We start from the raw sequence: 72089 nt of genomic DNA, 5'->3' as shown, positions 1-72089 counted from the left end.
TTTACATTGACTAAACTAGGTATAGGTATTTGGGTATCCACTCGAATTCGGTTAAAATTTATTCGGGTTTGAGATTTTCGAGTTTAAAAATTCTAGCTCTATTCAGGTATTTATAAACTTTGGTTCCAGTTTGATTTAGATCTTTGCGGGGTTGATAACCCGATTAAATTATTTTTAAATTTTCAAAATTTATATATCTTTAAATATCCTTAAATCTAAAAAATATAACATGTAAATTTGAGTAATGTAAGCTAAAATACCTAAATTAAAAATTAAAATAAATTTAACTTGAAATATTTGGATGAAGAATAAATATATATATTTTAAGTATTTTTGGTGTTTTGATTATTGTTTATCTACTTTAAATGTTTACTTTTGACAATTTTTTATATTTCAAATAAACTTAAAATAGCTTATATTTTGGATATTAACTCGAAAAATAGCTAACATATTGAAGTATATAAATATGATTTAAATACATTCGAATATCCAAAATATTTCGTTCGGATAAAGTTTAGTTATGGTTCTCTAGCTACCAAAATGGTAAATCCGTTTGGATATTATCTAGCTTCGGTTCAAATTTGGTAATACTTTTTCGTTCAGATTTGTTAAATGAAGAGTTGTTATTATAATTTCCATGAATAGTTTGTCCAATAAAAATGTATTTTTTTAATTTGATATTGTTTTAATTGAGAAGTTAATGAAGTGTATTTAATTCAAATTTAATTTTAGAAAACACATTAATGTAAGTTGAAAAGACAGAGCATTAAAATAGGAAATATTATTTAATTATTTATTTAATTCAAATTTAATTTTGGAAAACACATTAATCAAAGTGAAAAATACATCATTAAAATAGGAAGTATTATTTAATGTCAGTGGCATGGAAGTGTAAATAACACTGAAAACTAAGGAGCATTTTATATGTGTACTTCTCTTTTAATAATATAGATATGTATAATAAAAATGAATTAAGTTTTGCAATTAATACAAATTACCAAAATCAGATAGGCAATATCGATTGTAAAATGACGAAAGAGGATTAGGTTTTGCTGTTCTCATTTTGTTTGTTATTGACCGACCATAAGTGATTTCATTTTTTACCTCTATAAAATTGTGTTTTCGTTCTTGTTTTGGTTACACTGATATGAGTTTTGTTTCCTTCTTTTTAAAAATTTATTATATGATTTCCGTGAATTAAATAAGTGTCAATTTAAAAAAATGGACATATATAAAAACTAGTTCCATTCCAGATATATATCTATGAATCAAAATTTTGAACAAAATCACCGGCAAACTATATTTAAAAGTTAGTGTTCAAATCTGATATATTAAGCTGTTATAGAATATAAGTGCAGATTCCAAATATAAATGTCTGTCCATTATATATTCATCAGCATGGTGTAAAAATCATCTAATTCTAGAACAGCGAAACAAATTACTTATTTTATTAACCTATGTTTTTGAGGTTTAGTTACTTGGGACTATACCGATAAAATTTTTATAATACTTTACCATTCTAGTATATGTAAAATATTGTATAAACTAAGAAATGTTTGATTTATTAAATAATAAATATAAAACTTATAATAAATAGTTCAAATATCTCATTTCTTTGTCATCAACTAAAATAGACTCAAATTGACTCTGTAAACCACTCTGATAACTCTGCATCCATATGAACGACAAAAATCGGCTGATCCCTGGCAATGCATGCTAGTCTATCCGCCATAGTGTATTGTGTCTGTGGGACATGAATGATCTATGAGTTGATGAAGCTTTGTTTTAGGAGCTTAATATCTTCTAAGTAAATTGCGAAAGCGAGCCATTCTTTTGGTTCCGAAACCATCTTCACCAATTGAGAGTAATCTATTGTAAATGTAACCTGCATCTTGGGTAAATTCCTCATACATTCCATAGCCCATAGTAGTGCTTCCATCTCCGAGTGAAGCGGAGATAAACTAGCCCTTGCATTTCTTGCCCCATCAAACCTTGAAAACCTTCTAATGTACTATACCAACCTAATCCTGAGAAACATTCATTTTTTTCCATGATCCATCAACAAAAACACCATCGGCCTGAGATATGTGGTACAATTGAGGCCGCTGTAGACTGTATTGTGGTCCTGGTTTTTCCTTCTTATGCCTCCTTCCAAAGGACTTATTATGTTTCCGCTAGTCTTAGTGTTTCTCTTGGGTCTATATCTGTATTGCTAAATATCTTATTGTTTTTTTTCCAAATATACCACAATATCCATGGAAATTGATGATTCTTCATTTTTGGTTGGATTCTCTGAAAAAGTTGATCTATATTTGTGAACAGAGAACTCGTGGGAAAATAGCTGTATTTAATAGGATCTGTGAGAGTGCCCAAACTTAACGCGTTGGTGGACATTCAAAGAAGATGTGGTTTATAGATTCTTCTGAAGGTCCACATCTATAGCAACAAATATCCCCATGTATTTTTCTTGCTTACAGATTTTTCTTAACTGAAATGAACCCATATACTAATTACCATAAGAAATGCTTATTTTTGGTGAGCATCGTATTTTTCAGCAGAAAGCTTTCAGTATGTCGACTGTGGAACCAATCAGATTCAGATCCAGATATTCAGTTCAAATATCTTATTCTTATAATTATAATAGCTAAATAGGATATTAGAGCGAAATAAATATTTAGCGATAAATATGATATGGCTCACTGGCTTGTTGTAATAGTTTAACTAATCAGTTGTATGAACACATGTATACATGATTCACGTGGTAATATATAAAATTTGGAAAATATAGTTAATGAAAGCACAAAATTTATCCAATATAAGAATATATTTTCTTTTGGTTAACAAAGAATTTATATCAGGGAAAAGGGAGAATAAATTTGACTCATGAAGACTATGAAGGAGCAACGACAACTAGAGGTGTCGGTTGATTTTCATGTCGCTTTAGGAAGCTTCCGGTCAATTGCATAACCAAACAATATAATTCTTTAAATCTTATCAACGGACGTGTATCTATATATCTATATCTAATACTATAAAGAAGAGGTCTATTCTCTTCTCCTCTTGCCACCTCATCAAATAGGGCAAGGAGGTGCTGACACGTGTTGTCTATTCTAAAACGCTCCGTATCATTTATTTTTGTTTGTGCAGACTTCTGTTTCGTTGGGCCATGTCTTTCTACGTTGAGCCCATTGCGTGTTTTAACCAGTTCAACGTGATGCAAAACGGTTAACAGGACATCCTATTCGCATCTCCAATGGCGATATCGGTTGCGCAGCCGATCTTTCGTCTCCTTCCTTGCGAGATTTTTGTTATGCAAAACGGTAGAGTTCGACAATAAAAAGGTATTCTTTCCTCTTTTCATAAACATCATCTCATTTGTGGTATATCTACACGATCTTTATATGTCCGTTTTTCATCAAGGCATCTTTTATCCTGTTATACAATAATGGCTTCCACGGCGTCTCACATACTCCCAATCTCGACTTCCCAAACGGTTCTCTCTGCCGCTCCTTCTTCCGTCGAATCTCAACCACCCATCGCTACCCCTTATTCCCGTCTTCATCAACCAAGTCTCAGAAACTATCACGATCGGATCTTTGTGCTTTTCCTCAACGATGTTGGATCTGTTTTTGTCTCGGCTGTGATGGTCGGAGTTGTGTTGATCTGTGCTCACAGAGAGTTTAGGGCTCCGAAAGATCTTTTATTGGATGCGAAGAGCAAGATCTTTCCTTTTGTTTATTTTTAAGTTTAAGATTCAGGAAATATCATTTTGGTTAAATTTTATTTGATTCCTGGATTGGTGATTTAAGCTCTAGGGTTAGGGTTCCTTTAAAATTTTGGATTCTTTAGATAGTTTTTCATTATACTCTAATTAAATCCTCCTTAGAGCTCTCATTGTTCTTATTCATTACCAAAGCTGGTGATATCTGTTTGTTAAGTGTTAGTGTGAGTCTGTGGATTGATTGTTAATTAATAAGCAAATTGAACTGGATAACCTTCACGCCAAACAACTAAAATGGTTCTGTTTTTTCTTACAGGTTAAAAATTAGTTTTTAAACAAAATTTTGACGTTTGCAAGAGCTCAACCTGAAGCATTCAAGACGGATATGTTATTGCAGTAAGCTCGCCAAACTTATATTTTTACTGGAATAGTCAGGTGTTGTCATAGGTAATAATAGTTTGCATCTTGCTGAGGGGTTAACATGGTAAACACAAGCATCTTACTTCACTGTTTTTTGTCTTGCGTGTGTGCCTGTTAGCAGGAGAGGAATAAAATTATTTTCCAGTTGAGGGCATGGTCGCATTCAACATCTTCTGGGAGCATGGCATAACCGAAGAATCTTCAGATTTTCTTGGTTTGGTTATTCTTTGCTTACTGCATTTATGCAGTTTATAATACAAGATTTTATATGATGCAGGACAAAGAAACCGGTTTCCATATAAGATCAAAGCTTTTGACCGGTTAAAGGCAAAGCTGCTTGAAAGATTTCACTCACAACTCAGTCTTGTCTGAACTTGAAGCGAACGCTGTGGTAATTGAGTTAAGACAATTTCAGGTTCCATTCATTCAAAGCAAATTGTGGGTCTCAGAGGTCATCGTCATGGTTAGTTATATACTGTTTGTTATCTACTACAATTAAATCTGGAAAAATTTTGTTGTTTGATTGAAGTTCAAACCACCCTCCCGGTTGCAGTGTTCCACTCTCATGCGGTCTACCAAATCAATTGCCCTTGAGTTTTCTGATTTTTTCTAGAGTCCCTATAAGATTACTTTGTTGTTTCGTCTCCAAACCTTTGTTTTTTATGTTCAAGTTTGGTTTACAAAATGTTGTTTGAATGAAATAAGACCAACCATAATAACCGGGAACATTCAAACGTTATCTTTTTGTTCATTCAACTGACAGTCTGGTACACAGTAGAATGCAAGTATCTAATTACTTTATGTTAGTTAAAATATCCCAGAAGGAAGTCAGTGTTGATTTCGTGTTTTCTCTTCTTCACAGACGCTGGATGGACGAGAGGGAGAGTGAAAGTAGCTGCTGGTTCAATGATGTCCTTCAATACTACGGTTCTGCTGTTCTTATCAATGTGCCAATGACGTTGAGTCTTATCTCGACATGGTCTGTGGATGTACTTCTGGACTACTTACAGAAATGATAAAAATGGTCATTCTCCTATAACCTTTTGTTAAAAATTATAGTCTTTCAGTAATTGTCAAGTTTTGCATTGAACAACCCTTCTCTTGAGATGTTGTATTAGATTGTGCTGTCAAGTAGAAGCTTATATTGACTGAGGAAATGCGATATAAAGATCATATAAAATATTGTAAACTACGTTTTGTCTCTGGTTTTAATGTGTTTTTTATACATAAAACTTTGCATACGTAAATCTTTTACACCACAGTATTTAAGAAGTCGGCTGTCAAAGAAAAAAAAGTAGTAACCACCCAACATATACAACCTACGTTTCCATCGGACGTTTTTATTGTACCATTAAATTTTTATATATTGAAATCCAGCCAATAATATGCGTTCTAATACAATCACAGGTTGGAAAATATTTTTACTATGATTCACTTTTCCATCAAAAATTTTAAATACGAAAATTCAAAAATTGTAGACTACTTTATTTTTTATTTTAATGTTTTATAGGTAAGTAGTGAATATTCTAACTGAAAACTTAATCCTTAGTATCTTATAAAGTTTTTGTCACCCTTCATCACCAATTGAAAGCTATATATAAAGAAAGTAAGTTAGAATTCAATAGATTTTTGTGATGTATAAATTGTGTAAAAATGTCAATAGATGCATATAGATAATGATTTTAAAATATTAATTTGAATGATTAATTTAACAAAAGTTTAGGTTTGTACCAAACATATGTTATCTTTGTTTATATAGATTGGGGCCAGTGTGTTTTAGGGCTAAGTGAATTTCGGTTTGAACTTAGGTAAAATATAGATATAAATTATTTAGTAAAATATGCTTATACCTTTTCCTGGTTAGTACTTACAAATATGAAAGTTAAAATATGCTAGATTATTTATCAAAATACAATGCGATTTCAATTAATATTTGGTTAAGAAGATTTGAATAAAAACATTACAATTATTAACAACTATCAAATATTCAAAAACAATTTTGAGCTCAATAGAGAATAAAACATACAATTTTGAATTCAATAGAGAATAAAATTTTAGAATGGTTTAGGTTAATCTGTACCGAGTTAAGCTGAGAAATTTTATAGTCTTAAAATATTTAGTTCGAAAAACATATATTACTATTTTGTTTATATATATAATATTGGTCCCAGTGTGTTTCAGGGCTAAGTGGATTTTTGTTAGGAATTTGGTTCTAATTATAGTTTTAAAAATAAATTAAAATTATTACAAGAACTATTTAGTAAAATATGTTACTATTTTTTCCGATTAACATTAAATGAAAAACTTGAGAAGATAAAACATGCTAGATTAGCCAAAACAATGTAATTTTAGAATTAGCTAAGGAATTTTTTGAATAAAAGCATTGTTAGAGACACACTCATAATCATGGATACAATACATTTAAATATACTACAATCAAACATAAAAGTTTAACACATAATTAAGAAAATATATTAAAATACTACACATAATGCCATAAAATATAGTTGATAAAATAAAATATAGTTGATAACAAATAAAAATCCAAACAAAAAAGAATTATAAACAAAGGTCAAATGTTAACAACATAAATCTAATCTTTAAACAAAAATAACAAATTTACAATATGATCTTAGAAAAAAACAATATTTACTATATTTAATTTAAAGAAAATTTTCAAATGTTTTATAAAATTAAAATATATTTTATATAAAAATATTTTATGTAAACACACCCGCCCGTAGGGCGGGGCAGCCCCTAGTCCCCTAGACTATATTTGAGAAGTGATTTTGCCACATGTCCTTTCTACAATCAGTTTCACAAAAAAAATATGACATGGCTACTAAAATTGATGACATGGCTTCCAAAAAATATGACATGGATTATTTCATTTAATGTTGATTTATATTTTTGGTAAACTTTTTAGAATATGGTAATAACTTATACCTTACATTTAATATTGATATTTATTTTTGATAAACTTCTTTAAATATGGTAATATTGCATACATCATCTATAAAATAAATATATTCGTATATAACATTAAAATTTCGAAATTATATTTTATTTTAGTTTCTATATTTATACAATTTGTATTACGAAATCTTTAAAAAATTGCTACAATTTTTTAAAAAATTTGATTTCTAATCGTAAAATCATTAGATTCTTATATATCTACAGATTTTATAAATATTGTTAGTTCAAATTTTTGATAATTATACAATATGTTTTTAAATAAAAAATCATTTATCTTAGTTTAATATTTAAATAAATAAAATATATATTTAAATATCTGTAAAAAATAATATAATCTGATTTCTAATTGTAAAATCATTAGATTCTTATATATCTACAGATTCTATAAATATTGTTAGTTCAAATTTTTGATAATTATACAATATATTTTTAAATAAAAAATCATTTATCTTAATTTAATATTAAATAAATAAAATCTATATTTAAATATCGGTAAAAATAATATAATTTATAATATTTAATAAACCTTCTACAATCAGTTTCACAGAAAATATATGACATGGCTACTAAAATTGATGACATGGCTTCCAAAAAATATGACATGGATTATTTCATTTAATGTTGATTTATATTTTTGTTAAACTTTTTAGAATATGGTAATAACTCATACCTTACATTTAATATTGATATTTATTTTTGGTAAACTTCTTTAAAATATGGTAATATCACATACATAATCTACAAAATAAATATATTCATATATAACATTAAAATTTTGAAATTATATTATATTTTATTTTCAATAATTATACAATTTAAAATTATATTATATTTTATTATCTATAATTATACAATTTGTGTTACTAAATCTTTAAAAATTGCTACAATTTTTTAAAAAAAATTGATTTCTAATAGTAAAATCATTAGATTCTTATATATCTACAGATTCTATAAATATTGTTAGTTCAAATTTTTGATAATTATACATTATAATTTTAAATAAAAAATCATTTTATCTTAATTTAATATTTAAATAAATAAAATCTATATTTAAATATCGGTAAAAAATAATAAAATCTACAATATTTAATAAACCTTATTTTAAATATAAATAAATTTTGAAAACAATTTTACTGCACATGGTGCAGGAAACCACCTAGTATCTTATTATAAAGAAGAGACTCTCTCCTTCTAGGATGAGCCACATCACTAATTCGGTTAATATGGTGCTGACACGTTTCCTTTCTTTTAAAACGTTCCGTTTCACTAACTGAGTTCGATGATAGGTGTGGGTTTGGTTGTGATTTGGGCTTTATATTATTTTGAATTTATCCATCATGTCGGTTAATATTCTTATGCAACGTCGTTTTGGAAATTAGAGTTCATAACTTCTTTCTTCTCCGCCATTAGAGAGATCGAGACTGGGGTTTCGATTTTGACGTTTGATCTTCGTTTTCATCAACAGAAACGCTCCCATTACAGATTCATCCAGTTAATCCTCTTATTAAATCCATCAACCATGATATAGCCTTCGATGCAAGTTTCTTTTGTGCGGATGTATCTGAGAGTATATAAAGGTAGCCTTGCTCCTCTCAAATCCACATTCTCAGCCTTTCTTAGTAGACTTATTATCCTGAAATGGCTAACTCCAGTTTTTTTCCTCTGATTAGAAGTCTGGCAGGTGATCCGACACTGTTGAGATCAGACGCTGCGTTTCTGGGAGGCCAGGAATGTCAGGGGCGGTGGAGAACTCATTTGGTTGATATGCTCATGGTGAATGTAAATGTAAGTCTGTTCTTAAGACTCTTGATAATCGTGACGTTAAATAGTTCCGGCAAGCTTCTCTATGTTTCTTCTTTCTGATAGTTTTCAACCTCTGTTTCAGGCGAACATTATGCAGGCCACCATTAAATATAACCGATGACCTGCTCTCAGCATTCAACATGCATATTCTGTTTCGGTTATTAGAGATGTTTTCATATTCACTTTTTTTTTTGGGTTTTCACTCCTTTTGTTTATGTATTGCAGTCAACTTTCATAAAAGTCACTGTGTACAAGCATCTTATCAAGGCGGGTTCAATTTATTCCATAAGTGGTTTTGATGTGACACAGAGCAATCTGAACTTAAAGTTGTCCGACTCTCCTCTATCGATTTGATTCCGCTGTCGAATTGCGTCTCCACCGTCGAAGTGCGTCTCATCAGATTCTGGGAGGCTCTCCCTTGCTCTTCATCAGTGTAATTGGTTTCTGTCTGAAGTTTGTCTTTGAACTTTGATTTTTTTATGAAGATAAAATGGACAGATTGCACGAAAGATATGTTTCTTCAAAGACCAAATGTCATAAGTTGGAGTTTCTCCCAAAGAGTCCATAGAAAAATAAGTTTATATGGATTTGGATGATGTTGAGGTGAACCCATATGCTTGCTTTTTAAAAATTTCTTGGACAGCCATTGCTTCCCATCATCCCTAGACTTGATTTCCTTCTTTCCCCTTTTCAGGTCAAGCGTGGGGAGCCAGAAGCTGAACTTTACGTAATCAAGGCTATTAACAAAAAGCTGCAACGCTCTTACAATTAACTTGTGGAGTTTAGGTCTCCTAGCAACTGTTCTTATACAGGTGAATCTGCATTGGTTTAGGTCTCAGTCTTTATTTCAGCTCTCACAATGAGCGTAGAGAGAGTACTAATCATATTCACAACACTGCAATAGCTATCAACAGTAGCATCCTTAGTGTCTTACATGGTAACTCTTGCAAAGGTTTATTGTTACGTTCAAGACCAATGTTACCGCTGAGAGAGCAGAGGCTTTGCTCTATTGTCATTGTTATATCTATATTGAAGATTCTGAAAATAAGGTAAACAAACTGAAGAAAGCAAAGTATTTAATTTTGATTGTAATAAGTACTAAACACTAACCAGAATAATATTATTGATGTTGTGTTTGCAGGATGTTATAAAAGCTATGATGGAGAGCTGTTCAAGAGTACTTCAAGGTTTAGCTTTAAACACTGTTGCGTGAAATGATGCTGTTATCTTTGTAGACAAAAGTATGAGACGTACTGAATGACTTCTTATAGGTTTTACACGTAGTGAAGGACTTCTTATAGGTTTTACAGTTTACTTCTATATTTGTCCTTTTCCTTCTGTTCTCTTATATCTCATGTAAATTTAAGTCAGATAAAAATCAATGTAAAATCTAGAAATAAATTTATTTTCTTTCTTTTTCCTCAAGTTCTGTGTATAGTAAGCAAAGAAAGAATGTTCATCAAGAATGAAGAATGTATAGTAATCTAATTTCTGATTCAGTATTATGTAAAACAAATTCCGTCAGGGTGGTGTGACCAAACTACACCAAACTACAAAATCTAAAAAGGCCACAGACTCATAGACCTTCCCTCGATAATTGAAACAGTATTTGGGAAACCACGATCGAAGCTTTTACGTGATGTTCTCCTGAGTTATAGATTGCTTATACATACTTCTCTTACTCTCTTTCTTAAGTTAATCATGAAAAAAGATTTCCAGAAGCAGAGAGCACAGTTTGAGCTGCAACTAAAACGAAGAAATGCTAGACTCAGGTTTCAGAGAAAGACACAAGGTAAAATATGAAAATGGAAAAAAATATGAAGCTGGTGGTTGAGCTGCAGAGACAAGATGTACAACTTGAGAGGAGAAGACGCATAATGTAAGAGGTGTATCAACAAAAGAAGTGACTGAGTTGCAGAGACATAAATCACAGCTTAGGTTGCGACTCAAACAATCAAAATCTAAGATTAAATATTTGGAGCAGAGGCAAAGGATCAAAGATCATGATGAAGAGAAAAAAGGTTGTTGAGCTCGAGCAAAGAAAGAAAGCCTAACTTGAGTTGGAATCAGGTGATCAAAATCTATGATCCAAGAATCAGAAGATCCAAACAAGGTAATAGATATCGAATAAGCAAAATTGGTGGATGAGTGATACGGATAGAGGCATTGCTTAAGTAGAAAATTCGAGAATTCAAAAACTATGATTGAAGTTCTGGAAAAATTCGAAAAATATAGTAGATAAATACAAATAATTGGTGGTAGAGCTGCAAAGGAAAATGATTAATTGCATCGCAACTATAAACATTCATTTAAAAATCATTCTGTTTTTGAAAAAAATATATACAAAGTTAAACTATGTAAAATGTTTGCACATGAAATTTCACAAAATAAATAGAACAATAATTATAGTATTAACTTATTTAAATTATGTCAAAGTGAACCTACCTCTCATTTGTTGAAAATGTACATTATATTAGGCATAGGCATATGAAATTCAAAAATTTCATATGTTTAGGTAATATACATTACCCTCCAATTTTAGAATATAATTATCTGTATTTAGTATAAGTTTATTTTAATTATATAAAAACTAAATTGATGTTCATAGATAACCAAACATTCTATATATCTCTTAAAAAACCCAAACTGAACCGGAATCAAACAGAGAAAATCATCAAATAATTTTAATATTAGAATTACCAAATATATTTCAAACACTATTTATAAACTGAACTACCTAAAAAACGAATTACCAGAATGTTGTTTTCCCCAAAATGTTTTAAAATTACTCGAAATAATCGAATTGTCTGAATAATTTATATCCAAAATATTTAAATTTACCCGAATTATCTGATATTTCATTTTAAATAACCAAAACTGATTTAATATCTGAAATATCTGAAATGATCCAAAAATCCAGAACCGAATTGGAACAAATATTTTAGTGGATATTAGTCAATTCCTGAAATTGTTTCGTCAACCGAACTGAAACCAAAGCATATTTTTAAAATAACCAAATGATTCATATATCTCTAGAACAAAAAATGAAATGCAAAACCAAACCAGACTGACCCGAAAGACGAATATGTACTCAAATATTCAAACTATTGTTTACATACTTAATTTTTTAATTATAACTATTTTAAAAGTTACCAAAAAAAACATTACTTATAAACTTAATTACCTGGAAAAATGAATAACCGAATACTTTTTATCCATTTAAAAAAATAATTCTGAATTACCTACAAGTTCTATTATCCAAAAAATTTATATCCAAAATAATAAGATTTACCTGAATTACCTGTTACTAAAAACTGATTTTATCCGATTTTTCCAAATTACTCAAAAAAACATAATGAACCGGAACTGAATTGAAACTAAAATTTTATCGGATATTATTTGGTTTTTAACATTTTACAAAAATTGAACCGAAAACAAACCAAATTACAGAACAGTTCATATATTTCTAGAGACAAAAAAATGAAAAGATCTCCGATCGAATCGAAAGTCGAAAATCTATGCCTAAGCAAAACAGTTAATTCTAAAGTTAATAATGACTAAATGCAAAAATCTTAAAATTCAATTTTACTTATTGACTTTATTGACTGCAGTGAAAGCTCGATTCATCACTAACCAATACTAAATACATGCAACAACACATTGATAAAAGAAACACAAAAATATATAAACCAATCACCTATTCCTATACCACAAAATATATAAACCAATCAACACATTGAACACCACCAACAAAACCCACCTAAAAATATTATGACAGAACAACATCACTTTAACAAAACCACACAACAACAAATACAAATATCCCGCATGAAATTATTTGTGGGAGATGTTTTCAAATTCACTATATATCTCATGCAAATCTTAATATAAAACTTACACACTAAAATTAGACCATAATATAGGTATATACATTGCACGTAAATCATATTCCGCGCGTAGCGCAGACCGACCCTAGTTATATATATATATATATACTAGGGACAGCCTGTTCTATCGGCGTAATGATAATTTCAAAATAGTTAGAGTAAATATTTTTGATTTCTAGTTTACAAAAAAAAAATATTTTTGATTTTCTTAATATTTGTTTTTATATTAAAATATTTTACCTATATTAGTATGAATCATTATTTTATTGATTGTTATTCTTTATTCAGTTTCATTCTCATTACAATTAATTTAATTTTTTCTTACGATTAATAAAATTATTTATTTGAAGTTTTATTCTGTTTTTATTTTAATAGTGTAGAATTTTTGATTTATTTGTTTAATTTGAAGTTATCTAATTTTATTCATTCTCTTACATTATTTTATATCGTGTGTCTCTTATTCAAATATATAACTATATATTTTATTTTTACACAGTTGTGGATCTATGTTTATATATATTTTAGAATTCTTGACATAAATATTTAAAATACATTCTACATTTATTTAGTTAGAAAAATAACATATCTCTTTTATATATAAAAAATATTCATTTTTGTTTTTATTTTATTTTTTATTTCTGTATTTATTCTTTTTCCTAACAATTATTTTTGATTTTTTATTATCTATTAATTTTTAAATTGTGATCTTATTTTTGTAAAAACTTCTTTAATCTATTATGTATTACTATTTGGTTATATTTTCTTTTATTTTTTAATTATCTAATTTTGAGTTTCATAATAAAATGGTGGAATCATTTCATAAGCTTTATTCTTATTATTTGCATTTAATAAAATGTGTAGACCACTAAAAAGATTGTCTTTATTATTTTTCTGAAGTGTATGTGTTTTAGATGATATTATATATTGTGTGCTAAAATAATTTTACATTGATGGATTTTTTTTTGTTAGATTGTAATTAAACTATTGATTAAAAATAACTTTTCAGTTATTAAACATTTTATTAATAATTTTAATTATAGAATAAAATGATACGGAATATCTATACTATTAAAGCAGGATCCTATTGGTTTTTTTCCATACATTGCCCTTTAATTTCCACTGATTACAACAGATATTGCCGACTTCATTAAGGGTATTTATGTTAATTACCATGCTTAACGATTTTGCTCCTTTATTGGACGTTGGGAAATTAATAATTGTAAGCCCAAACGTAAGAGCTAATGTACGTAAAAGAGGGCCCGATCTATTAAACCCACTCTTTCTACAAAATTTTATAGATATTGCCGTATACTACTTACTGTATTTTTAAAAATTATTAATGTAACCTAATGTTTCTTTTGTCAAATACAATCGAAAAAAACCAAAACTCAATAACTTCTAGGGGGTGTCAATTCGGGTTGGTCCGATCTGGCCCGGTCCAAACCCACTAAACCCATAAATATTTGAACGCGGTCCGGCCCGGCCCATAAATATTTTGGGCCTAAAATTCAAAACCCGGCCCGGTTTTTATAGGATTATTATAGGGATTTCCGGGTTTTTAGACTTTTTCGGATTTTTTGGGATTTTTGAAAAATAAATTGTTATTGTCGTTTTAGCGTTTTAATACATATGAATTTTATTAAAATCAGTTTTAACATTTTTAACAAAAAATGTAAAGTGACTTTAAACTTTTCTTCTTTATCAAAAAAAAATTATTTTTTCGTATGCTTTAAAAAAATATTATAAACTAACCGAATTTAATAATATTTAAATAATTTATATATAAATTTAAACTAAACATATAAGAGAAAAAAATTTATGATAAATAGGATCAAACGTTTCGGACTTTGTATGTTGAAAAAACAATGTTATCAAAAAAGAAGTTATATTTGCAAAATTTAATATGACATTTGTAATGATCAAATAATAAGGTGCATTAACAACTTTTAAAATTTTTATTAGAGTTTGGATTAAAATATTAAAATAATTTGTTAATACTAATAAAGATTTTGATTGTAACAATGATAATATTTAAAGTAAATACAAAGTGCCTGGTTTTCGGGCCGGTCCTAGCCCGACGGGTTTAAGTCTAAAATATCCAAAGCCCAAATGGGCTTAGCCCGAAAAATCCGACTTTTTTGGGCTTATAAAACTTAGCCCAAACCCGGTAATTTTTAGATTCAGGTAGGTTCGGGCTATGGGCTTCGACCGTAATTGATATGTCTAATAAACCCTCCCCCCCCTCCCATAATGCATAAATCCCAACCTAACTATATGTTTTGCTTAGTTTCACCAAATACAAAACTTGAACAATAATTTAACTATATGTTTTACTTAGTTTCACCAAATACAAAGCTTCAACAATATTTTATGTGATCTATACCTACGACATACGTAAACTAAATCTATACTATTAAAAAAACATGATTATGTTGGTTTTTTTCCCTGCAATGCCCTTTTATTTCCACTCATTTCCATACATATTGCCAATTTCAATAAGAGTAGTTATGTTATTTATTAGCTTAACAGTTTTGCCTTAACTAGGTTCTTATCCGCGCTCCGCCGAGGGTTTTTTTTCTTACAAATTTGTATTTCAAACATACTATGTTGTCGTAATTCAAAAAGTGGACAGGATATGATATAAGATTATGCTGTAATACTTTGAAAATTGAGAGAATAAACACTTTGTTAAACACGTTTAGAATGCATATTTTAAAAACAGAGCATGTGGACTATAACAGAGAATAGGTATTTATATATACTAGGGACAGCCTGTTCTATCGGCGTAATGATAATTTCAAAATAGTTAGAGTAAATATTTTTGATTTCTAGTTTACAAAAAAAAAATATTTTTGATTTTTTTAATATTTGTTTTTATATTAAAATATTTTACCTATATTAGTATGAATCATTATTTTATTGATTGTTATTCTTTATTCAGTTTCATTCTCATTACAATTAATTTAATTTTTTCTTACGATTAATAAAATTATTTATTTGAAGTTTTATTCTGTTTTTATTTTAATAGTGTAGAATTTTTTATTTATTTGTTTAATTTGAAGTTATCTAGTTTTATTCATTCTCTTACACTATTTTATATCGTGTGTCTCTTATTCAAATATATAACTATATATTTTATTTTTACACAGTTGTGGATCTATGTTTATATATATTTTAGAATTCTTGACATAAATATTTAAAATACATTCTACATTTATTTAGTTAGAAAAATAACATATCTCTTTTATATATAAAAAATATTCATTTTTGTTTTTATTTTATTTTTTATTTCTGTATTTATTCTTTTTCCTAACAATTATTTTTGATTTTTTATTATCTATTAATTTTTAAATTGTGATCTTATTTTTGTAAAAAATTCTTTAATCTATTATGTATTACTATTTGGTTATATTTTCTTTTATTTTTTAATTATCTAATTTTGAGTTTCATAATAAAATGGTGGAATCATTTCATAAGCTTTATTCTTATTATTTGCATTTAATAAAATGTGTAGACCACTAAAAAGATTGTCTTTATTATTTTTCTGAAGTGTATGTGTTTTAGATGATATTATATATTGTGTGCTAAAATAATTTTACATTGATGGATTTTTTTTTGTTAGATTGTAATTAAACTATTGATTAAAAATAACTTTTCAGTTATTAAACATTTTATTAATAATTTTAATTATAGAATAAAATGATACGGAATATCTATACTATTAAAGCAGGATCCTATTGGTTTTTTTCCATACATTGCCCTTTAATTTCCACTGATTACAACAGATATTGCCGACTTCATTAAGGGTATTTATGTTAATTACCATGCTTAACGATTTTGCTCCTTTATTGGACGTTGGGAAATTAATAATTGTAAGCCCAAACGTAAGAGCTAATGTACTTAAAAGAGGGCCCGATCTATTAAACCCATTCTTTCTACAAAATTTTATAGATATTGCCGTATACTACTTACTGTATTTTTAAAAATTATTAATGTAACCTAATGTTTCTTTTGTCAAATACAATCGGAAAAAACCAAAACTCAATAATTTCTAGGGGGTGTCAATTCGGGTTGGTCCGATCTGGCCCGGTCCAAACCCACTAAACCCGTAAATATTTGAACGCGGTCCGGCCCGGCCCATAAATATTTTGGGCCTAAAATTCAAAACCCGGCCCGGTTTTTATAGGATTATAGGGATTTCCGGGTTTTTAGACTTTTTCGGATTTTTTGGGATTTTTGAAAAATAAATTGTTATTGTCGTTTTAGCGTTTTAATACATATGAATTTTATTAAAATCAGTTTTAACATTTTTAACAAAAAATGTAAAGTGACTTTAAACTTTTCTTCTTTATCAAAAAAAATTATTTTTTCGTATGCTTTAAAAAAATATTATAAACTAACCGAATTTAATAATATTTAAATAATTTATATATAAATTTAAACTAAACATATAAGAGAAAAAAATTTATGATAAATAGGATCAAACGTTTCGGACTTTGTATGTTGAAAAAACAATGTTATCAAAAAAGAAGCTATATTTGCAAAATTTAATATGACATTTGTAATGATCAAATAATAAGGTGCATTAACAACTTTTAAAAAATTTATTAGAGTTTGGATTAAAATATTAAAATAATTTGTTAATACTAATAAAGATTTTGATTGCAACAATGATAATATTTAAAGTAAATACAAAGTGCCTGGTTTTCGGGCCGGTCCTAGCCCGACGGGTTTAAGTCTAAAATATCCAAAGCCCAAATGGGCTTAGCCCGAAAAATCCGACTTTTTGGGCTTATAAAACTTAGCCCAAATCCGGTAATTTTTAGATTCAGGTAGGTTCGGGCTACGGGCTTCGACCGTAATTGATATGTCTAATAAACCCTCCCCCCTCCCATAATGCATAAATCCCAACCTAACTATATGTTTTGCTTAGTTTCACCAAATACAAAACTTGAACAATAATTTAACTATATGTTTTACTTAGTTTCACCAAATACAAAGCTTCAACAATATTTTATGTGATCTATACCTACGACATACGTAAACTAAATCTATACTATTAAAAAAACATGATTATGTTGGTTTTTTTTCCCTGCAATGCCCTTTTATTTCCACTCATTTCCATACATATTGCCAATTTCAATAAGAGTAGTTATGTTATTTATTAGCTTAACAGTTTTGCCTTAACTAGGTTCTTACCCGCGCTCCGCCGCGGGTTTTTTTCTTACAAATTTGTATTTCAAACATATTATGTTGTCGTAATTCAAAAAGTGGACAGGATATGATATAAGATTATGCTGTAATACTTTGAAAATTGAGAGAATAAACACTTTGTTAAACACGTTTAGAATGCATATTTTAAAAACAGAGCATGTGGACTATAACAGAGAATAGGTATTTGTTTCAAAAATTTGTTGGTTCTTGCCTAAGATGAAAATTGAATTCACAGAAACAAACAACTAATTATATTTGATCAGTTAAAAATCTATGTCTATGGACTTTTTAATTGTCTTTGTGTTGAAATTTTGTTATTATAATTATAATTATTCATCTTCCCCTTTAGTTCATTTTTTGTTCAAGTTATCTCATTCCTCAGTTCAAAACTCTATTAGAATCATTTAGCTAGGTTGTGAAAAAAATGTTTGATAGAAATGTATTAAATATAATATAGTTGTTAATTTGTAATTTTGACTACACGGACCACATATAAACATTTCACTGATAAGTAATTGAAAATAGAGAAGTGCTCGACAGCTTTTGAGATGTCTGCTTTATTCCATTGTTTCATTTTGTTTGGTTAGTTTTAAGATTCAACCGTGCATATTTTTTTCTAACGTAGGGAAATTGTATGTCTTCTTGTAATGGAGATTGTTGAAGATTTTTTTGTAAATGTTATTCTTAATCATTGATCTTGTTTCTCTGCTTGTTTTCTCTTCAAATGTGCAGTCTATTTTTGTAGATGACCCGAGAATAATATCTATTCATCACCATATTTTTTTTAACTGATTTGTCCATCACCATATCTCACTCTACAGTTTTGTTATAAAACAATATACAATCATCGTTATTAAACCACATATGGCTTTGGAGTCTTTGATTCGATGATATTTTAAATTTATGGAAAGAAAATTGAAGTTTGCGTTATCGTTCTATTGCAAAGATTCATAGTCAAAAACTTTTATCTAACAACTATAAAAGAAGAAAGACTTACATGAAAGACCTCAAAATGTTACCTCGAGAAAACATTCAAGTTTTGTTCTACATATTGTCTTCTTAGTTAATGATAAGGCTGTCCATACTTTCTGCAATCAATATCAGCAGCAAAAAAAGTTATGAAAAGTGTTACGAAAGTATGTCTTTGGACAAGATGAGGTAATCTTCACTGAGTTTCTGGTGATTTTGTGGTTCCCTTGTTGCTCTTGTTGATCACTTAATACTGATATTCGCATCATCTCTCATGCTTTCAACTTGGTTGTTTGAAGCTTGTACAAGATCTTATCCATTGATGCTGATTTCTACTTCTCCAACTTCGCATGTGATTCAAGCAAGTCATGGTTTTGATTGGTTTTTGTGCACTTTTATATAAGTCAAAGAGTTCTAATGGCAGCTTCTGATTTCTCCTTGTACAGCTGATATCTTCCCTTCCTCTCTTTGAAATCTGCAAACATTCACACAAAGAAAAACCTTGAAAGATTCATGGCTGTTCTAAGATACCTCAAGAAGCAGAAGCATTAGAGATTTTTTTTTTTGGAAAAAAGAGCCGAAGCATTAGAGTTGTCTTAAACAAACATCACGTTGTTCCGTCTTGATAACCCTAAAAGGCATACCCGTCTCTTTTGACACTTCATCATCTTCGCTCCTTTTTCCATTAGAGATTACACGGTCTTGTCATCTCTCCCTCCTTTGCATCCTCTGCTTTCTTCTTTACACTAATTTTCATTCTTCGGAATTCAACGAAGCTTAGATTAATTTTAAACAGCTCTAATTTTAGTTTCGTTGCATCAGCAAGAGAGACAGGGTTAATGATATCACCTCTTTCATTTTTGGAGACAGGGTTAATGATATCACCTCAGCCAAGTTTTGTTAATATATGATTACTCATAAATTTAAAGGTAATTTAATTTATTTATAATCATCATTATCTAAAAAACATTTATATTATGTTATCAAAAACTATTTTACATCAGATATTTTAAAAATAAATATAATCTCTGTCTAAGAATCAGAACCATTGACACCACCACTATCAAGAACAATGTTTTTTCTTACCCTAAACACACAATTTGGCTTAGCCTCGAACCTGCTTCAATAAGCAATTGACTGGATAGAGCCTACTTTTCACCTACTTTCCATTCGATGTACTAATTGTTTGATGAAATTTTTTTGGTGTTGTTTATTTCTTGTTATCTTCTTATTTGTAAGACCTAAAAATAAAGCAGCAAACAGAGATTTAGATAATATAGTTCCAAATTGAGCACCTAAAAAAAAAATATTGTATACTATTCTTAGACCATCTTATACCAGCAAGCACATATGAGGTCATCGCGCAAATATCCCTAGCCAAATCACCATTCTCATTTCTGATCTTTTAGAATAAATAGACTGTTTTTTTTGCAGATTTGAATAGTCTTGAAATACATTAGTTTTTGGTTAGTCTATTGATATAGTGTATTTAATAATTTTTAGCATGTCACTTCATTCATTTAAATCACTTTAGATTGTATTTAGGTGTCTACATTGCATATTGGGATGTTTAAACGGGCTCAAGGCCTGCGGGCATAACGGGCTGGTATTAAACAGGCGGAACCTGTACCCGTTTAGTTATATAAAAATGTTGTAACGGGTTCATCGCGGGCCACCCCTTAAGAATATTTACTAAACGGGCTTACCCGCGAAATAAAAGGATGCCCGTTAATTTTTTTTCTTTCAGATTATGTGAAACTACGTCGTATTATGTTAGGTTTTCTTCTTTATCTCAAAACTTGAATTGTTACCGTCAAATTTCTCTCCTCTCTGTGTCGATGAATTTGAATCCATGAATCGTTTTCTTCACTAAGAGAAACCTCTCTCTCTCTCTCTCTCTCTCTCTCTCTCTCTCTCTCTCTCTCTCTCTCTCTCTCTCTCTCTCTCTCTCTCTCTCTCTCTCTCGCTCAGGTAAGACTCTCTGGGATGTAAATGTTGTGGCCTTTCTGTTTTGTTTGGAATTATAAACGGGCACACGGCTAAACGGGAGGGACATTGACGGGCTTTAAACGGGCGAGACCTTGACGGGCTTTAAACGGGCGGGTACTATACGGGCATGGCCTAAACGGGCCCGGACCGCCCGTATTAACATCCCTAATTGCATATATTTGCTCATTTAGTGAATTAGGGTTTGGAGTGTACAATTGTAAGTTTTGGGTCAATTCTCAAGGTCATTTCTGCAACTTAGGAAGTCCAGGGTCATAAACGAAGATATCAAAAGTTCAGGGACCAAGGCTGCAAATTCAGAACACTCGCTTGGGTTAAATTGCACATTATAAAGTTAAGGGGCGAAATTAGGGATGTTTCTGCAAATTACAAAGTCTTAGGCAGTTTTGTAAGGAATCAGAAGTTTAGGGATCGATTGTGCAAAAACCGAAGAAGTCACCATTAGAGCTTTCGATTGATTGCTCCACCGCGAGCTCGGAGCGGACGGACCAGTTCTGAGAGCACGGCGGAGAGCTGAACGGCCTAAGCATGAAGATCTGTGGTGGAGCAAAGTAGCTGAATCAAGGACTTGACACCATGGAGGAAAGTTGGTCGCGGAGGAAGGTTGGTCGCGGAGGAAGCTTTGCGGCGGTTAGGGCGGGATCGACGATCTTGAGGACGCCAGTGGAGGAGGCGGTGAGGAGAGGGCTGAGAATGATCTCGGACTCGGCGAGGGAGTACTCGGCGGAGGCGCCGTCGTGGAGGGGGCTGGGAAGGGAGGATCCGGAATCGGAGTCGGCGTCAGGGGAGGAAGCGTCGGCGTCGGGTGAAGATCTCTCAAGCTTATTTTTCTTACAGAAAGAGAGAGATCGAAGTTTGATCAGAAAAAAAATAAGAGAGTTCTCGACAAACAGATAAAAAAACAAAGGTAAAACAAGACAGCAGATCAATGAGTTGTTTAAACGAAATAATTTCATTGGCTTTTCAACTTTTTTCAGTTAATGACATGTCCTCTCCACATGATTCTAAAAATCCTATGTGGCAGAAACTGGAAAAATGCTAGCCTTATTACTGTGTAGATTATTGACGTTCAATTTTTATTCAATGTAGGTCCAAACGGTAGATATAATGGTTTTGCCTCTTAGTTATTGACATACGTGTGTCTTTCAATAATATAAGTATACTATATACTAAATAATTAGTGTAATCCTAATGTTATTTACTTCAAGCAAATCGAAAAAATTGAACCTATCCCCAATATCACTTCATATTTTTATAAACAAAGTTAAAATTTATAATCATAAGTACTTATTTATAAAATACAAATAAAATTATAAAAATATATGAAAATATTACATTTCACAAAAAAATTCGACAATTTTTAAAAAAATTTTAAAACTAAATAAAGGAAAATAAACCCGCGCTTTGAAAGCGCGGATCAAAATCTAGTAAAATGTTTAAAACTCTTTCCGTTTCTTTTTGTTTGATGTTCTATAGAATATTTTTGTTTCAATTTGTATGATGTTTTTAAACTTTCCATGTAAAGCTTTTAAATCAATTGATTAAAATATTAAAAATTAATGTATAGTTTGTGTCTTATTTGTTGAGAATAACAATGACTAATTACTTTTGGTTACTTTTTTTATCAAGTGCTTTGATAAAAGTAAATATTTTTCTTAATTTATGTGTTTATACTAAAATATTTTATAAAAAAAAAAGAGGGAGTACACTTTTAAAAATTATAGTGTCAAACTTTTAGATAACTTATTTTGATGAGGTTCACATGAGCATTTATATATTATAATATCTATTGTGAATATGAATATGCTTTTGTTCTAAGTAACTTGTCATGTACAAAAATAAAAGATTCTCTATAGTTGCTAGTTGCTACTATATTGATCTCTAATTTCAACAAAGCTAATGATCCTGATTAGAAAAAGAAAAAGAACACAAAATATGATCTTCAGTATCTTTTTTTCATTTTTATATGAAAAGGGGTGTTCAACATAAGTTGCATCATCGTCAATATTAGAAAGAAACCATTAATAACACATGTACTTGGTGTATCTGAGTATCTGTCATTGTATTAACATGGAATGAAAAGTTTCAGTCAGATATACCAAAAGTGAAAAATATAGAGTTAAGCACGTTCAAAAGGCCAACAATTTCTTATATGGTTTATATACAATGGAATATCAAAAAAAAAAAAAACTGAGAATACGGATTGTCATCATGATGTACATACACATAACCAAAACATAATTCCTAAGCGCAAGAAACGAAAAAGCCAATTTCGAGAAACCTAGATTCCTATTTATTCTAACCTTGATTATGCATTACGTAGAAGCAGCTAGGTCGTGGCCGGAACTCATGACGGCGCATATATGGAAATACGACGGTTTAAATTAACCACTATCCGTCAAGTAAACTTAAACCGATATAGCAAATTCACTAAAATCAATTTTCCTAGAAACTACTCTGAAATACTCTTCATCGTGCTATCACATTTGTTTGACGAAGCTAAGATTCTGACACTCTTGTTTTCTAATCGGCAGTGGAAACCGCAGTAGAATGATCCAAGGTGCATCACGGAGAGTACAAACACTTTGGCTTCTAATTCAAGTCGACAGTAGAGAGATTACAGTATTTTCTAAGAGAAGACCTCTTTAAATGGAGGTTAATATTGCAAAAACACATGGATCTTTGTACATGATGATGATTATGATTGATAAATCTCTAAAGGTAAAATGATAACGAATGAATTTTGCGCAAAGAAAACTAACATATTTATAGCTTTAGATTCGCTCATAGAAGAAAAAAAGGGATACTGTGTGAGAGATTGCGTGAGGAGTGATAAGATGTGTTAATTAAAACTTTAGTGACGATCTCTGAGTGTTGACAACTTCTGTAACGATGCCAAAGTTTGTTGTTGGCTTTGATGACGTGTAATGCTAAGGAGAAAGGAAAATCTGATTTATAGTCCAAATACGTAAATATCCAACCAAAGTTCATCACGCTGCCAACCAAAGTTCATCACGCTGCAGATTAAATAAAACTCAGAATTTCATTGGCATGGACACGTGTCACGCTCAGAAGAGCCGATTTTGTGACATGGCATCCTAAGTGTCCTCACCAGGAGGAAGGAAACCTTCTTATATAACTTCTTTAAATTAATAATCTATAAATTAATATATACTAAAAATCTTTATAAAATAATATAATTTTATAGTCCCAAATTGAGTTTTTGGTTCAATTAGTATATCGATAAATTAATAATCTCTATAAATTAATAAAAAATTATAATTTTGGTGTAATCCCAACATTATTAATTTATATAGGTTTCACTGTATATATATATGTGTGTGTATATTTGAAATGATTGGTCAGTTTTTTTATATCTGAATTGGGCCTCTGAAAAAAATTGGAACCGAAGAACCGAACCGGAATTGAACCTAAATATCTGAGCCGGAACAGAACCGAGGACCCTTAAATCACGTATGGTTCCTAGATTTCTATATCCGAATAACCGAACCGAACCGAGAGCCGAACGAGTACCAAAATATATAAAAATATTAACTATATATTATAACATAACTAAATATATATTTATGACTAAAAATTTTCTTAAAAGAATTCAAAAATATTTGAAGATAACTACATTATTATAAAATATCCAAATTATCCGAAAGTATCCGGATAAATTTATCCGAAATATCCAAAGTAATAAAAAGTATCCAATTTTTTTATCTAAATTATCATAATTATTTGATTTTTTGTCATAAATAACCAATATTTTATCCGAACCATCAAAACTATCCGAACTACCCGAATTATTCAAACCCGAACCAAATGAGAACCAAAATTATCTCGGGTATTTTCCGGTTTCTAATTTTACTATCCGAACCGAACCGAACCGAAAATAGGTCAAGTACTCAGTAGATTTTTTAACCCCCTATTCGAACTACCCGAAACCCATAATACCCGAACCGAACCGAACTGATACTCAAAATTCCTATGCCTAATCTGAATACTATCAGATTCATATCTAGGCAAATAAAGTAGGTGTGTTAATTATTACTTGTTTGAAACGTAACTAGGCGCTCTTCTTCGTAACATTACTGATTCTAATTAACTAAGGACTTGTATAACACGAACATCATAATGACTAGATTATGAATAATCAACTATGGTAACTGGTCGGTTATTTTTTTTTTTTAAATACCAAAATAATAGTTACTGTACTTTTCTCAAGTCGTTAAAGGTTTTAAGATTTAAGGCAAACGAACACATAATATCGGGAAACTATTTGTGTATACATTCAAAGTTTCCAGGCTTAGCAAACATTTTAGCGAAAGAGCTTCCATAAAACATCCTCACTAATTAAATGAATCTAACAAAATATTCTCGTGAATAGATATCAGATCACGATTTATAAATCAGGTTTTAATTTATGTTATCATCAAAACACCATCCACCACGTGTATCTATATTATTAAAATTGAAATACTTTTTTATATTTTTCGAAAACAAAAATAACATATAAATGAGAAGAAATTTCTATAAAAATACCCTAACTAAATTTTGTTAAGCTTTTTAATACTCAAATTTTTTCTGCGTCCAGTTTAATATCCCAACTAATTATTTTGCTTATTTTAATACTCAAACTTCTAAAACTGTACACACTTTAATACTCAAATTTTTTATTTTAATAAAAATAGTAATAAGTTTCAAAAAAAACATTTTAAAAAATCTCAAAAACTAAGAAAAAATATTAAAAATTCTAATTTTATTTTAAGATTTAGGAAAGAAGGTAGATAAACCATGGACATTTTTTAAAAAAAACAATAAGTGAATTTGAATGATAAAAATAAATTACGTTTTTTATTTCAGAAAACAAACTAAATACAATATTTAAAACTTAGAAAATTTATTACAAAATTTAATATTTTACACTATTTAGTACTTTTATTTCTCAAACACCAAAAATATTTAGAACTTTCTGAGTTTGTTTTGTAAATTTTAGAGATTTTTTGAAATTTTGTTTGAAAATTATTAGTATTTTTATTAAAATAAATAAAGTTTGGATATTAAAGTGGGCATAGTTTCAAAAGTTTGGGTATTAAAATGAGCAAAATAATTAGTTGGAGTATTAAACTGGGTAGTGAAAAAATTTGGATATTAAAAAGGTTACCAAAATTTAGTTGGGATGTTTTTATGGAGTTTTTCCGCAGATTAATTATTTCATTTTATTACACACTAACCATTGCATTTCTAGTAAATTAAATACTTCCTTTTGTATTTTTTATTTATAAATTTTGTTACTGCATTTAAAATCAATTTAAATTAATTAATTAAAACAATTGTTGTTTCTTTGTGATAAAAATAAAAATACAAACTGAAATATATAGTATATATATAATTTTTTTTAAATATAATATTACTTTATTTAGTTTAGTCAAATATAAAATTTTGAGAGTTCAGTTTTTAAGAAAAAAATATCATAAAATTAATAATAATTCATAGAAAACTAATGCAAAAAATATTTTTTAGTATGTTGTTTCATTTGAAAATAAATTAACAAAAGACAACATGTTAATATATGAATAGTACAATTATATCAAATTGCATCAAGTTCTAAAATATTAACATAATATTATTTACAAATAAAAAAATTATTATCAAACATATATATTATAAAATAATATATTTTACTCTATAGGTAAAGTACAAACATAAAAATATATACATGAGATTTTTTTATAAAACTAATGGTTTAAAAGTTTACGTTGAACACAAGTTAAATCAAACACAAGTTAAATCAAACACTCACACGAGAGTGCGGATCAAGTTCTAGTTTTTCTTATACAAATATTGAAAATTAGGCATGGGCAAAAAAAATCGGAACCGAAGAACCAAACTGGAACCGAACCAAATATCTGAACCAGAATCGAACCGAAGACCCTCAAATACCCGAATGATTCCTATATTTCTATATCTGAAATAATGAACCGAACTGAACTGGAATCGAACCGATAACCGAACGTCTACCCAAATATATAAAATATTAATTATATATACATATATCATAACTAAAAATTTTCTTAAAAGAATCCAAAATATCTGAAATAACTATATTATTATAAAATATCTGAACTACCTAAACTATCTGAACGTATCCATATAGTTTTTATCCAAAATATTTAAAGTAATTCAAAATATTCAATTTTTTTTGTTTAAATCATCCTAATTATTTGATATTTTATTCTAAATAACCAATATTTTATCCGAACTATCTGAACCAGAACCAAATGAGAACCAAATTTTTCCGGTATTTTTCGGTTCCTAGTTTTACTACCGAACCGAACCAAACCCCAAACTATCAAAACCACCGAAAATGTGTCAAGTAATAAATGAATCATTTACCCCCCTACCCGAAATGCTCAGACCTACTGAAAATGTAGGCATAGAGACAAACACTTAGGTTCACCCCTAGAGTGAACCTTCCCAACCAATAGGATTTCATTATTTCACATTTAGTATCTTTTAAAAAAAGAAACAAAATATTGTCAAGTTTTATTATATTCTTAAAGTGAAAATAAATAGAAAATAATATCAGTCACAAAAAAAAATTATATTTAAAATACCGTCAACAAAACACTAAACCCTAAAACCTAAATCATAAACCCTAAATCTTTGGTAAACCCTAAATCTTTGGATAAATCAAAAATCTTTGGATTTAAAAAAAAAAATATTTTTAACACAGTCAGCAAAACACTAAACCCTAAACCCTAAATATTAAACCATAAACTCTTGGGTAAATCTTAAACACGTGGATAAATCCTAAACTCTAGGATTTAGAATTTATTCAAGTGTTTGGGATTTACCCAAAGGTTTAAGGTTTATCCAAGAGTTTAGGGTTTAGGATTTAGAGTTTAGGGTTTAGTGTTTGGCTGACGGTATAATTTTTTTTTAAATGTGTTTTGTTTTGAAATTGATATTATTTTTTATTTATTTTATTTTATAGTTTAAAATATAATATAACTTGACAATATTTTATTTTATTTTTTTAAAATACTGAATATGAAATAACGAAATCTTATTGGTTGGGTGAACCCAAGAATTTATCCGCTTTCAATATCAACTAGATCTTCAAGATAACTCCGCTCATACAAAAGAATATTTAGGTCACTTCCCAACAAAATGTGTAGTCAGTATCACTTAATCTGTAACTAATCAAACTTCTACGATCTGTGGTGTAATAGTGATCGACTAATATCAACTTCTGTTGTCATACAAGGAGGAAACTTCTTTTTAACGTTGTGTCAATTATGAAAGCCTTTTTTCAAAAAAAAAAAAACGTTGTGTCAATACTTCAAGTGTATAATCCTTAAGCCAAGATTTCGACAAGAACTGCTACAAAGCTTTATTATGTCTGATTGTCTAAACCCTCTGCCTTACTTTCAAGAAAGCTATAAACCAAAAGCGAATACTAACCAAGTGCTCGTAGCTTGGTGGTAAAGGAGGTACAGTTGTACTGCCCGTCACCCGGGTTCGAGCCTTGGCCACAACAGATTTAACATCCCTTCCGTTGGGGCGCTGGACCCTTTTGGGGATAGTTGGGAATGTGGCTGCCTAGATACCAGAGTTATCAAAAAAAAAAAAAAGCGAATACTTTACAATAATAAAACTATTTAGAAAAATAAAATAATATTCATCTTAAATTCTTAATGGATGGCCGAAACCGAAAGGGAGAAAAATATGGGGCGCCCATTGATAAAAAAAAAAGAAAAAATTCTCAAAAGGCAAAAGGAATACACGAATAAATATATTAGTATTTAATTTGACCAAGGAACAAATTCTGGAAATAAAATATTATAATTTCCAAGGTCACTAAATAATCAAAAGATTACGATACGACCATACATATATTCTAGGCTTCTAGCAGAGTGCTACAGCACCATAATAAATACACATGCACACATGTGTGTATATATATATATATTATGTACAAGAGGAAGAAGAACAGAGAAGAAACAAAAATATAACTAAAATAGTGTTTGGTTTAAATCATAAGAGAAAATTAAGGACGGTCACGACGTTTCTCTTCTTCTTCATCCTCTTCCTCGTGTCTCTCTCTCTCTCTTGATTTTTTACCGCCGGAGATTTTTTTGTTTTTTCTTTATTTTCTGTAAATATATTCCCCGGCGGTTATAGAGGAAAAAAAATGAAGGGGAGAATATCAAAGATAGGAAGCTATGCAATATCTTCATCCATTAAAGACCAGCACCAGCAACCTTGTATCTCCTGCACTACTTTCAACATCCTCGCTCCCATCTACAAACGTCTCTCTCCAAAGGTTTCCTCTTCAAAACCAACGTCGCTTCATTCTCCTCTGTTTTTTTTCTCTGTTTTGTTTATGCTTTGGATGATGATGATGGAAATGAATGCTGCAGGATCAAAGCATCCGTGAAAGCGATAACAGAGCGTATTGGATGGGGAGGAACCACAGAATCATTGATTGGTTATTGTACGAGAGGTCTTCCATTATATGTTTGCAGGTTGTTCCACGATTCTCCTCCCATGTTCTGTATTGACAATGTTCGTTTCTTGATTCTGTGGGTTGTGGTTGAGATTTATAGGAGTTTTGGGTAGGCAACGAAGAGCTTGTTAGTTTATACGAGAAGAGACTTGGAGACGCTGGTTATCTCTGTTACAAGCTTGGCCGTACCAACAATCGTGGTGACGGTAATTAAATAGTTTTTCTTCTCTTTCTCTATATATATATGTTATTGCCTCTACTATATTCATCATGGATGTGAATCAAAACAGAACATGTTTTTTCTCTCTCTCTCTCTTAGGTTTGCTTACGGCTGTTCATAAGGACTACTTTAGAGTTGTGAACTCGAGGGACTTGCTTTTCAACGATTGTGGTGACCGAGTTGCGCAGCTTCTACATGTAGAATTAGTGCCTCCTTACTCTCAGTATGAGTCGCATCAACAAGTTTTGATCGTCAACACTCATTTGCTCTTTCCTCATGATTCAACACTCTCTATAGTAAGATTGCAGCAGGTAGCATATTTTCAATCTTTGTACCAAAGCTCATATGCATTTTATATATATTTTTTCATTGTTGTTTGCATCTTTGTAAACTCAAGATTATGTTTTTCTGACACAGGTTTATAAGATTCTTCAGTATGTAGAATCTTATCAGAAAGAAGTTAATTTAAGTCCCATGCCTATTATGCTTTGCGGGTAACTACTATATTTTTTTTTCATTTTCATGTATGTTACATTTAAAGAATAGTACTGAAAATTGTGTCTATTTTGTGACAGAGATTGGAACGGAAGCAAGCGAGGACATGTCTACAAGTTCCTCAGGTCACAGGGTTTTGTGTCTTCTTACGACACTGCTCATCGTTACACAGATTCAGATGCTCATAAGGTCACTACTTTTGGGTATGCTGTATATTATTTTGATGATTTAAGTTGGTGATCTGATTCTGAAAAATCCTCGTCATCTTTTTTTTGGACTTACAGTGGGTAAGCCACAGGAACCACCGGGGTAACATATGTGCTGTGGACTTCATATGGCTACTAAATCCAAATCGGTATAGAAAGCTTCTAAAAACAAGTTGGAGTGAGGCTGTGTTTGGTATGTTCAGGGTGAGACATTCCTCAAATCTTTTCTGATCACAAGTTTTTTTAAAACGATTGTTTTCAGCTTCTCCCTCTTTAACATCTGAGTGTTTTGATTTTTGCAGTATCTACTGAGAAGAGCATCCCTGACAGCTGAAGATGCTTTTGCCTTTTTGAAAACCGACAATGATGGTGACTACATTACATTCATGGGCTTCTGTGAGACTCTTCGACAGGTAACACATTTTTATCATTCCGATTGTCTTATTTAGCTGAATCTTCACATTAGTATTCTGTTTCTCTATACAGCTTAATCTAACCGGTCACTGCAATGGGCTCACCACAAAGGAGATCAAAGATCTGTGGACTCAAGCTGACATTGATGGAAATGGTCTTGTAGATTACAAGGAGTTTCAGGTAACGTTTCTTAATAAGACTCCCCTCTCTAAAAATATGTTATAATAACTCGTAAGCTATTATCTAGTGTACTTCTAGATTTAGAAAGTTATAGATTTGGTAATGCCACTTGCTCTTGAAACACACACACACACACGCACACATGTTTCTCACTTGTTAATGCAATTTATTGCAGCAAAGAATATGGAACCAGAACTGGTCAGAACAGAGAGAAGCAGAGGACGGAGAAGCAAAAGGTAGCAAAGAACAAACCGTTGGTTTCAGCGTCAAGAACGCAGTCTTGTTTCCACCTGAAGTGGAAAAAGGAAGGTGGCCGGAAAATTACTCTCTCTCGGATCACGCGAGGCTAACAGTTGTATTCTCTCCCATAAGAATGCCTTGCTCTCAATTGGTTTCATGACAAAAGTACTCAAAAACAAACATTTAGCTTCTTCCATTTAAAGAGACTTTTTGAGTTCTAATGTATCCCTTAGAGAGCAGAATCAAAGTATGCACAACACAATGGTGTTCGACATTACACACTGTACAGACATGTAAACAAAAAATTTGGAAGCTTTCATGTAAAAAGAAATGTTGTAGTAGAGAGATTTAAGAAGCAAGCAGCTTTGCAACTCTTTTTCTTTTCTTTTTTATTTAACCCTTTTCAAATCTATACCATTAAAACAAGATTCTATTTTTTTTAAATTTTGGATTATACCTTTAGCTTTTTATCATATTTACAAGACAATACATTTCCTTATTTTAACTAACTAAAAGGCTAGAAATATAAACCAAATAAAAAATTACATATATTCTATATATATGACGTAAATAAACAAAAATGATGGGGGCATGAAGTTAAACCACAAAATCATGTTTTAAAAATAAAATAGAGATCACAATTATAAATGGATGTAGTTAAATGAGAAAATATATATGATAAATTCGCCAAGAAAAAATAAATAAATAAAAGTGGACCCTAAACCACGCTTCTCATGCTTCCACCATAGGCCAATCCGACGAATTCGTTTATAAAATGTCCATGAACCAGATTGGTTTCAATAAACCAAACAATGTAAACACAAAATTGCTAACCAAAATTAGATGCTAAACCGAATTGGTACATCTATCTAAACTATTAAACTATGAGCACAACAAATCTAATTAAGTTTTATTTAAACCAATATATATATTTTTAGTATTCTACTTATAACTAACTTGGTTATTATTAAATGTACCTTCTAATCTAACACATTGTTATAATATTTTCAGAATAAGATATCTAAAACGATATTCTTAACAATAAATTTTAGTTTTAAATTTTGATTGCCATTTTCTTCATTAAATTTAAACTATATAGTAAAAGCATTATCAAAATTTTAAGAATCACAAATCATATAGTTTATTCAAATCATGTACTATTAAAGATATATCAAAAGTTGAATCATTTAAAAAAAAATATAATTTAATTTACATAGATTTTTATCGGGTTAACCAATGTCGGATCGCAGGTTAGTGACATATTTTAAGATTTTTACGAATTGATCTGCTTTTTAAATATCAGATTTTAAATAATCTAAACCATACTACATACATGTTACCGGATTTACCGGTTCGACTACGGATCTGGATCAAATACAAAAAAATTTGGTAAAAACTATTAAAACCCCTGCAAATATATATTATTAAATTAGTCTAAAATATGCCAAATAAATTTTATGTCTCACCAATTCAACAAATTGAACTCTTATAAAATACATATAAAATATAAAGATGATGTTGTGAGATAAGAATGTGCGTATAAAATCTCAAATAAACGATTGAAAATTATATAATTTTAAATAAAAAACATATCCTCTTTCTATTTTAAACAAAAATATTTCTGCCATTTTAAAGGACGAGTCATACTCTAGTTTAATCTTAAACTATACATCTATAGAGATTGTTAGCGTTAGCATACGCAATGCATGCATTCTGATTAATGTACACATTTTGACTGATTGGAAGAATCTTAACTAATTTATATTCAAAATTATAATGTTAAACAGTATATTTATTTACACATACTATATATATTTATGATATATATATATATATACATTAAATTATTCTTTGTTTTCTATATGTAATTATATTAAATGTTTAAAATAAATAAAATAAAATAAATAAATGGTAAATTGTACTTTAAATCATAAAAATCGTATAAAACATAAAGAAAAAACAAGCATCTTACAGAAAATGGTAGAGAACTTAAGATGAAAAAGACTAATAATAAAGATGTGTAGGATCCACTTGTTTTGTTTCTTACTAACAACTTATGTGAAATAAAGTAAAAACATATTTTAAATTGAGTTAAGGTAATAGACACTTCAATCAAAACTAATTTAGTTAGTTTGATGGTGGGTTTGGTTAAATAAAACTATCCTAGTAGCAATAACTGTTCTATTATGTTAATAATATTAGAAAAGAGGTTGATCTATGTGACCAAGTCCAATGTCCTATTATGCTTCGCGAGTAATAAGCCTGTTTTTAATTGATTTTACATTGTACTGCTTAGGGTCAAATACTAAAGTTTTCCAGTCAAACTGTTGAAGTAGGTTGAATGATCAGTGAACAACATAAATTGTATAGATTTTGAAGATTTGCATTTAAAATTTAAAAGTCTCCTGGGTTGTTTGGACACGGGATCTTCAGTAACCGGGCCAACAACATCTTTTTTTAACTAACATGCCCAATAACTGCGCATTATAGAGACATCACAAGAGAGCATAGCTAACATACACCTTAATTACCAATTGTATCAGAGACAGAGTTCTTGTAGCATGTGTTTAGGCAGAGAGTATAGAAAAGTCGCTTCTGTACGGTGCTCCTTTTGGCTCCTCTCCTACTCTTTGAGATATTGAGTTTTCTCTTCAAGGTTAGATTATCCTTTTTTTTTTTCCACACAATCAAATCTCCTTTGCTTGGTTGAATATTTGAAGTACGCGAATTCGATGTTTCTATTTTTACTCTCTTTCTGGGTTTATGAAATTTGGAGCTTGTAAACACTCGAATTATTAGCTGATCTGTAATATTCCGAGTGGAAAATGAAAAAATTGTTTTTTTTTTCCCTTTTAAGACGATAAAGAGAACCAATTTGACATGGGTTTTGAAAATAAATTAAGAGAGGGAAAAAAAGTTCGAGACTTTTTTGAATTTTTCCATGTTGGGCTAAAACTTGTGTGTTCAAATTTACTGTTACAACGTTTTGTATGGTCGTTTGTCTAAAATGAAAGTTCGATTTTAAGACCAGGCAAGTTACATATGTTGTCGGAAGCTAGTTTGGTTCTCTAGAAAGTTACTTTGAGAAGAAGAGAAAAAAAAAGGAACATTTCTTGTATCCAGTTAAAATCACTTGAGTGTGCGTGTGTGGTTTTAATTTTTGAGTTCAGTTTCTTCTCTCGGTTGCTTCCTTTTGCTCCAATCTATAGAGTCGAGCATATTAGTATAGACTCTAATGCATGTCAAATGCTCTTTACTTAAACCCTCTTTTTAATAGAAACTTTTAGTTTCTGCGCTGTTGTATAACTTTAAATGGTTTCTTAAATCTTAGTGACCTGCACTTGGTTAAGCCAGATCTGATATGCCTGTTTATTTGAGTAGCGTTCTCGATTTTACTTTAATGTGTTGTATATGGGGGATGGGAGAATAATAAAAAGCCTCTTTTTGTGTGATATAGCGATTAATCCTTCAACTTTGCTCAGGTGAGAGAGATGAAGCGCATGTTTTCAGAAGTAGAAATGTCTCGAGACGTGGCTATACCTGCCAAACACTTGAAGGGCCATTCGCCACCACACCAACAGATTCTAACCAGACTACTCCAAGAACTGCTACACGAGAAAGCATGCAGGGAACACGGGTTCTATCTCGCCATCACCGCCTTAAAAAGCATCGGTAACAACAACAACAACAACGATGATAGTGACCAAGCAGACACCCTCACATTCCCAGTCTCCTTCACATGCCGTACATTCTTGCCTTCACGAGGAAACGTCATGGTAGGGACCGTAATGAAACTCCTTTTCAACGGTCCTAACGGAGCTGCTACAGCAGTTTTGATAAGCTCTGGTCCACTCAGATACGCATACTTATCATACTTGAAAATGCCTGATTACCATTTTGTCCCGGCCAAGTCTGAGGAGGAGGAGGCGTGCTTTCAGAAAGATGATCTCACCAAGATAGCTGTTGGAGTGGTTGTGCGGTTTCTGGTGCTGGGACGTCGGTTTAAGGTGAGTCCAGAGAAAAGAAGAACCGATGTTTACGTTCTGGCCTCTGTGGAAGGCGATGATGATACACTTGGACCCGTCTCTCTTACAGGGTGCGATAGGCCTTATATGTGATTGTTTCAACTCCCAAATTTACTTTCAGTCTTCTTGTTACTTCTTTAGTAGTATAGGTGAACGAACTCATCACTCTTTTCGTTAATGTACACAAAGTTTCTCTCTCTCTTTTTCCTCTTTCTATCTGATTTTTCTCTACCAAAACCCGAAATTCGATACCAGAAAGATTGTCATTGGAACCCATCTCTTGGAATTGTAGTCTAAGATGTGATTCTCTTAAAATGCTATAATACATCTTGATCTTGATGCTGCCACCACAGTCATGGAAGTGGGATATCAAAACAGTTAGATGTAGTAAACAATGCATTCTCAAGTGATCTCTAATGCTCTCAGGACAAATCACAAGAAACTCTGCAAGTAGGTCCAAGTCACCAATTGTTACCACATGGTGAAGTGGTGTCATGCCTGCCCGTATGAAAATCAAAGAACGAAAAGAAAATATCTCATTAAATAAAGTAACTTGATGAGATACAACGTAGAGAAAGAAGTGGCTATCTGCACCAAGATATGGTTTCAATAATTTATCTTTATTTCTTTTATGTTTAGTGGGATTTGTGTTTCCTTAATTTGTGGATGTGTTAGACCACGTTTACGTATTTGTTAGTTAATCTATTTTGTATTTAAGATCAGTTAACGTTAGATGAAAGGAAAAGAGAAAAATTGCAGTAAACTTGTCATTGAGAACCAAAGTGTTCTTGTTTTGATCAACATTGATTGCCCTATTACAGGGACCTATCCCTATCATTAACTTAATATAGGTTTTATAATAAATTAAGTTTGAAGCCAATACCTCCTCTTCCAGGAGTCCGCACAAGAGTGGAATCAAACAGAATCAGCTCTTTAGCTAAGTCAGAATGGTGGTTTTCAACAGCGAGATGTAACGGACTAAACCCCTCCGTGTTCAATTTCTTGGCAAAAGACGGCTGAAGAACTATCAACTCCATCGCCAAGTTTGTCTTCCCCGTAGATGAAGCCTCGTGGAGAGGTGTGTGGATGAAGGGTAAAACGTCTAAGTTCTTAAGAAGACATGGTTCCTTTGCAATAAGTGAATACAAAGCATCGACGTTACCAGATCGAGTAATCCAAAGCAATTTCGGATCCATTGTCGTAAATCAAATTTATGAAGACTTATGATAGTCGTCTAAGCATTGTCGTAAATCAAATTTATAGGAAACTAGATTATGGTTTACACAATTTCACGAGTATTGATGCGTCTATTGACTAAATTGTTTCGTAGAAAGAAAAAAGAAAACACCCAAAGATAGGTGCCGTTGGAAAATATTAGGGTAGAAAATAATTGACTTTTGTATATTACATTAAAATCAATTCCGTTGGAGTATACTAAATCATTTAGTCTAAATGCAGTTAAACATACGGCTATACGTAATACGTGGGTGAAGTGCAAAGTTCAAAAGCCTCAAAATACCGAACTCCTCTTCTCCTTCGTTTTTCAAGAAAATAACGGAATATTGATACAGTATAGGATACCATGCCTGATGGGTGTTAATGGTTTAGTTTGGTATATAATTAATGATTTTCGTAACTGATCCTATAAGGCTTTTCTCCTCGCCGGGGGAAGGCTAAAGTTGTTCAAAAACGCGGCCGCGTTACCGATTTTGCGGCCGCTTAAGCGCTCAACGGATGATGACCGAGGCGATTTTGATCGATTCGGTTGGCATTGAACAGTAATCCGTGTAGTTCCGCGTAGTTTCTACTTAGAACGTGGAATAAGAAAACGCAGCGTCGAATTGACAAAACCGTGCTTTGTCCAAATCTCATTAGCACTATAAAATAACTCAGATTTGTTAGTTTTGGACTGGAAACACGTTAGTGGGATGTGTTTTACTGTATAAATGTTAAATCTACTTGATTATGTGATGAAATCGTCGGGAATTTAAGTTAAAACAATGGCGGCCGCATACAGAAATAAAAAATAGGTCAAAAAGGAAGACGACAATGAAATTACTATTTTACCCTTATTAAATAAATGAAAAAATTGCAAAACACCACGTGCAATGGGTCGAACTCCGTCCCTCTTGCAGTTTTGAAGCCGCATTTACCACTTTACCTGTCGTTTACCACTTTACCTGTCGAGATTATTTGTAAACATATGAAACTATAAATAGATAACCTCAGGCTTAATGTTTTCTTTTATTAATCTGTCTTTCCCTGCCCAATTTAGGATTGGACAATTACCACTTTGGCTATTTAAATTCGCTGTACAAGTATAAAACCATAAATATATACCAACTATACTTTAAAATGTTAATTAATATGTATAAATGTTTTATTATATGTATAAAAGTACAAAAAATTCCGCCCCGCGTACTCTCCGATTTTTTCCGATTTTTGAATAAATCGCTAGGCCCGGATCTGCCGCACGCATAGCGCCTAACGAGTTTCCGAACAAGCCTAAAACTATAGAGGGTTAGCGCAACTTTGTCAAGTGTGGCATTTCTAAGAGTGGGCGTTTGTGTACTTTCAAATTTTGTTTCTCTCCATTTGGATTTCAGATTTGGAAGTTAGAAATTTAAGTTTATTCGCGTATTTATAATTTTGGTTCGGATTCAGTTTAAATTTTGCAGATTTGGTTCGGATTTTGGTTCGAATATTCATTTAAATTATTTTTTTGAAAAAATAAACCAAATATTTCTTTGGAATTTTCAAATTCATAAAATAAAATATTATATAACATATAAATTTGAATAATAAATGTGTAAATATCTAAAATTAACATAAAATTTATTTAGTATGAATATTTGGATGGAGAATTAGTAGGTATTTTGTGCATTTTAGTGTTTTTAGTATTTTTAGCTATTTTAGATATTTTTTTTTTTGGTGTTTGTATATATTTTAGATACTTTGGATTTTTTTTAACTTTTATATTTTAAATGTTTTGGATATTAGATCTAAAAATAATTAATATATTTAAATATAAAAATTGATTCAGATTGTTTTGGTATTTAACTAGATTATTATTTTACATTAGATTGAGTTTTTTTTTTCGAATCAAGGTTTTTGCCCATTCTTAAACATTTCAATACCATGGAAATACTTTAAGAGATTGAAGGTGAATTAAAAACACATTTTATAAATTCTTTAAAAATAACTAAATCTAAATTCAAATTACACAAAATATTTCTAAAACTGATATATAAAATATAAAAGTTTTGAAAATTATTACATATATGTTTTAGAACCGTACGAACATGGAGTAGATGATGTGTCGCATATGCCCCATTTTTATATATCTAATGAAGGAAGAAAACAAACAAGGAAGAAATACAGAGCAATTAAATTAAAAAATCGTAAAAATAAAGAGTCGGCAGAAAAGCATACAATCCTGAATTGCATAATTGAGTGAGAGGTCAGAGAGGAGAGAGAAAGTAAATCGTAATTTTGGTTCGGCGGTCGGCCGGCGCCGTGTGCGTCCGTGCCGCCGCCGTGTGCGTCCGTGCCGCCGCCGGAACCTTTCTTCTGTCGTTTAAAATCATCAGCCCTTCGTTGCTTTACTGTCTCTCCCGGGATCCGCTTTGTTTGACCTCTGGAAAGTCCTCAGTCGTGGGTTTTTGTTTCATGGAGCGATGACGCGGTTACAGGGGAGAGGGTGGGGTGAGGTAGTTTGTAGATCAGATCTCTTCCGGGAGTCGGAGGCTATCAAAGCTCCGTCGTCGCCGTTCTTTTGTCGCCGAGTCGGGGAAGCTTGCTCAGTTCCGCCGGCATCGGTTCTTGGTTCCGGGGAACGAGGGCTTTCACAGCCTTGTGCCGCCGGTTTTTTAGCCCCTAGGCTTTTAGGGTTTTCTTTTTCTTTAGCCTGTTCTTTTTAATTTGGCTTCCTATTCTTGGATTTGGTTGGTGTGATATTTCGTCGGAGGACGGAGATGCTCTCAGGCAGTAGGAGTGTTTTGCATGTGTAGTTCTCTCTTGGGTGGGTTGTGGCGGAGGAGGGTGGTTGAGATAACGCAACGGCGTTCAACTCTCTCCGGTTTCGGACACCCTTGAGATCGAATATGCTCAAGTCTGAAGAGGTGTGGAGGTTCGGATTCTCGAAATTCCGGAGTGGTCCGGTGAACGGAATCTGGATGCTCCGGTGTTAGCGACAATCGGTGGGGAAAGGTCTGTCTGTATGACGCGTGTCCCTCGTAGAAGAGGATGAGCACACGTGTCCGTCGTCTCTGCTTTCCATGATCTACGCGGCGGCTTCTCCTGTTTGTTTCGGTTCGCTAGGGTTTCCATTTGGTTTGGGTTGTTGGGCTGGATGCCCGTTTGGATTTGTAATTGGGCCCGGTCTTTGTGGGCTTTTGTTGTATGTCACTATTGGGCTCTGTCTCTATCTAATATTATTCAGATGGAAAAAAAAAAAAGCATACAATCCATAGCGTATCTTTCTGTGGACATTACCAATCTTCAAGATACAAGTTTTTGTTCTTTCTCTCTTGCATCGATGATGATTGTCCTCCTACCTTCTCTTCACGCTTCTTACTCTGTACGAGCTTCCCGATCAATGAATGAATCCGAGCCTGCACGTCGGAGCAGAGATTGAGGAGCGTGGATACACGCGCCACTGCAAGCTCGAGGAAGAGGAGGGAGAAGGCGGAGATTTCTTAAGCAGAAAAATCATTTAACCTTTTAAAAATCAGTAGTATGGCACATCAATTACAAAGTATTGAGCTTGACATGTAAGGAAGATAATTTGGATCTGCAGAGATACAAGAAATTTGAAAATAAAACAAGTTTAGAATTGGAAAGAGGATGATTTGTAATACAAAAAAAAATTAATATCTTTGACGCGGGAATTGGAAAAGGATTTCGTTCATGATATGTTGTCAAAATAAAATATTGGCAACTCTATCAAAGAAATACAAAATCCACACACTAATGAAGCAAGGTTCTCTCCATATGTTGACACATCAGACTTTTAGAGTGCTGAGAAATCGACATGTCATTAGCTGAAAAAACATTAAAACCAGTTAGAACATTTGGTTTCTCCACGTCATTTGGTTATCTTCGTTGATGTCTAGGAGAGAAACGATGCGAAAGAAACGAAGCATCTTCTTCGCTAACTTCACATCAGAGGAAGCGTCGGCGACAGATTCGGAGACCATACAGGTTATACGAGTGACTAAGTCGATGATTGATCCCACCCCTATTCGTCGCTCTAGCCATAGCCCAGTTAGGTTTCAGTAACGGCTCCGTGACAAAGCCCAGACTGTAAACGTTAAGCAGACGGAATATGATCTGGCCGCGGCTGTGGATGGTGTTGATTTCAATTTGATGGATGGGGAGTATCAAAGTCCAGTTAGCTACGGTAACCATCTTGTCTAATGCCATTAAGCGGATTAGCCTTGGAGTTAAGGCTTCGGTCATCAACACAGACAGCCTTGACTTTTTTTGGCCCTTTGTCATTGTTATATTTACTTGTCTAGAGAGGCTGGGGTTTAGAGAAATTAGGGTTTTGGTGGAAATGATCACTGCTACTGCTTGCACTCTTTTTGATTTTGACAATGGTTATGTTTCTTCTATTTGTAGAGACTTAAGATTAAGACATCAATTATTAAATGCTTTACAGAGCAGGCAGGTTTGTAGCATTCTTTTTCTTAAATTTTTTTCTATTTGTTCTATTTATAGTTGTCTAATGAATTGTTATTTTATTTTTTTATCTCTCTGCAGGTTGATTGCCAAATACAGGCCAACTACCAATTATCTTTGTAGTCATTCCTGGGGTCCAGACGAATCAGCTGAAATGGAGATTTAGTGTAGCCTTTGAGGTATGTTTCCCTCATGATTTCATTAAGTTTATAAACCACATGGATTACGCTTATGGGTTTTCAGGTTGCTGGGACTATCTGTAACTGCTCTTTTGAAGCCAAGAACCATCTTGAGAATATACTCTTGATATCAGAGTTTCTCTGGCCCGCTCTGCTCCTGCCAGTTGCAGGCAGTAAGGTTTGTTGATTTCGTTTTTTAGCTGCTAAGAAAATGGGTTATCTTCTTTATACAGGAGAACAGCTTCTGACTATTCGGTTTTTTTCCTTCCTTTAGATATACAGTGAGGAAGATATCTCAGAAATGCCACCTGAGCTTGGAAGTGCGCTTGCCATTGAGCGAGAGCCAGTTACTGATGCTGACATTCGTGTTCAGACACTAGAAGCTATATATTTGATCATCTTACAGGTATAACAATTTTCTATCTCGCCTTCTTTTTTCTTCTTAAGACATGTCCGCTGTTATTGTCACAACTTCTTTGGTTTGGTGTTGCAGGAGGCAGGACGAAGGACATCTCTCTTTGTGTTGTGTTTGCTTCCTCTCGATTTTCATTGTTAGCTGTGATATCACATCTGTATTTAATTGTCTGTTTGATGTTTCTTAATGACTTGTTGTCTTTAGGGTGAGCCAAGGTTTCATCTGTTTGATTCCTTATGTGCATTGCAGCCACAGCTGCGAGAGCACTTAAATCGGTGCTTCAAGGGATTTTTCATTCTTATGAAGGGTAAGACATGGCTGCATTGTCGCGGTGATGGTCTTACCAAAGTTCTATATGTTTCAAAAGTTGGAACATGTTAAAGACTCTTGCTGAAAAATATTTAAAATTGTCTTGAAGGGAAAAGCTAAACTCCATGAGTCTCTTCTTTCAGAACCTATATAAATTTTGCCAGACATAGCCAAACTAAAAAGAAAATAATATCTGCCAGACGCCAAAACGTAAACTAACATAAACCAGCAATGCTTTAATTAATTGACCAGTAACAATGATTTATTTTTCTTTAAAGCGTAGCATTTTATGAAACACTTTGGCTACCAAATCATCGTTCTTGACTTAAAGGAAAACGTACTGGTCATACTTCTGAGAAACATAAATTAGAAAGATGGTTTGTGCAACGGCACAAAACTGGTGATTACTTGTTTAGGTGAAAAGCTTGAAAACAACAGACTTAAGATGAAAAAAGAAGACAATTTCCAATAAGATTTTGTTATGGTATGACAATAAACAAAAGCTTGAAAAATGTTGAAACCTGTTTTCAGTCATAGACAGTTCTAAGTTGCCTTATCTCGAGTCACCTCAAAAAAAAAAAGATTTAAACATTTGGAGTGAATTTTGGAGTGAAGCTCCAACATAAAGAACAACATCAACAGTCAAAGAACGTCGTTTACAAAAAATCTTAAACAATCTCCGATACAGAGAAACATGTACATATCATTCCCTTCACTATTACCTAATAACAATTGAATTCTATAAAAATAGGAGACTAAAGCAAGAAGAACAAAGAAGACCCAATTCTCTTAAAATGTTGTGGACAACCAAATATATCTGATCACTTATGTGTTCTTCTCTATGTGAATGTTGATGTCTTTTTCTTTCCTTTTAGTACACTATATTATTTCTAACGTCGGATTATGTGAACAAAAGTATTTTTCAAATATAATATAACAATAAAAATATCAAAATTAAAACAAACTTTTACATCATGCATAAAATAAAAATATATATATTACAAAAATCCCCCACACAACAAAACAATAAATTAACAAATATATAAAAATCCTTAAAACTAAAAAAAAATTACTAAAAAAATAAAATTCAAAACCAAACTATATTGATATCTACTAATCACAATTTTCTCAAATTTTTTAATAATATAAAATTTAAACAAATAACAATATCAAATTGAACATATTTTAATAAAAATTTAATGTAGAAAAAATTCCGCTGCGTAGCGCGGGTATCTACCTAGTATTATTAATGTTTTCAAAGCATAATAACATTAGAGATAGTAGAGTCAAAACACATTTACAAACAGTGTGACATAGAAATTTTGGATATACAGCTAAATACACTAAAAACTTTGGTAAAGAGTGCAAGTTGTTATTATAAAATGTTTTAAAACATTAAAAAAATCATGAAAAGTACATCATATCACAGATAAAATGCTATAAAACACGAACATATAGCTGACGATTAACGGTACAATGTCTATTTTCCATTGCATTAAAAAGACGCTACAATAGAAGGAGGATCTATTATAGATACAGCTCACATAGCGTTCATGGAAATGCTACGAAAATCATATGGTAATGTTTTCAGTGTGCTACTATACTTATGTCGATAGCTAAAACTACGTTGTTGTTAGTGAAACATTTGCCAACAGTAAATTAGGATACCTGGTGTGAAAAATAAAAATAAAATAAAATAAAGTAGGATACCCAAAGCTAGTAGCTATACTGATAAAATCATTTCTTTTAAGGATATAGGTGCCAGGTTTGAGTTTCAGCAGCTGCGGGGAAAGAATTGTATAGGAGGTAGTATCCAGTTACAATTTTTTTTAAATCTATTGGTTAGCCTTTTTCGTCTGTTATTATCCACTTGCAATTTAAGAATTACCTTCATTACCTAAATCTTAGATATGCCTTTCAATTCTTGTGATTAAAATTTATTGTAGGATGAAAAGTAAGAGACTAAACTAGTCATCATGTCATTATAAACAGAAATTCATCTTACGCGCAATTCCTCATATAATACACATACATCCCTTAATTAAAATAAAGAAGAAGTAAAAAGTAAAATATAGCATGGCTAAGTTTGCTTCCATCATCACCTTCCTCTTCATTGTTCTTATTATCTTTTCTGCTTTTGGTAAGTATTGACCTTATCATATACATGGCAAATTAAGCTATTTATTAAATTTCAGATTATTTGATAATTAATCCTGATTTATATGAAGAAGAACCAACTATGGTGGAAGGGCAGAAGACATGCAAGAGGCAACCTAAGGCAGGGAGAGCATATTGTAAAAATGATCGTATATGCCATAAGAATTGCGTCGAAACAGAGAAAGCAATATGTGGTACTTGCGATTTTAAATTCCCATGGACCCAGTGTTTCTGCCACTTCCCATGTTAATATATCAAAATTTATTGGGTTTGCGTTAATGTATTTATTTATATTTTTGGTTTTTATTTACATTCAATTATTCAGTCACCCTTTGAGCGACCCTTATGGCATGTACCATGTATGTTTATATTAATTTTTATGTATGATATAAAACTATTTTATCATGACAATGGGACAAGCATTACACATGGCACTCATCAAATACTACGAGGTGCATCATGCTTATTTTTTTCATGTCAACATTTTTCTTTCCATTTCTTCCTCATTCTAAACATTGAACCAACCATCACAGAGACATATTCACTAACGGTAGCGCTAAACCAGACCAAGAACAACCTCATCGTCATGTTCTAAATGGAATGAACTCTTGATCCGCACCAGTTTCTCGGACTTTTTTTGGTTTGAATTTTCTAGCTCTTCCCATATATATGAGTCTCTGTTTATGGCACATAACCAACATCATTGTGGCATATGTAACATTGTATCATGCGACAATGCAGTATTCCAATGCCACATGAACTTGTTGAGATAGAAATTTGGTTTTATGGATGGTCTAAACTCAAATAAAACCATTACCAAATATGACCAACTAAAATAGGACAATGATCAACTAAATTGTTTAAGGGGTAAAATAATAAAATAAAGGTGTCAAAAATATGCTGTCTATGTCTAAATAAGACTATTCATGTATAAATGGATTGTCTATGGAGATTTTTATCTGAATATTGACAATTTTCTCCACATCAATATGGATCTAGAATTTTAATTTATGTGAGCCGGCCATTGACCAACCAGTCCGATCCACTTCATCTTAGGAAAAAAAACCCGGCTTTGTCCATTTAACCTACTTCTCATATGGGCTTACCTATATTTATCAGTTATACTTTCGATTATCTGATGTTAAATTATGACATATATATATATATATATATATATATATATAATTGGCAAAAGGACATGAACCAAAACCAAATTATTTATAATATTCAACGTTTTACAGGGAACAAAGAATCTACAAATTGATTCATGTCCATTTGGATCTCGTATTTGAAAGTTTGAAATTTAAGTTTCATACGGGTATTTATAATTTTGGTTTGGTCAGTTTAGATTTTGCAGATCCGGTTTGGGTTTTGGTTTGGATATTTCATTAATTTTTTTTTTCAAAAAAGTCTAAATATTGTTTGAAATTTTCTAATTCATAAAATAAAATATTATATAACATATAAATTTGAATAACAGATGTGTAAATATCTAAAGTTAACATAATATTCGTTTAGTATGAATATTTGGATGAAGAATTAGTTGGTTCTTTGTTCATTTTAGGATTTTTAGTGTTTTTAGTATTTTTAGCTATTTTAGATATTTACTTTTGGTATTTGTATATATTTTAGGTACTTTCGACTTTTTAAATTTTATATTTTAAATATTTTGGATATTAGGTCTAAAAATAATTAATATAATTAAATCTAAACTTTGATTCTGACTTTTTTGGTATTTAAGTAGTTTAGGTTTGGATTAGTACTATTTTTAGATTGGATTGAGTTTTGTTTTTCGAATCAAGGTTAATGCCCATCCTTAAGAATTTCAATACCGTGGAAAGACTTTAAGAGATTGAAGGTGAATTAAAAATACATTTTATAAAGTCTTTAACCAATTATTAAATCTAAATTTATATTACAAAAAATATTTTTAAAACTGATGTATAAAATCTATTTTTTTGCAAAACTATTACATATATGTTTTAGGGCCGTACGCACGTGGAGTAAATAATAGTGTTGTTCGTTTGGAAGACGCAGCTTCTTGCGGCTGCGCCCCATTAATATATATCTCAAATTTATATCTTTATAAAAAATTGGGAGATCCGAGTCAAGACGAGAGTCATGTGTAAAAATTCATGCACATCCTGATCAATTAACATATTCATGGAAATGCCACAACTTGTTTGAATTTTCTTCACACATGAGAGTCCCTCTCTCTTCCTTACCTATAGTTTTCTGTTTAACTCTAAAGTTATGATACTACATTTCCTCAAAAGCTTCTTCACGCTTCTAACTGTCGACCAAGTGGGCATGATGATCTCCGAATTCTCACCTTTCATGACAGAGGGTCGTATAAATTTTGGATGAAAAGTCGACATCCGCTCGAAGAGCCCATCCGGGAAGTAGTGAATCGGTTGTAGGGGCTCGTCCTCTATAATTAGGACCTTTCGATCTTATGCAGGAATGCCCTCATAATTATCTGAACCTCCCTCTCCAATCATGGCAACCTCTTGCTCGTCAATTACGGGCTGGCCATCCCCATCTCCCATCAGCAGTCTCTCGGAGTTAACTAAAACCAGAAGCATCACTCTTGGGACTAGGCTCGACAGCTATGTATTTACTTTTTTGGCTATCGACAATCTTCTGATCGAACACATTTTTCTCAAGAACAGATGAAAAATGACGAGTGGATCGGAGAAACCGCACAAACAACACATGACATGCATCAATATTACTAGGTGCATTATGCTTTTTTCTTTTATTTATTTCAACATTTTCATTTCCATTTCTTTCTCATTCTAAACATTGAACCAACGATCACAGAGACAGATTCACTAACGATTGCACTAAACTAGACCAATGACAACCTATTCTAAACAAAATAAACTCTTTAATCTGCACCATTTTCCTTACGCCTAGGCATTTTAACCGGATCCGAAGACCAGGAAAACTCTGTTCGAGTAGGAACCGGTCCGATCAAATTACTCTATCGGGTTTTGTTGCAGAGGATCCGTGGATCTTGGACCCGACCCGAACCAAACCCGAAACCCGATGAGTACCTGAATTAATAATGAAATTAAATAAAATGCATCGAGGGGGAGTCGAAAATGGGTTATTTTCCTAGAGAGCAAGGGGATCGACCATTAGGAGAGAACAAATTATCATTGTATCTTTCATAGTTTAATATATTACACATTTTAATATAATAAAAACACAAATTTTGAATAAAATTTAAAGTATTGTTGGATATTTAAATATTTCAGATTTTTTTTTGTATTTTTAGGTATTTTTTAGGTCGAACCCGATCCAGAACCGAACCGATAAATTCTAGTTACCCTATTGGGTCCAACTATCTAAGACCCGACCGACCCAACCCGGACCTGGTACGATCTGAACCGACCCAGAACCGAGAATTTGAAATTATCCTATCAGGTCCAAAACTCCTAGACCAGAAAGATACGGACCCGAAAGGACCCGACCCGAACCCCATCCAACGACCCGAATGCCCAGACCTAATTTTCCTCCAACTTTTTTGGTTTGAATTATGTGGCTCTTTCCATATATATATGGATCTCTGTTTATGGCCCATATGTTCACCAACATCATTGTGGCATATGGAACATTGTTTCATGAGACAATGCAAGCCTCTTAATTATTTTTACCTTTCAAGAGTAAAGTTATTGTGCAATCTATACTTTGAAATTATCATACTAAGTTTCAGTTTTCTGATTCTTAACCACAACTTCTAGTAGATATTGATAAGTCAATGACTCTAATTTTTCAAGAGTCTGATTCATCACTTCATTGCAGCTTCTAAGAAACTGCCCATTCTTTTTCAAGCTCATGAAAACTCCAGTACCGTCGAACCCACCAGCTACGCTCAAGTCGAAGACAATTCCTACAGTCACAAGATCAAGTTTCACACGTCTCCTCCCTAGCTCAAAGAGTAACAGTTTAATGCTCTTAAAATCCCCCATCTTCCAGTAAGCTAAAAGAACAATGTTAGCAAAAGTCGTACTCCAAGGAACTCTCGCTTCGTTCATCTCTTTAACAACATAATCCAAACCTTTCCGACTCACAAGACATGCTTGACATAGACCCCTCAGACACCAAGCCAGATCGCTCCTCTGAATTCTACGACCCAAATCATCGATCCTCGAGAACATGAGTTTATCAATGTAAGCACACGCTAACCTCCTAACTAACTCCTCATCCAGAAAAATCCCGAACCCCAGAATCTTGTCATACGTCTCCTCCATCTTTAACACCCCAAAATCCACATAAGCTTCAAGCATTGGCACCAAAGTAACAGGCTCCAGAGTCATCTTCCTCGACATCAAGATTTGATACATTCTCTCTATCCTCTTAAGCAACCCTCCTCTAGCAATCTCGCTCACGAGTAGGTTATAAGTAACATTGTCACGTGCACAACCCTCAGTTTCCGTCCTCTTGACGCACCAAACAGTCTCATCGTACATTCGCCACTTACTGTACCCTTCAATCAACCCGTCGTACGTCTTAGTTTTCGGCAACACGCCGTTCTCTTTCATCCCATTCAAGTACAACATAGCTTCCTCAAACTTTCCATTGTCAGAGTAACCGTGGATGATAGAATTGTAGATTCCTAAAGACGGGTTTATCTCATAATCATTAATCATTGATTGTAAAGCTAGAACCTCTTCGTTCATCGATCTTTCCGCACATAGAAGCCTTAAGATCTTCTCATAGTTAGTCTCGTTGATTTGTGAAGGGTCTAGCCTCTTCCACACATCGAACACCTGAATTGCATTAGAAAAGAGAGGTTCTTTATTTTCTTGAATATATATAGAAAGATAAAGTTCTCAAAAATTTTACAGGAGGAATCTCTTGGAGTCATGAGGAGCGACGGAGGAACCAAATCATGGCGAAGAATTGGTCTTCGCTCCAGTATCCATCCTCTTGAAGCATCTCTAGAGGACAAGAACCGGGATGGCTGAGTCTTCGCAGTAGTGAATTTAGAAACTGGTGGTGGTGGTGGTTGTCGGAGAGAAGAAAGGTTGGTTGTGTCGAGTCTTCTTCGGTGGAACAATCGAGAGACAGAGGTGACAAGCAGCGGATAGAAATGATATTAGGTTTAGAGTTAAAGGAAGTGAGAAACCTTGCGTTAGAGTTCCGTAGCGGAGGAGGTAGCTTGTGGAGAAACTGCGCCGTGAGATTCTCTAATGGTTATAATCCCCCTACCTAACCAGGGATCAATCGTGCACTAACCAGTCCCCAATTATTCAAATGATATCAATCAATATCTGTGCATAGCAGGAGGAAACTAACCATGTGATCTGAATGGCATCTCTCATGCCTGCAATATAAACACCTGCAGGGACACCAATTGAGTCCTGAAGACAGAAGATGACATTACAATCCATCACAAGCAGACATCTCATGAGATTATTCATCTCCTAAACAGCGATTACCTGAAGAAGCATCTCTGAGTATGTTTAAAGGGAACCTCGACCTCTTTGAGAGAATCATTCTCCGAATGGATCTTCTCAACATATTTCTCTTTATGTAAAACTCATCAAAGAACCCAAAGAACTGGAACATTGAAAAAAATGAGCCCAAAGTTCAGAGCTGTCATGTGTCTTAATAATATAACTAGATCTTGATCTGCGCGCCCGCGCGAGTGTTTGTTTCGGTTTGATATTTTATGATATTATTTTTTATTTATGTAGTTGAGATATCATATACATATTATATTATATGATGATCTAAAATGTTTAAATGATGAATTAGATTAGTTATTTATATTTAAATTGTTGAAAAGATGTATGTTAATCATATGGTTTGCGCAGCCGTCGGTCTTCTCTCTCTTGCTCCGGTGGTTGGTGGTTCTCACCACCACCGGGAGCGGTTAAGACTCCGGGAAAAGAGGCTCTCAAAACTCTTTACAGCCGGCTTTCTGTCTCCGGGAGGGGATGGTTCCTCTAACATCTCTATCGCCGGCTTTGTGTCTCTAGGAAGGATGGTTTTTTTTAGCATCTCGATCACCGGAACTTATGTTCTTGTGTGGTGAATTAGTATTAGTTTGAAGTCGTGGGAATACTGCTTTTGTTTGGTTCTTGCTGTTTCAGTCAATTCGTCGTATCCTAAGTTGGCTTTTTGGATTCGTTTTTTGTGATTTATGTTCGCTGTGGAGGTATCTATTAGACTTTATCCTGGTCCTTTGTGGTTTCGGGAGATGGTTTCTAGATGAAGCAGTTAACTTGACCTTCAGTTCTTCTCTTGCGAGGAGGTGGGCAGTCTTTGTTCTGTAGGTCACTTGGCTGCCATGCGAGTGTCCGCGTGTAAGAGCTGGTGGTCTTCTCTGACGTTTTCCCAAGTAGCGTTTCAAGGTCTTTTGTCCTTGTATCTTAGTTTAGTGGTTGTTTCTGGTCATGCAAATTCCACATGGATAGCAGCTGCTGGAGTTGGTGTAGATTTGACTTCTCGATTGTTTCTGATGTTGCTGGTTCTAGTATGGCTTGGTGATATTCCCTTCAGGATTGTGACTGCTCAAGACATTTGTTCCTTAGGTCATCTCCATTGATATCGAATTCTTTTGGAAATGTAGAAGGAATAGACTTGTGGACATATACGGGTTTTAGGCTCTGTTTATGTCTTTATTTTATTTTGTTTGGTTTATGTTCTTTGTCTTTGATTTTGTATCGACACCATGTATCTCAACTTTCTTCGAGTTAAAAAAAAAATCATATGGTTTGCAAGTGGGTTTTTGTTAATTTTATATTCAATAAATCAAATATTTTATATGTTTTCTTTACTCATCAACTTGAATGGATTATTTTGTTAACATGTGAAGAAATGAGTAAGATCATATTAAATTATTAACCATATTTAGTTATAGATGAAATATAGTTGGACAGACTTTATGTATATTAGAAAATTTGAATTTATAGTTTTCTTAAAATATGCTCTCTTTGTTATTGTAATGGGTTATATAATCAGATTCTTAGATGTATATTGGCATAGGTATGTAGTTATATTTTCTTTTTAGCCTATTATGATCTTGGTGAACCATCAAAGATAAGATTAAATCACCTTTTTACTAAACTCATGTAAGATTAAGTGAATACAACCCAATAGACAATCCTTTTTAAAAGCTCCAAATCCACTACATATAAGAAAATGACATATGTATATATTATTATGGTGTATACATATTGTTCAATTTCTCATATAAACTACAAAAAAATTAACTGGATCACAATCCTTTGAATTAGCAAATATTAATTATGGTGTGCAGAGAGATGATGCAGTAATAGCTATATATCCGCGCTTTGAGAACTCCAAAAACTTCTGCCAACGATCTATCCGTCTGACTCTTCTTGTCTTTCTTCTCATGATTTCAGGTACTCTACCCTTATACAAGTTACTTTTATGATTTGACGAGAGAGTATTATCCACAATCACAACTCCGCACTCATCAAACCAACACAAGATCAAGCTAGCTGTCTTTACAACATGAGGACCCCCCCCCCCCCCCCCCCCTCTCTCTGGAAATCTGGTTAGATTCTTTAGCAAACTCACAAACAAAAGGTATAGGCTTTCTAAAGAACTCGGCTGAAACAATGTTATTTGGCTTGTTGTTGGAATTAGTGATATATAATTTTTGAAATTATTTGATTGCCTAGTTAGACTCTTATTAGACAAAGGAAATCAGTCGTGACAACAATTGTTTTTCTTCTCAAAATTTGAGTGTCCTTAAGTGATTCAATTCCTAAACAAATTTAATTTAATTTTAACGGTATAAGATTGGTGCATTAGTATTGGTAATGATGGAAGGCTAGCATTAATTCATTCAATTAGCTCGTATCCGAGTACGGAAGGCTACTATTAGCATTCCCTTCATTCATTTTTTTTTTAACTAGATTTTAACCCACGCTTAAATATTTTTACTTATTAATCCAAAATTGATTTACAAATTCTTTTTATTTTTGTTTCAAATAATAACAATTGAATTTTTATGTTTTTTTTAATATATTTTTCTCTCTTCGGAATACAAAGAAATTGAACAAATATTTGGTCAAAAGTGATTTGCATGAATTTGTAACTTTTTATTAGAGAACATATAGTTGAACAGTTTTTTTGAAAACAATGTTTGAATTTTAAGAAATGTTTTCATATCCGACCAAGATCTACTGAACTGGTAGACCCGTACCTTGTATATAATCCAGTTCTGATTTAATAAAAAACTTGTTAACTGAAAATCCGATAGAACCCGATAAAAATCCAAAAACTCATTATTAACATGTGATCTGATACCAATCTTATTATATAAATCTTGGTTCTCCAAAGTTTCTAATTAACATGATCGCGGAATGTGTCAATAATTTTTTAAGATTGTGACAAATGTCAAAATATGATACATTTATCTTTTGTTTAAAACTTTAAAGTATTTAGAAAAGAAAAAATATCATTACAAAATAGTCTTTTAATGTTCTTTAGGATTTTATAAAAAACAAATTACTGTTATATAGTCTTTTACATTATATTGTTAAAATATTTGCTAGTAATTTTTATGTTTAAACAAATTATAAACAAAAAAATAATTTAAAAAGCTTCTTGAAAGTAATATTTTTTAAACAAATTGTGATATGTTTCAAAATATGTTACAATTATCTTTTGTTTAGGATTTAAAATAGATTTAGATATAAAATAAAAATATTATTGAATACTGTTTTACATTTCTTTGTTTTGAATTTTAGAAAAGGAAAATTACATCGTAGAATCTTTAACTATTATATTCTGTGTAGATTTCTGAAAACTTAAATTACTATCAAATAATTTCAATATTTTTACAATTTGTATCATTACCATTCTTACAATTCATTTTTAATTAAATAAATTTTAACATCATGTTCATCATCAAATTTGTTTTTAAAAATATTATCAAATAACTTCTTACAATTTTCTTTTGCTTAGGACTTAAAACATATGATACAATTCTTTTTTGTTTAGGATTTGTTTAAAGAAAACTACTATCAAATTTTCTTTTAGGGGGGTGTATTCAACTAAGAGTTTGAAGTGATTTGTATTAAAATGACAAATCTACTGTTATTCAAACATGAATTTTAAAAAACACTTCAAAATCCAGTGTTATTGAACTTGACAATTTATAAAACACTCTGAAATCCACTGTTATTGAACAAAAATTAAGTTAGTGATTTTAGAGTGCTTTAAGTGTTTCTAGAGTGTTTGAGGGGAGTTCTTTAGTTATAAAAATAAAAATACAAATCCCACTGTTTTAGATGAGATTTCAGAGTGTTTTAACAAAAATCACACCAAACCCTCTAATTCTCTTGCAATCATCTAAAAACTCATTAAAAATCAAATCACTTCAAATTTCATATTCAATACACTCCCCTTAAACTTCTTTAGGATTTTAGAAAATGAAAATTAATATTCACATCTATATTTAGGTTAAAGCTTCCACATGTTACTTTTACAAACACAATATTATTTACATGAGAATAATATCCGAGTATTTTCTTTTAATTTCTTGATACAACTCATTTTTTATTGGGAAATTTTCCAAATATGACTCAAAACATAATTTTAAGTGTAAACATATACTCAAACTTGAATCAAATGCAAAACTAACCTAAAAACCTCGTGATGTTCATCATTCTAAAACTCTCCAACCTCTCTCTAATCTCTTTGGACTTATAAACACCAAACTTTATAACAATTTATTAAGCTATGCACTTTTCTTTTTTTCGTTGCAGTTATATTATTATACAGTATATATATTCAGTGGCGGATCTAGGATTTTCTTTTACTGGGGGCATATATATTTTATATATTATAATTAATTTGTAATTATTATTTTAAATAATATTTTATAATAAGTTAACTATAAAATTTTGATTTTAGTGTATTATATAAAATATATTGTGATTTTAAAAAATATTCTGAATCTGTTGACTAAATTTTTATTATTTTATTTCTTTTAAGTTATTTAATTGTTTTAATAAATATTTTTAAATTTTAGTGAAAATAGACTAAATTGTATCCAAGTATAGAAATTTAAGTACTAATAAATATATTTCTATAGCATGCATGAGATAAGTCTTTAATTTTTTTTAAAGAAATCATTAGAGTTGACAAAGAAAGGAAATAATTAGTTGACAAAAAAAAATAATTGACAGAACAAGGAAACTATTGATTTACACGGAACATACGTATATTCGTATATTTTGTGTTAAATACTCTGATCTTGATTATTTATATTGAACCCAAAAGAGAAAGAAAATGAAAAATACAACATCCAAGGTGCATTGAATCGCCAATCTTTAAAAATGATGGGGGCATATTAAAACCACCAGAATATATTACCTATAGTTTATGGCCTAAATGTGAAATAATATAAATTTTTCTGGGGCACTTGCCTCCATGCTGGTGTACGCTAGATTCGCCGATGTATATATTGTATGCAGTTAGTTACATTCAGATACTTTTTTTTGGTTGGGCTCAACTAATAAATTTAATAGTATTGATTGTAATATGTGATGTTAGTTCTGTTTTGACGTATCTCACCTAATATTATGGGTTTGTTATGAGTTAAAATCAATATTTAATTTTGTTATGATTTTAGCTTGTTTAAATATTTTGGCTAATTAAAGCAGATGGTTTGAAGATAAATGGGCCAGGATTATAAGAAACATTGGCTAAAGGCTTAAGTTAATGAAATTAATAAATGACCAAACAATTTTGAGTAAGCAAGCATACTATCTTATTTTCCAAACAACTCTAATGTGTACTTACACTTTAATAATATAGACTAGATTTTGACCCGCACGCTCGTGCGGGTATATATTTCAAAAATATCAAAGCTGGATAAAAAATTCAAATCTGAAGAACCGAACAGATCACGATCCAAAATGGTGATACCAAATCCGAACCAAAATTGATTAAATATCCAAACTATTCAAATTTTGATATTTAGACAACCGAATCCATAGCCAATTCGAACCGAAGTATTTTGAATATCAAAATGTACCCAAAAAATATTTATATACTTATATATATTTATATATATTAATTATTTTTAGTTTTAATGTATATAAAAATATCCAGAATATATATGATACTTTTAAGTTGGTTTAAATACGTGAAAATATATAAAATAGTCAAATATAAATATTTAACATAGTGGAAGTACACTCAAAACACCAAAGTATTTAAAATAATTATTGATTTTGATCCAAAATTTAAACCAAACCAATTTATATGTTAAGTTTAGATATTCTAACTTATGTTATTAAGATTTATATACAATATATAATTTTATTTATAGATTTTAAGAAATTCAAAATATAGAATGAATTTTGAAAAATAATTTAAATGAGTTATCCGAACCCGAACTGAACCCGCAAACTGAACCTGCAAAGATCCGAGTATAATTCGAACTGAAATTTAGAAATATCTAAATGGGGATGAATTCTTTGACCCCGGAAACCCAAAACTCAAACAGATCCGAAACGAATCCGAATGGATACATGAACACCCAACTCTAGTCATAATTCGAAATGAAATTTAGAAATATATGAATGGAGCTGAAATCTTTGACCCCGATAACCCGAAACCCAAAATCCAAACAGAACCGAGACGAACCGGAATGGATACATGAACGCCCAACCTTAATCATTGTTATGTATCATATATATGCCATCATGTAATTAATTGTATTGGTCCATCATATAAATAATCATATAATTAATAATATTTTATATGTACCATCTTATAAATAATCATATATATTATATTCTTAAAGTTTAATGTGAAATATAAAAACCATAATTTAAGTTGGTATATGAAATTAATCTTTTTGTAGTATTTTTCTTATATATATTGATAGTTCTGATTTTAACGGAAAATCATTCAAAATATATGATTTAAAATAATGTATATACTTTCCTTTTAGATTATACCATATTTAAAACAGAATATACTTTGTAAATATAAGGAGTACATGTTTTGCAATTTGCAAGTTTTAGTTTTTCGAATATAATGGTTGTCTTACTTAATAGATATATTTTTATTGATATGGTGACTGCGTAGAAATATGAAACAAATTTGGATGTTGTTTTATTTTGGAATATACAAATGATTAGGTATGATTTTATATACTTAATGGTAATTGCGTGGAAGTAGGAAGCATTTTTGAATAGTATCGAGTTTTGCAAGGAATATTTTGTTTCGATTTTGTAGGCAGAATAAATCTAATGATATCCTTATTATACTAACTAACATAACTAAGTTTTTTTTTTAAACATCATAAATCTCTAAACCATATTCAGTGTTAAAAAATCGCTAAACCATAAATTCCTTAATACGCTAAAACCATACCTTGATTAGATCGATATATACAATTTTGGTCTACATAATTAATACCAATAAAGATAATGTTAATTTGACTACACTGACCGCCTGCTATGCTTATGAAATCGTCTATATGCTCTGATTGTTGTCTATCATTGTTCTTCCATGAAGAAACATCCTTTTCTAAAATATAAATTTCATGTTTTTAAAAACCTATCGTTTGGTTAGTAATGGGTTATCTATTTTATGAAAGATGAGGTACAAGTTAACGCAGGAGTATTGGTTTTGGTATGTGTAAATCTCAACGATGTAATTAAGGTATGTGATGGTTAAATATAATTAATTATATATTGTAACCGAACTGATTGGTTAAATGATTTTATTGATGTACAAAATTAATGGGTTAGTGAATGTGTAAAACTTTAGTGGCATACCATTGTAATTATTTAGAAAAATTAAGGGTCAAGTTCTATTTGTACTTCAGGTTTAATAGATTAGATGTTATCTTGTAGTGTTAGATATATTTTTTACTATATAGTATCAAAATATATTACAATGTTAAGAAAAATAAAGATAATTATTTTCTCAATATAAAATATATTTGTTTGTAGTCATATAACAAATATATATAAATTTATAATTTTATTGAAATTATATATTTACATAGAATTTTCTAAAAATTATTATATTATTATTTATTGATTTGTGTCATATTTTGAATCTACTTTAAAATCAAAAAAATTATTAATATATGATATTTATTATTTTATCAAGTATTAATTTATAGAGTATATTATTAATTCATGTGACAAAGTATTTCCCAAAATGAGTGCACGTACGAAGATATATAAAATTATTTATATTATTCAACGTTTTACAGGGAACAAAGAATCTACAAATTGGCTAAAGGATGGATTGTAAGTCTACGGAATTCAGCTCGCTTCTGAGTTTTGGTATTTTCTTCTGTGTAGTCTGCTTCCACTTCATGTAGAATACAAGTAGGTATAGGATAACTCCCAATACAGTCAGGAGATGTATTAGTAAGAACATCAGTGGGAGGATCTTATGCTTCAGGTACACGGATATTGCGTAAGAACAGACGAGAGGCGTTGAGATGAGGACATACCAGACAGTATAGGTTCTGCCAACAGGTAAGAGTATAAATCCAGTGGCAATAGCCAACAAAAAGGCTATAGTATTTAGTCCCCAAAGGAAGATGTATTTTAATATGATTTCTGAGAAAAAAAACTTATGTATTTCCTCTTCATCTTGTGGCTGGGCCGCTGTTTCATAAGTAGCTGCGACTATCAGAACATTTATTACTAGAAGAGCGTTCCGCGTCCCGTCTGATAGGTGACTCCTATAACGTGATATACCCGTAGAACAATATTCCCGGAAAGTGACTGATTTTCGTAGGAAGACAGATGTTTTCTGGACTTTGGATAGGGAATCCGCGCTCTTACCACCTGCATTTTTTAACATTTTCTCTGTATCTCTGTTCATGAGATGTCCATTGGCTCGCAAAGCATCAAGGGCTGTCATACCACTTTTGTTTAGAATGTTCCGGTTCAGTGGCATGAATTTTAACAGATATTTAACTGCCTGTGTATAGATATCCCACGACAGCCATTTATTAGACACCTATGATAAAAGTACAAATTAAAGGTAAGAACATGCCTGGTGATTATTCTTGTATGCGGCTAAGTGCAGGGCTGTGTTTCCTTCTCGATTTCGTTTATTCAAGACGTAATTCTCGGTGGATGAAGAATCAGAATTATGTAACCGTTGCATCCACCCTCTCAGAATCTTGAGCTCTTCGTATTTGTCGTTCATAACGGTGATGTGAAATGCTGTTTCTCCATTTACATTTGTATCTCTAATGCTCTCAGGACAAATCACAAGAAACTCTGCAAGTAGGTCCAAGTCACCAATTGTTACCACATGGTGAAGTGGTGTCATGCCTGCCCGTATGAAAATCAAAGAACAAAAAGAAAATATCTCATTAAATAAAGTAACTTGATGAGATACAACGTAGAGAAAGAAGTGGCTATCTGCACCAAGATATGGTTTCAATAATTTATCTTTATTTCTTTTATGTTTAGTGGGATTTGTGTTTCCTTAATTTGTGGATGTGTTAGACCACGTTTACGTATTTGTTAGTTAATCTATTTTGTATTTAAGATCAGTTAACGTTAGATGAAAGGAAAAGAGAAAAATTGCAGTAAACTTGTCATTGAGAACCAAAGTGTTCTTGTTTTGATCAACATTGATTGCCCTATTACAGGGACCTATCCCTATCATTAACTTAATATAGGTTTTATAATAAATTAAGTTTGAAGCCAATACCTCCTCTTCCAGGAGTCCGCACAAGAGTGGAATCAAACAGAATCAGCTCTTTAGCTAAGTCAGAATGGTGGTTTTCAACAGCGAGATGTAACGGACTAAACCCCTCCGTGTTCAATTTCTTGGCAAAAGACGGCTGAAGAACTATCAACTCCATCGCCAAGTTTGTCTTCCCCGTAGATGAAGCCTCGTGGAGAGGTGTGTGGATGAAGGGTAAAACGTCTAAGTTCTTAAGAAGACATGGTTCCTTTGCAATAAGTGAATACAAAGCATCGACGTTACCAGATCGAGTAATCCAAAGCAATTTCGGATCCATTGTCGTAAATCAAATTTATGAAGACTTATGATAGTCGTCTAAGCATTGTCGTAAATCAAATTTATAGGAAACTAGATTATGGTTTACACAATTTCACGAGTATTGATGCGTCTATTGACTAAATTGTTTCGTAGAAAGAAAAAAGAAAACACCCAAAGATAGGTGCCGTTGGAAAATATTAGGGTAGAAAATAATTGACTTTTGTATATTACATTAAAATCAATTCCGTTGGAGTATACTAAATGCAGTTAAACATACGACGTGCGTGAAGTGCAAAGTTCAAAAGCCTCAAAATACCGAACTCCTCTTCTCCTTTGTTTTTCAAGAAAATTGATACAGTATAGGATACCATGCCTGATGGGTATTAATGGTTTAGTTTGGTATATAATTAATGATTTTCGTAACTGATCCTATAAGGCTTTTCTCCTCGTCGGGGGAAGGCTAAAATTATAGAGGGTTAGCGCAACTTTATCAAGTGTGGCATTTCTAGGAGTAGGCGTTTGGGTACCTTCAAATTTTGTTCCTCTCCATTTGGATTTCGGATTTAGAAGTTAGAAATTTAAGTTTATTCGTGTATTTATAATTTTGGTTCGGATTCAGTTTAAATTTTGCAGATTTGGTTCGGATTTTGGTTCGAATATTCATTTAAATTATCTTTTTGAAAAAATAAACCAAATATTTCTTTGGAATTTTCAAATTCATAAAATAAAATATTATATAACATATAAATTTGAATAATGAATGTGTAAATATCTAAAATTAACATAAAATTCATTTAGTATGAATATTTGGATGGAGAATTAGTATGTATTTTGTGCATTTTAGTGTTTTTAGTATTTTTAGCTATTTTAGATATTTATTTTTTTGGTGGTTGTATATATTTTAGATACTTTGGATTTTTTTTGTTAACTTTTATCTTTTAAATATTTTGGATATTAGATCTAAAAATAATTAATATATTTAAATATAAAAATTGATTCAGATTGTTTTGGTATTTAACTAGATTATTATTTTACATTAGATTGAGTTTTTTTTTTCGAATCAAGGTTTTTGCCCATCCTTAAACATTTCAATACCATGGAAATACTTTAAGAGATTGAAGGTGAATTAAAAACACATTTTATAAATTCTTTAACAAATAATTAAATCTAAATTCAAATTACACAAAATATTTTTAAAACTGATATATAAAATATAAAAGTTTGGAAAAATTATTACATATATGTTTTAGAACCGTACGAACATGGAGTAGATGATGTGTCGCATATGCCCCATTTTTATATATCTAATGAAGGAAGAAAACAATCAAGTAAGAAAATACAGAGCAATTAAATTAAAAAATCGTAAAAATAAAGAGTCGGCAAAAAAGCATACAATCCGTTCGGATTCGGATCGGGTATTTCGGATTTTCGGGTATTTCGGTATAGGAGTATAATACCCGTTCGGGTATTTCTGAACTTCGGATCGGGTTCGGGTATTTTTAGTTCGGGTTCGGTTATTTCGGATCGGGTTCGGATATTTAGATTTTAAAACAAATAAAAATAAAATTTTCTTTTTTAAAGTTTTTTATATTTAAAAATATAGATTTTACTTAACTGATTTTTTTTTCTTTTTATAGATTGAATGATTAATAGGTTTGGAGATAACATTTCCAAAATAAAAATATTAATTTGGCTATTGTTTTTAAACTTTGGATGTAACTTTGGTTAATACATGAAATAAAAAGTTTAACATGCATTTTAAATGAATATCAAATTATTTTCTCCATAATTATATATATATACTATATGATTTTAAAGTATGTCTAACATCAATATAAATATTTTAAATAAAATGAGAGATGTAAACTAGAAATATAAGGATAAGTATACACATGTTCGGTTATTTTCGGATATCCATTCGGGTTCGGGTATTACCCGTTCGGGTTCGGATATCCAATCTCTCCTAACTTAATACCCGTTCGGATATTTTACTACTTCGGTTCGGATTTCGGTTCAGGTTTTTCGGGTCGGGTTCGGATGCCACTTCGGATATCGGGTAAAGTGCCCACCCCTACAATCCATAGCGTATCTTTCTGTGGACATTACCAATCTTCAAGATACAAATTTTTGTTCTTTCTCTCTTGCATCGATGATGATTGTCCTCCTACCTTCTATTCACGCTTCTTCCTCTGTACGAGCTTCCCGATCAATGAATGAATCCGAGCCTGTACGTCGGAGCAGAGATTGAGGAGCGTGGATACACGTTCCACTGCGAGCTCGAGGAAGAGGAGGGAGAAGGCGGAGATTTCTTAAGCAGAAAAATCATTTAACCTTTTAAAAATCAGTAGTATGGCACATCAATTACAAAGTATTGAGCTTGACATGTAAGGAAGAGAATTTGGATCTGCAGAGATACAAGAAATTTGAAAATAAAACAAGTTTAGAATTGGAAAGAGGATGATTTGTAATACAAAAAAAAAATTAATATCTTTGACACGGGAATTGGAAAAGGATTTCGTTCATGATATGTTGTCAAAATAAAATATTGGCAACTCTATCAAAGAAATACAAAAGATTATTAATGTTTTCGAAGCATAATAGCATTAGAGATAGTAGAGTCAAAACACATTTACCAAACAGTGTGACATAGAATTTTTGGATATACAGCAAAATAAACTAAAAACTTTGGTAAGGAGTGCAAGTTGTTATTATAAAATGTTTTACAACATTAAAAAAATCATGAAAAGTACATCATATCACAGAAAAAATGCTATAAAACACGAACATATAGCTGACGATTAACGGTACAATGTCTATTTTTCATTGCATTAAAAAGACGCTACAATAGAAGGAAGATCTATTATAGATATAGCTCACATAGCGTTCATGGAAATGCTACGAAAATCATATGGTAATATTTTCAGTGTGCTACTTATGACGATAGCTAAAACTACGTTGTTGTTAGTGAAACATTTGTCAACAATAAAGTAGGATACCTGGTGTCAAAAATAAAATAAAATAAAATATAGTAGGATACCCAAAACTAGTAGCTATACTGATAAAATCATTTCTCTTAAGGATATAGGTGCCATGTTTGAGTTTCAGCAGCTGCGGAGAAAGAATTGTTTAGGAGGTAGTGTCCAATCACAAATTTTTTAAAATCTATTGGTTAGCCTTTTTCGTCTGTTATTATCCACTTGCAGTTTAAGAATTATCTTCATTACCTAAATCTTAGATATACCTTTCAATTCTTGTGGTTAAACTTTATTGTAAGATGAAAAGTAAGAGACTAAACTAGTCATCGTGTCATTATAAACAGAAATTCAACTTTCCCAAAATCATTGTTTTTTGTTTTCTCTCACTTTGTTTGTGCTCTTCTCTTTGCTTTCAGTTTATATATGACCCCACTCCCCATATTTCATGAGCTGACTCGTTTGCACGCCACTGTGTGCTTAAACGCATCCCCTGGACTATTGGAAATACTTCTTGAGAGCTGCCCCAATCTGAAACACTTGAAATTGGTAACAATTTGGCTTAAACTTCGCAAGTTCTGAGCTTTTTATCTGGCTAGTCCTGGATTTTGACTTCTGTCATATTTGTGTTTTTTTTTGCAGAAATTGTTTATTAATTATTCACTAGCATCGAAAACAAGACTCTCCACTGCGATGCTGCGTCGTTCTATGCTATCGTCTCTTGAATCTGTTGAAATAGAAAGCCTGGTCACGGAGGAAGCTACTGAACTGGATTTGGCTAGACGCTTTATGAGGAATTCTACAACACTCAAGAAGCTTTTGCTACGTTTGAATGAGTCTAGTGGAGTTAAACACAAGCCTTGTGACTTGGAACAACTCCAAGAATATTCGATGCGCTATGGTTTGTCTCAATTCGAAGTTCTTCCAGTGGTTCCATCTCCGAACCCATTGCCTGAGGGGTATGTTTATGTAAAATCCAGTAGGTTCTAAAGCTGGAGTTAAAGATGAAACTAGTTGGCTCAGCCTTTTTTTTTTCTCCTTTCTGTGTGAGGAGGTACTGAAGACTCCATTTGGTTTGGTTGAATGATTTTGAGTCTCTAATATTAAACTTTTGTCTCGAGATTATGCACTTAGAATGCTTATTATTTCCAACGCTATTATCATGCTCTGGTTTGATTATAAGCCATTTTCGATTATGACCTATATTTTATGCGTATGTTCTACCTCACTTAAGAGGGTGGCCCTAGCAGTTGTTGAGTTTCCCGTCAACAAGACAGTTGTGGACGTTGATTGCACCGATAACGTATGGGTGGCGACTAAGAAGTACGATCATTAGTCAATGATTAGTTAAAGGTACAAAATGTATCCATCTTTGACTATGAACACAAGAAAGGTCAAGAATATCAATAATGGTTTAGAAACAGAAGGTAGGATTAAACGTATAAGACGACGATGGTTTGTGCTACCTGGGGTTTCCAGGCTGGAGATGCCTTTGCTTCTTTCAATGTGTGACACATTGGTTAGCTTGAAACTCAGCTTGATACTTTGAAATACTTTAGTTTTCTTCACTTCAGATATTTTCCTGATAACTTTGTAATACTTTAGTTTTCTTCACTTCAGATATTTTCGGGATAACTTTGACAGATTTTTAAATTATAAATATATATTTAGTTACGTTATATATATACAAAATTGATAGTTTTATATATTCGGATATCTGTTCAGTTTTCATATCGTTATGATTCCTTTAGTTATTTACAGTGTTTTTAAAAGCGAATCAGAAACTGAACCAGATAAATTTTGGGTCACAGTTTAATATGATTCGACCGAATTAAACATAGTTCAATAATCTGGTTAAACATATTTTTAATGTATAAATTTTAAAAGTAGTGTTACTAAATATGATAAATATTTAAAATATGAATATTTTAAACATAGAATATTATAAATTGAAATTAGTTTATGTTTATAATGGATAGTTTATAGATTTTATAGCTAATTTGGAGATCTAATTCAACTATTGATTCATAGTCAAACCAATTATTAGATTCAATCCGGCAACGTGACCAGTTCATGATCAAACCAGGTTCAACTATCGGATTGGTTTGGTTTAAAAAACACTGATTATTTCTGATATGTTGTCAAAATAAAATATTGGCAACTCTATCAAAGAAATACAAAAGATTATTAATGTTTTCAAAGCATAATAGCATTAGAGATAGTAGAGTCAAAACACATTTACAAACAGTGTGACATAGAAATTTTGGATATACAGCTAAATACACTAAAAACTTTGGTAAAGAGTGCAAGTTGTTATTATAAAATGTTTTACAACATTAAAAAAATCATGAAAAGTACATCATATCATAGATAAAATGCTATACAACACGAACATATAGCTGATGATTAACGGTACAATGTCTATTTTCCAATGCATTAAAAAGACGCTACAATAGAAGGAGGATCTATTATAGATACAGCTCACATAGCGTTCATGGAAATGCTACGAAAATCATATGGTAATGTTTTCAGTGTGCTACTTATGTCGATATATTTTGTAGTGATTGTTGTACTTGTAATTTTCGAGATAAGAAACATTGGCCAATAGCTAAAACTACGTTGTTGTTAGTGAAACATTTGCCAACAATAAATTAGGATACCTGGTGTCAAAAATAAAAATAAAATAAAGTAGGATACCCAAAGCTAGTAGCTATACTGATAAAATCATTTCTCTTAAGGATATAGGTGCCAGGTTTGAGTTTTAGCAGCTGCGGGGAAAGAATTGTATAGGAGGTAGTGTCCAATCACAAATTTTTTTAAATCTATTGGTTAGCTTTTTTCGTCTGTTATTATCCACTTGAAATTTAAGAATTACCTTCATTACCTAAATCTTAGATATGCCTTTCAATTCTTGTGGTTAAACATTATTGTAGGATGAAAAGTAAGAGACTAAACTAGTCATCGTGTCATTATAAACAGAAATTCATCTTACGCGCAATTCCTCATATAATACACATACATCCCTTAATTAAAATAAAGAATAAGTAAAAAGTAAAATATAGCATGGCTAAGTTTGCTTCCATCATCACCCTCCTCTTCATTGTTCTTATTATCTTTTCTGCTTTTGGTAAGTATTGACCTTATCATATACATGGCAAATTAAGCTATTTATTAAATTTCAGATTATTTGATAATTAATCCTGATTTATATGAAGAAGAACCAACTATGGTGGAAGGGCAGAAGACATGCAAGAGGCAACCTAAGGCAGGGAGAGCATATTGTAAAACTGATCGTATATGCCATAAGAATTGCGTCGAAACAGAGAAAGCAATACGTGGTACTTGCGATTTTAAATTCCCATGGACCCAGTGTTTCTGCCACTTCCCATGTTAATATATCAAAATTTATTGGGTTTGTGTTAATGTATTTATTTATATTTTTGGTTTTATTTACATTCAATTTTTCAGTCACCCTTTGAGCGACCCTTATGGCATGTGCCATGTATGTTTATATTAATTTTTATGTACGATATAAAACTATTTTATCATGACAATGGGACGAGCATTACACATGGCACTCATCAAATATTACGAGGTGCATCATGCTTATTTTTTTCATGTCAACATTTTTCTTTCCATTTCTTCCCCATTCTAGACATTGAACCAACCATCACAGAGACAGATTCACTAACGGTAGCGCTAAACCAGACCAAGAACAACCTCATCGTCCTGTTCTAAATGGAATGAACTCTTGATCCGCACCAGTTTCTCGGACTTTTTTTTTGTTTGAATTTTTTAGATCTTCCCATATATATGAGTCTCTGTTTATGGCCCATAACCAACATCATTGTGGCATATGGAACATTGTATCATGAGACAATGCAGTATTCCAATGCCACATGGACTTGTTGAGATAGAATTTTTTTTATGGACGGTCTAAACTCAAATAAAACCATAACTAAATATGACTAACTAAAATAGGACAATGATCAACTGAGTTGTTTACGGGTTAAAATAATAAACTAAAGGTGTCCAAAATATGCGGTCTATGTCTAAATAAGACTATTCATGTATAAATGGATTGTTTATGGAGATTTTCATCTGAATATTGACAATTTTCTCCACAATAATGTGGATCTAGAATTTTAATTTATCTGAGCCGGTAATTGACCAACCAATCCGATCCACTTCCTTTTAGGAAAAAAACCGGCTTTGTCCATTTGACCTACTTCTCATATGGGCTTACCTATATTTACCAGTTATAGTTTCGATTATCTGATGTTAAATTATGACATATATATATATATATATATATATATATATATATAAATATATATATAATTGGCTAAAGGACAGGAACCAAAACCAAATTATTTATAGTATTCAACGTTTTACAGGGAACAAAGAATATACAAATTGATTCCTGTCCATTTGGATTTCGTATTTGAAAGTTTGAAATTTAATTTCATACGGGTATTTATAATTTTGGTTTGGTCAGTTTAGATTTTGCAGATCCGGTTTGGGTTTTGGTTTGGATATGTCATTAATTGTTTTTCAAAAAAATCTAAATATTGTTTGAAATTTTCTAATTTATAAAATAAAATATTATATAACATATAAATTCGAATAACGAATGTGTAAATATCTAAAGTTAACATAATATTCGTTTAGTATGAATATTTGGATGAAGAATTAGTTGGTACATTGTGAATTTTAGGATATTTAGTGTTTTTAGTATTTTTAGCTATTTTAGATATTTACTTTTGGGTATTTGTATATATTTTAGGTACTTTGGACTTTTTAAATTTTTATATTTTAAATATTTTGGATATTAGGTCTAAAAATAATTAATATAATTAAATCTAAACTTTGATTCTGACTTTTTTGGTATTTAAGTAGTTTAGGTTTGGATTAGTACTATTTTTCGATTGGATTGAGTTTTGTTTTTCGAATCAAGGTTAATACCCATCCTTAAGCATTTCAATACCGTGGAAAGACTTTAAGAGATTGAAGGTGAATTAAAAACACATTTTATAAAGTCTTTAACCAATTATTAAATCTAAATTTATATTACAAAAAATATTTTTAAAACTGATGTATAAAATCTATTTTTTTGCAAAACTATTACATATATGTTTTAGGGTCGCACGTGGAGTAAATGCTAGTGTTGTTCGTTTGGAAGACGCAGCTTCTTGCGGCTGCGCCTCATTAATATATATCTTTATAGAAAATTGGGAGATCCAAGTCAAGATGAGAGTTTTTTGTTTATGTTGATGACAAAAAAAAAATTGGGAGACATGGTCACTTTTGAGTTGGAATTGGCTAATAGGCTCATAGTTTTGATTTGCAAAGAGGATCACTTTGCTTTTTGGTCATGTGTAAAAATTCATGCACATCCTGATCAATTAACATATTCATGGAAATGCCACAACTTGTTTGAATTTTCTTCACACATGAGAGTCCCTCTCTCTTCCTTACCTTTTATGTATTTTGAGCAAATTGACTCTTATTTATTTTCGCCGAGGCAAAGAAAAACGGAAAAACAGAACAGACCCATGAGCTTCTTCTTCTAAGAAACACATACCCTAAAATTTGAGGGGAAGACGATTACTCCGATCAAAGTAAAAATCAACAGGAACTTCAATGGAGAAGCTCTTTTACAAATCCCAAAAGTGGTAAGCACTCCTCTCCTTCATTACTCGCTCAATTTTGTTGTTGCGCTCAGTTCTGTCGTCACTCACTCAACCCTGTAAATGCAAATGTTGAAGTTTCGATTTTTGTAATGATCTTATCAGGTTGGGAGTCTCCTCTCCTTCAGTTCGAGAAGGAGAAGGACAAGTTGTTAATCAGAGGAGAAGATAGGCTAAGCGTATTACCGGAACCTTTGCTATATCACATACTCAGCTTGTTAACCACCGAACAAGCTGTTTGGACAAGTGTTTTGTCCTCTACATGGAGACATCTCTGGAAATGGGTTCCTAGGTTAGAAATTGACAGCTTTGATTCACTAACGACAAGGTCTGTGTGGATTTCATCGACAAGTTTCTTGCTTTCCAAGGCAAATCCTACTTGCGTGAGTTCAAGCTGACCATTGATCACGATATCTTTGATGGTGAGGCTTCTCTCTACGAGCCGTGTCTCGGCAGAGTGGATATGCGGAAGCTTGAACATTTCCAAATCGAGAATAAGTTTGGACGTGATGGTGGCTTTGATAACTTCCGGACACCCTTAACACTTTCCGTGTGTGAGGCATTGGTCTGCTTAAAGCTCCATTTCGTTAGGCTGAATGTTGACTTGAAGTCTCTTTCCTTACCCTGTCTCAAGATCTTGTACTTGGAAGACGTTGTTATGCCTAGTGACGCTGCTGCAGAGGCTCTGATCTCTTCCTCGCCTGTTCTAGAAGTTTTGAGGATATGCCTCAGTAAAGATGATTTTGTGGTAGCTTTACGTGTCCGCTCACCGTCGCTTAAGAGCTTCACTTTAAAACGAGTGGAACCTGTTGATGCTGATACTCCGCATGTGAAGAATTCAGTTGTGATTGATGCACCGAAGCTTGAGTATCTGAGTCTCATGGATTACTACCATTTCAGAAGCTTTAAGATAACCAGTGCAGCTGAGTCTTTAAGGGTTGATATTGATGTCGAGTTTGCACCCATGAATGATTTCGTGTTGGAAATGATAGTCATCTACAGTTTTCTCTACAATTTTTCGGGTGCTAAAGATATGACCATATCATTTGTTAAAGATATGACCGTATCATGGAAAACTCTCCAGGTACATAAACTGTTGAGATGCTCTAAACTTTCCCAAAATCATTGTTTTTTGTTTTCTCTCACTTTGTTTGTGCTCTTCTCTTTGCTTTCAGTTTATATATGATAACAGGATTATGACCCCACTCCCCATATTTCATGAGCTGACTCGTTTGCACGCCACTGTGTGCTTAAACGCATCCCCTGGACTATTGGAAATACTTCTTGAGAGCTGCCCCAATCTGAAACACTTGAAATTGGTAACAATTTGGCTTAAACTTCGCAAGTTCTGAGCTTTTTATCTGGTTAGTCCTGGATTTTGACTTCTGTCATATTTGTGTTTTTTTTGCAGGAATTGTTTATTAATTATTCACTAGCATCGAAAACAAGACTCTCCACTGCGATGCTGCGTCGTTCTATGCTATCGTCTCTTGAATCTGTTGAAATAGAAAGCCCGGTCACGGAGGAAGCTACTGAACTGGATTTGGCTAGACGCTTTATGAGGAATTCTACAACACTCAAGAAGCTTTTGCTACGTTTGAATGAGTCTACTGGAGTTAAACATAAGCCTTGTGACTTGGAACAACTCCAAGAATATTCGATGCGCTATGGTTTGTCTCAATTCGAAGTTCTTCCAGTGGTTCCATCTCCGAACCCATTGCCTGAGGGGTATGTTTATGTAAAATCCAGTAGGTTCTAAAGCTGGAGTTAAAGATGAAACTAGTTGGCTCAGCCTTTTTTTTTTCTCCTTTCTGTGTGAGGAGGTACTGAAGACTCCATTTGGTTTGGTTGAATGATTTTGAGTCTCTAATATTAAACTTTTGTCTCGAGATTATGCACTTAGAATGCTTATTATTTCCAACGCTATTATCATGCTCTGGTTTGATTATAAGACATTTTCGATTATGACCTATATTTTATGCGTATGTTCTACCTCACTTAAGAGGGGTGCCCTAGCAGTTGTTGAGTTTCCCGTCAACAAGACAGTTGTGGACGTTGATTGCACCGATAACGTATGGGTGGCGACTAAGAAGTACGATCATTAGTCAATGATTAGTTAAAGGTACAAAATGTATCCATCTTTGACTATGAACACAAGAAAGGTCAAGAATATCAACAATGGTTTAGAAACAGAAGGTAGGATTAAACGTATAAGACGACGATGGTTTCTGCTACCTGGGCTCTCCAGGCTGGAGATGCCTTTGCTTCTTTCAATGTGTGACACATTGGTTAGCTTGAAACTCAGCTTGATACTTTGAAATACTTTAGTTTTCTTCACTTCAGATATTTTCCTGATAACTTTGTAATACTTTAGTATTCTTCACTTCAGATATTTTCCTGATAACTTTGTAATACTTTAGTTTTCTTCACTTCAGATATTTTCGGGATAACTTTGACAGATTTTTAAATTATAAATATATATTTAGTTACGTTATATATATACAAAATTGATAGTTTTATATATTCGGATATCTGTTCAGTTTTCATATCGTTATGATTCCTTTAGTTATTTACAGTGTTTTTAAAAGCAAATCAGAAACTGAACCAGATAAATTTTGGGTCACAGTTTAATATGATTCGACCGAATTAAACATAGTTCAATAATCTGGTTAAACATATTTTTAATGTATAAATTTTAAAAGTAGTGTTACTAAATATGATAAATATTTAAAATATGAATATTTTAAACATAGAATATTATAAATTGAAATTAGTTTATGTTTATATTGGATAGTTTATAGATTTTTATAGATAATTTGGAGATCTAATTCAACTATTGATTCATAGTCAAACCAATTATTAGATTCAATCCGGCAACGTGACCAGTTCATGATCAAACCAGGTTCAACTATCGGATTGGTTTGGTTTAAAAAACACTGATTATTTCTGATATGTTGTCAAGATAAAATATTGGCAACTCTATCAAAGAAATACAAAAGATTATTAATGTTTTCAAAGCATAATAGCATTAGAGATAGTAGAGTCAAAACACATTTACAAACAGTGTGACATAGAAATTTTGGATATACAGCTAAATACACTAAAAACTTTGGTAAAGAGTGCAAGTTGTTATTATAAAATGTTTTACAACATTAAAAAAATCATGAAAAGTACATCATATCACAGATAAAATGCTATAAAACACGAACATATAGCTGACAATTAACGGTACAATGTCTATTTTCCAATGCATTAAAAAGACGCTACAATAGAAGGAGGATCTATTATAGATACAGCTCACATAGCGTTCATGGAAATGCTACGAAAATCATATGGTAATGTTTTCAGTGTGCTACTTATGTCGATATATTTTGTAGTGATTGTTGTACTTGTAATTTTCGAGATAAGAAACATTGGCCAATAGCTAAAACTACGTTGTTGTTAGTGAAACATTTGCCAACAATAAATTAGGATACCTGGTGTCAAAAATAAAAATAAAATAAAATAAAGTAGGATACCCAAAGCTAGTAGCTATACTGATAAAATCATTTCTCTTAAGGATATAGGTGCCAGGTTTGAGTTTCAGCAGCTGCGGGGAAAGAATTGTATAGGAGGTAGTGTCCAATCACAAATTTTTTTAAATCTATTGGTTAGCCTTTTTCGTCTGTTATTATCCACTTGAAATTTAAGAATTACCTTCATTACCTAAATCTTAGATATGCCTTTCAATTCTTGTGGTTAAACTTTATTGTAGGATGAAAAGTAAGAGACTAAACTAGTCATCGTGTCATTATAAACAGAAATTCATCTTACGCGCAATTCCTCATATAATACACATACATCCCTTAATTAAAATAAAGAAAAAGTAAAAAGTAAAATATAGCATGGCTAAGTTTGCTTCCATCATCACCCTCCTCTTCATTGTTCTTATTATCTTTTCTGCTTTTGGTAAGTATTGACCTTATCATATACATGGCAAATTAAGCTATTTATTAAATTTCAGATTATTTGATAATTAATCCTGATTTATATGAAGAAGAACCAACTATGGTGGAAGGGCAGAAGACATGCAAGAGGCAACCTAAGGCAGGGAGAGCATATTGTAAAACTGATCGTATATGCCATAAGAATTGCGTCGAAACAGAGAAAGCAATACGTGGTACTTGCGATTTTAAATTCCCATGGACCCAGTGTTTCTGCCACTTCCCATGTTAATATATCAAAATTTATTGGGTTTGTGTTAATGTATTTATTTATATTTTTGGTTTTTATTTACATTCAATTATTCAGTCACCCTTTGAGCGACCCTTATGGCATGTGCCATGTATGTTTATATTAATTTTTATGTACGATATAAAACTATTTTATCATGACAATGGGACGAGCATTACACATG

The 72089-nt window shown here is 31.8% G+C and overlaps 5 protein-coding genes, 2 long non-coding RNA genes and 2 pseudogenes across 15 annotated transcripts; 6 read left to right on the top strand and 3 right to left on the bottom strand.

Moving 5' to 3' along the window:
- The first annotated feature begins 3188 nt into the window (after positions 1 to 3188).
- On the top strand, positions 3189 to 5377 carry LOC108837475 (uncharacterized). 5 transcript variants are annotated; one of them, XR_008938745.1, is made up of 5 exons: positions 3189 to 3341; positions 3421 to 4117; positions 4263 to 4355; positions 4419 to 4604; positions 5004 to 5377. It is a non-coding gene; the product is annotated as an uncharacterized LOC108837475 (long non-coding RNA). The 5 variants fall into 5 exon arrangements; XR_008938747.1 differs by having other exon boundaries at positions 4260 to 4355; XR_008938746.1 differs by having other exon boundaries at positions 3421 to 4168.
- A 3148-nt stretch (positions 5378 to 8525) lies between these two features.
- On the top strand, positions 8526 to 10227 carry LOC130500333 (uncharacterized). Of its 4 annotated transcripts, none has more exons than XR_008938938.1 (7): positions 8526 to 8694; positions 8788 to 8902; positions 9003 to 9306; positions 9406 to 9523; positions 9615 to 9732; positions 9825 to 9969; positions 10062 to 10227. It is a non-coding gene; the product is annotated as an uncharacterized LOC130500333 (long non-coding RNA). The 4 variants fall into 4 exon arrangements; XR_008938937.1 differs by having other exon boundaries at positions 8527 to 8694; positions 9873 to 9969; XR_008938939.1 differs by having other exon boundaries at positions 8791 to 8902; positions 9615 to 9969.
- An 18737-nt stretch (positions 10228 to 28964) lies between these two features.
- LOC108819544 (uncharacterized calcium-binding protein At1g02270) lies at positions 28965 to 31644 on the top strand. The gene is made up of 10 exons (XM_018592602.2): positions 28965 to 29332; positions 29430 to 29534; positions 29616 to 29721; positions 29835 to 30046; positions 30153 to 30229; positions 30311 to 30419; positions 30515 to 30640; positions 30739 to 30849; positions 30923 to 31030; positions 31206 to 31644. The coding sequence occupies exons 1-10, from the start codon at positions 29201 to 29203 to the stop codon at positions 31428 to 31430; spliced, it is 1311 nt and encodes a 436-aa protein (XP_018448104.1). The 5' UTR covers positions 28965 to 29200; the 3' UTR covers positions 31431 to 31644.
- A 2123-nt stretch (positions 31645 to 33767) lies between these two features.
- On the top strand, positions 33768 to 35495 carry LOC108819518 (DNA-directed RNA polymerase subunit 7-like protein). 2 transcript variants are annotated; one of them, XM_018592573.2, is made up of 2 exons: positions 33768 to 33926; positions 34728 to 35495. In XM_018592573.2, the coding sequence occupies exon 2, from the start codon at positions 34762 to 34764 to the stop codon at positions 35386 to 35388; it is 627 nt and encodes a 208-aa protein (XP_018448075.2). In that variant the 5' UTR covers positions 33768 to 33926; positions 34728 to 34761; the 3' UTR covers positions 35389 to 35495. The 2 variants fall into 2 exon arrangements, with proteins under 2 accessions (XP_018448075.2, XP_018448076.2); XM_018592574.2 differs by having other exon boundaries at positions 33774 to 33926; positions 34753 to 35495.
- LOC108820237 (ankyrin repeat-containing protein BDA1-like) lies at positions 35433 to 36491 on the bottom strand. Its single transcript, XM_018593204.1, has 3 exons — positions 36179 to 36491; positions 35622 to 35793; positions 35433 to 35523 (listed from the first exon to the last, which is right to left on the bottom strand). Exons 1-3 carry the CDS (start codon positions 36489 to 36491, stop codon positions 35433 to 35435), a joined length of 576 nt encoding a protein of 191 aa, XP_018448706.1.
- Positions 36492 to 41061: 4570 nt separating this feature from the next.
- Positions 41062 to 41782, top strand: LOC108853543 (uncharacterized). Its single transcript, XM_056994284.1, has 3 exons — positions 41062 to 41334; positions 41431 to 41562; positions 41650 to 41782. The coding sequence occupies exons 1-3, from the start codon at positions 41209 to 41211 to the stop codon at positions 41710 to 41712; spliced, it is 321 nt and encodes a 106-aa protein (XP_056850264.1). The 5' UTR covers positions 41062 to 41208; the 3' UTR covers positions 41713 to 41782.
- Positions 41783 to 47747: 5965 nt separating this feature from the next.
- On the bottom strand, positions 47748 to 50004 carry LOC108820235 (pentatricopeptide repeat-containing protein At4g14190, chloroplastic-like; annotated as a pseudogene).
- Positions 50005 to 57294: 7290 nt separating this feature from the next.
- LOC108821475 (ankyrin repeat-containing protein BDA1-like) lies at positions 57295 to 59050 on the bottom strand. The gene is made up of 3 exons (XM_018594506.2): positions 58738 to 59050; positions 58069 to 58352; positions 57295 to 57993 (listed from the first exon to the last, which is right to left on the bottom strand). Exons 1-3 carry the CDS (start codon positions 59048 to 59050, stop codon positions 57295 to 57297), a joined length of 1296 nt encoding a protein of 431 aa, XP_018450008.1.
- Positions 59051 to 67646: 8596 nt separating this feature from the next.
- LOC108821664 (F-box/FBD/LRR-repeat protein At5g18770-like) lies at positions 67647 to 69452 on the top strand (annotated as a pseudogene).
- Positions 69453 to 72089: the final 2637 nt, after the last annotated feature.

This window comes from Raphanus sativus, chromosome 9, assembly GCF_000801105.2.
Source record: "Raphanus sativus cultivar WK10039 chromosome 9, ASM80110v3, whole genome shotgun sequence".
Classification (NCBI taxonomy): Eukaryota; Viridiplantae; Streptophyta; class Magnoliopsida; order Brassicales; family Brassicaceae; genus Raphanus; species Raphanus sativus.
This window is presented reverse-complemented; position numbering and strand designations above follow the sequence as displayed.

Bases quoted from the DNA above. Each gene is read 5' to 3' on its own strand.
- LOC108820237 (XM_018593204.1), bottom strand. From the start codon at position 36,491: ATGGATCCGAAATTGCTTTGGATTACTCGATCTGGTAACGTCGATGCT. The intron at 35,794-36,178 runs GTATTGGCTTCA...TCATACGGGCAG, and splicing joins GCGGACTCCTGGAAGAGGAG to GCATGACACCACTTCACCAT. The intron at 35,524-35,621 runs GTATTATAGCAT...GGGTTTTGGTAG, and splicing joins GGCAGCATCAAGATCAAGAT to AGAAAAATCAGATAGAAAGA.
- LOC108819518 (XM_018592573.2), top strand. From the start codon at position 34,762: ATGAAGCGCATGTTTTCAGAAGTAGAAATGTCTCGAGACGTGGCTATA.
- LOC108853543 (XM_056994284.1), top strand. From the start codon at position 41,209: ATGGGTTTTCAGGTTGCTGGGACTATCTGTAACTGCTCTTTTGAAGCC. The intron at 41,335-41,430 runs GTTTGTTGATTT...TCCTTCCTTTAG, and splicing joins TGCCAGTTGCAGGCAGTAAG to ATATACAGTGAGGAAGATAT. The intron at 41,563-41,649 runs GTATAACAATTT...TTGGTGTTGCAG, and splicing joins TATATTTGATCATCTTACAG to GAGGCAGGACGAAGGACATC.
- LOC108821475 (XM_018594506.2), bottom strand. From the start codon at position 59,050: ATGGATCCGAAATTGCTTTGGATTACTCGATCTGGTAACGTCGATGCT. The intron at 58,353-58,737 runs GTATTGGCTTCA...TCATACGGGCAG, and splicing joins GCGGACTCCTGGAAGAGGAG to GCATGACACCACTTCACCAT. The intron at 57,994-58,068 runs GCATGTTCTTAC...ATCTATACACAG, and splicing joins CATACAAGAATAATCACCAG to GCAGTTAAATATCTGTTAAA.
- LOC108819544 (XM_018592602.2), top strand. From the start codon at position 29,201: ATGAAGGGGAGAATATCAAAGATAGGAAGCTATGCAATATCTTCATCC. The intron at 29,333-29,429 runs GTTTCCTCTTCA...TGAATGCTGCAG, and splicing joins ACAAACGTCTCTCTCCAAAG to GATCAAAGCATCCGTGAAAG. The intron at 30,230-30,310 runs GTAACTACTATA...ATTTTGTGACAG, and splicing joins ATGCCTATTATGCTTTGCGG to AGATTGGAACGGAAGCAAGC.